The sequence below is a fragment of the Centroberyx gerrardi genome, chromosome 11, assembly GCF_048128805.1.
Source record: "Centroberyx gerrardi isolate f3 chromosome 11, fCenGer3.hap1.cur.20231027, whole genome shotgun sequence".
Taxonomy (NCBI): Eukaryota; Metazoa; Chordata; class Actinopteri; order Beryciformes; family Berycidae; genus Centroberyx; species Centroberyx gerrardi.
In genome coordinates this window covers 24,440,857-24,512,789 of record NC_136007.1, presented here as the reverse complement: position 1 = coordinate 24,512,789, position 71,933 = coordinate 24,440,857, and the positions used below count along the sequence as shown (strand labels likewise).

At 40.4% G+C, this 71,933-nt stretch overlaps 4 protein-coding genes across 5 annotated transcripts; 3 read left to right on the top strand and 1 right to left on the bottom strand.

The window, feature by feature from the left end:
• Window positions 1-8,340: 8,340 nt before the first annotated feature.
• On the top strand, window positions 8,341-14,924 carry samsn1b (SAM domain, SH3 domain and nuclear localisation signals 1b). Its single transcript, XM_078286418.1, has 9 exons — window positions 8,341-8,356; window positions 8,432-8,790; window positions 11,315-11,395; window positions 11,578-11,703; window positions 12,658-12,790; window positions 13,089-13,240; window positions 13,648-13,857; window positions 13,970-14,114; window positions 14,495-14,924. Exons 1-9 carry the CDS (start codon window positions 8,341-8,343, stop codon window positions 14,686-14,688), a joined length of 1,416 nt encoding a protein of 471 aa, XP_078142544.1. The 3' UTR covers window positions 14,689-14,924.
• Window positions 14,925-16,659: 1,735 nt separating this feature from the next.
• Window positions 16,660-43,808, bottom strand: gdpd5a (glycerophosphodiester phosphodiesterase domain containing 5a). 2 transcript variants are annotated; one of them, XM_071898343.2, is made up of 16 exons: window positions 43,540-43,808; window positions 34,465-34,639; window positions 28,154-28,257; window positions 27,947-28,040; window positions 27,794-27,853; window positions 27,595-27,693; window positions 26,964-27,057; window positions 26,209-26,354; window positions 23,679-23,761; window positions 23,151-23,301; window positions 22,567-22,788; window positions 21,922-22,067; window positions 21,154-21,301; window positions 20,678-20,760; window positions 18,815-18,927; window positions 16,660-18,288 (listed from the first exon to the last, which is right to left on the bottom strand). In XM_071898343.2, the coding sequence occupies exons 2-16, from the start codon at window positions 34,579-34,581 to the stop codon at window positions 18,197-18,199; spliced, it is 1,752 nt and encodes a 583-aa protein (XP_071754444.1). In that variant the 5' UTR covers window positions 34,582-34,639; window positions 43,540-43,808; the 3' UTR covers window positions 16,660-18,196. The 2 variants fall into 2 exon arrangements, 1 of the variants encoding a protein (XP_071754444.1); XR_011784588.2 differs by lacking the exon at window positions 20,678-20,760.
• An 8,317-nt stretch (window positions 43,809-52,125) lies between these two features.
• serpinh1a (serpin peptidase inhibitor, clade H (heat shock protein 47), member 1a) lies at window positions 52,126-56,858 on the top strand. The gene is made up of 5 exons (XM_071898365.2): window positions 52,126-52,261; window positions 53,952-54,573; window positions 54,657-54,755; window positions 55,351-55,583; window positions 55,725-56,858. The coding sequence occupies exons 2-5, from the start codon at window positions 53,976-53,978 to the stop codon at window positions 56,025-56,027; spliced, it is 1,233 nt and encodes a 410-aa protein (XP_071754466.2). The 5' UTR covers window positions 52,126-52,261; window positions 53,952-53,975; the 3' UTR covers window positions 56,028-56,858.
• Window positions 56,859-58,893: 2,035 nt separating this feature from the next.
• acer3 (alkaline ceramidase 3) lies at window positions 58,894-65,978 on the top strand. The gene is made up of 11 exons (XM_071898372.2): window positions 58,894-58,996; window positions 61,793-61,903; window positions 62,107-62,159; window positions 62,462-62,514; window positions 62,833-62,914; window positions 63,059-63,094; window positions 63,940-63,998; window positions 64,090-64,191; window positions 64,642-64,746; window positions 64,858-64,903; window positions 65,030-65,978. The coding sequence occupies exons 1-11, from the start codon at window positions 58,894-58,896 to the stop codon at window positions 65,081-65,083; spliced, it is 804 nt and encodes a 267-aa protein (XP_071754473.1). The 3' UTR covers window positions 65,084-65,978.
• The last annotated feature ends 5,955 nt before the right edge of the window (window positions 65,979-71,933 follow it).

Here is a 71,933-nt window from a genome sequence, read left to right as displayed (position 1 = left end):
TGAGTCTGTGAATTTAGCAACGTCTATTCCTGACCAATCCCAGTAGAGGGCAGCGCACTGACATCCAGACTACGTCCAGACCCAACCAAGAGCATTCAAATCCCTTTTCAAACATTAGAATGGGCATAAAAGTGTCATTTTGGAGAGTGATTATGCTTTATCTTTAAATGGGTGAAGCTTAAACATTTCCTGTGCAGGAGTGTCAATTGTTGTCATTGTAGGCACCTGGTTATTGGCATGAAACCAGACCAGGATTTCCACATTAACTCTGCGCTCACACTTCTGACTGTGGCAGATGTTCTGCAGCAGGGATCAGAATGGACCGACAGCAGCCATAACATATTAAATATGCTACAGCGCTAATAGCTACTTATAGGATTGTGATATGAATTGCCATAGAAAGAATAATAAGCATCTACCGACCGATGATAGAAAAACTCATTTGAACGTCTGTATTCACATCAGTAAGTTGTATCAAAGCATTACATTACTTGCTTAAGGCAGTCAACAGATTTCAAGTCTATTTTGGTATTGATGTAGAAAGTGTATTCATCTCTGCTACAGTATGCTTTCATGACATGAAGGGTCATGAATACATAAGTAAGGCACTTTCTTTCCAATTAAGGGGCTCTGAGCATAGGAAATACAAACGCTAATCATAAAATACACTAATATAAATGTGACAGAGTATAATATAGAGTCTATCGCTCATTACTTAGTAATATATGACTACATTACTATTAGATTATGAAAACTACTTATATCACTGCACTACATTATAGCTAATTACAACCGTCAACTTGAGATAATTGATAGTAATAGTATTTGCATTGGGAGTATTGCTATTGCAGATTTTATTTGCATTGATATCTGTAAAATATCATTATTTTACTGGTGTACTGTCATTAAAATAAATCCTTGTTCAAGTGTGCACAGAGATGGCAATATAATATCTCTTTACCTCTCAGCCTATGCTCATATAAGTTTCATTAAAACAGTGAGGAATTCAGGAACTCAGGAATTATTTTACACTGAGTACAATCTAAGTAGCATCTTTGTTTACTACTGACAGAGGAATATTGGCCTAAATCTGTGAGACGTGACCTAATTCTGCAGCGGAGCCCCGATCATAACAAGATGAAAGGTCTTGCATGTGTCTGTGGGTGAGAGACAAAAAAGGAGAGTGGGGCAGGAGAGAAGGTGTAGGCAACAGCGCCGGGGAGGAACGGTGGAGGGGGCGTCGAGAGGAGATTAACATTGAGCCTGACATCAATAATAATCATAATAATGTTATTTTCAGAAGCCCCCTCACTGGGACCTCTGCCTGGAGTGAATTAGCCCAGGAACCTCAGACTGGAAGAATTTAAACTGATGTCTAGCCTCGGAAAGGATCAAAAGAAATAACTGTAAGAAGAGGGTTGTATTTAGAGATTTATGGGATTTGCCAGGGTGAAATATAGATATTTCTTTAAGTATCACTACTTTCAAATAGGTAAGCGGGTTTGCAGAAACAAACAGCACTTCAAATGGAGTAATCCCAGGCATCTGTGGAAGGAAAAAAATGGTGCAGTGATGCTTTTATCTGATGGATATTTTACAGTTTGATGCTTTTTTTTTTCATTTCTCACCAATGAAATGATGCAATGCACTTGTTCTGGGTGTCATATCCAAGTTTGTCCCCCTTACACAAGTTTGGCAGCTGCATTCTGAGTATTAAAACATTCCTGGATTGATGAGAGCTTATAAAACCATTAATTTAATATCTGAGTGTGCCCATACATAAACACACATGAATATGACATTTGTTTACACATTGCTGACACAATTCAGATGGGAAATATAGCTTTTTATCACTGACGAAACCTAGTGGGATCTGTGTATTCCACATAGGCCTATAAATAGATGGAAAAATAACAGAAAATGAGTCTAAATGAGTGTTTTCTCAGTAAAAACAGTCACCTGGAAGTTTCATCTCACTTAGTGATTACTCAATCTCTATCTGGTCATTATCATAATCATTTCAGACAAAGGCGGCCTGCGTGTTGCTGTTGTTTATTGTCTGTGCTGCATGTTGAGAGTGTTATTGCGGCCGGCCTGCCTCATCCTGAGGCCCATGTTGGACAGCGACGGCTCACTGCATCTATTGGATTATGCGAGGGATTTCAAACTAGGATTAAGCCACGGGGCTGTAGACAAGCAAAGGGGGCTGCGTGCGCTTGTGCGTTGCAGGCAGGGGTGTGTGAGGGCGTATGTGTGTGTGTGTGTGTGTGTGTGTGTTGGTGTGGGCGGGTGGTGTGTGTGTGTGCGTGTGAAAGTGTGTTTTTGTGTCCCGGAGGCCAACACCATTCAGCTCGTCTCCACTCGGCCCTCCATTGTCTTTGGCCGGAGTCTGGCTCAGACCTTCAAACATGAACCTCTTCTGCTTCACGCTGGTAAGACTCGGCTTCTGAAAAGCCTTCTGGGACCTTGGTTTTGTCTATGAGGAAAACTTCTTTAGTGTCTGAAGTCTTGGAATAATTGGTATAAGCAGCGAAAAGTCTGTGTGTCGCCATGGGAGAGGCTGGTGATGTTATTGCTGTTGACAAGGATCTGAAATGGGCTCTCTAGGGAACGAGACAAAAATGCAAACAGCTTTCCCTCTTTCTAACATCTAAGATCCTTAGATGCAGTCTTGTATTGCTGGATTGTATTTGTGTTTGTTGCTTTTTGTTGGCTTGTTACAACTGTTAATGAAATAACTTCCCATTACCGTAATAAACCATTAACATAATAACAATTTGCTGCTAATAGTGTGATAATCCCATTAATGTAATACATTTCCCATTCATGTATTACCTAACATTCATTTAATAACTTTTCCCTGTCAATGTGATCAGGTTTTATTACAATAATGGGAAGGTTGAAATGTTCAGTGTTCAAATAGGTAATAACTGACTTGATAATGTAATAACAGCCAAACGTCATTACATAACTGCCATGCATTCACAGAACTGGTTGATAACTAAGATGCTATGTTTAAAAAGGGCTGTGCAGCCTGTGTGCAGGCTGTGCAGAATGTGCATCCGCTGTGATGATTACATTATCAGTTCATGTAATTAGACCCAATAATGTCATAATTATTATGTTAACAGGAAAAAAGTTATTACATTAATGACATAACTTTTATTACATCAATACGAAATTCATGAGATTGACATGATTATCACACTATTAGCTGCAAATTGTTATTATGCTAAAGGTTTATTACATCAATGGGAAGTAATATGAACTTATAATAACATGAAAAGCTGGCAGCGTTAGATAATACTGAGCCTCCTATTGGCCAGGTTCTCTTCACCTGAACACACAATGTAAATAATAAAAAGTTTGTGTTCTGTCGGCAGTAATGAATAAGAATGTTACATTGTGGAAAAATATGATATTGTTTGGGAGCTACAAGTAATCAGACCTGTGAGTGCTTGACCATGACATAACTGATTCAGTGGTTACACAACTGGCTCACAACTGGGCCTCATTAGTTGATTTCATCAATCATTGAGATATAAAAATGTAAAAATGGGGAAAACTGCACAATTCCCAAAACGGGGATGGTTCAATAAATCTTTAAAATAATAATATTTGAAAGAAATAGCAAAAGTTGTGGCCTTTGAGTTTTGGGTTCATGAAAGAATATCAGTAACTTGGAGCGCCTTAGTGAAGATCTCATGTGTTGTCTTCTGGAATCAGGACAAAATAATCAACCCTCCATTAACATTAAACATTATTATCTGATTGTGTCAAAAAGAGTAAAAAACATGCTCTCCATTTGTTGACACTTTGTTCTCTTACACATGCAGCATGTCAGGACTTAGCAGTTTACAGTATCTGTGTCACAGTCTTGAGGTTTAGATGATCGGGCGTCTTACCCATCAACCCCGTCCTGCTGCAGATGAACGGACCGGCACAGAGGCTGTCAGTCAGGTCAGGGTGAAACGGGTTTCAACACTGACGCAAGACCCACCACAAGAGGTTGAGCAGTCTCTAAGTTTGTCACGAGTCAAAGGTCTTGGGACATTTGATTGGATGGTACATACTGAACAAGACCCTGAACAAAGTCAATGTTGTCTATGTTGTGCACATAAGCCTCGGTTTGGATATTCCTCTTCTGACTAATATTTGCATATCACGCGGCATTTTTTGGCTTTGGACTACAACCAATAATTCTTCCTCCATCTAATATCTTCATGGCAGACTTGATCTGTCTGCTGACCTGCATTATCCTCGGACTGAGAAATTTCAGCACGTCGACTTCGATCAAAAGTACATTGAATATTGATTCGACATATTTGAGCGTACAAGGTGTACAAGGCAGAATAATTAAATCAGCGAGGCTGCCTAACCATTAGATTAGATGGCATGTACATCTCTCCCTGATGGAAGAGTTTTCATTGATTTTACATTGTGTAGTCAGACCGATGATTGATTCCAGACAATTGCTCCTTGACAAGCCTCAACAACAGGATATATTTAGTCTGAAAGTTCCAGCATAGCCAATGAATATACAGTAAGTACCTAGTCCCACCTGTTGTCACCATGCAGTCTGTTGCTCTTTGTGCAGGAGGGCTCCACAGACAGCATATATGAACCAGCCTACAAGCAAACCGTCAAGGAAATCATTCCCAAGTGCCAGTGCAGTCCTGCTCTCCTGAGGCGTAGGCCTGAATGGGGGGGCTCTGATCCATGCATCAACTCTGTAAGTTGTTTTCTTTCTATTTTATTCAGACCTAGATCTAATTCCAAACCAATCTGAAAGCTCTTGTGACCTGAGTTTGGAGTCTGGTGCGAGTCTTCAGGTCACTGACTTGTATCCTGTATAAGCCTCGCCCAGCTGAGGCAAGAGGAGACCCATATCTTTGGAATTTGCCAGTCAAAAAGCATTTGAGGAGTGAGAGGAGCTAAAGCTTTTGCCACATTTCATCTATTACTGGATCCTGAACTTTGCTGCAAGTAAATGCAAAGCTGCATAACAGTTTAATTGCATCAGATTTGTCTTTATTGTTATTATATGTCAAATTTACTTTAGAAACACTGATGGGGCCCTAAACATTGTGTCTTTCTTTGTTTCCCAAGAGTCTATCCCAGACTCCTACATCAAAAAGGAAAAGGAACAGAAGGTATGGGACTTTGGAATGCAAGTTTTGTATGGGATCAATATTAGATTGACTGGAGACAGATCTGAGTAGTAGTCAGTGTGTTTATACCACAGTACCTGGCTAATAGTGGGAATCGTGTCTATTTAAATGTTTGAAACTGAGATATTTGATACTGAGATCCTTAGGATAAGAAACAGACAATAACAACAGCTAATGGATGTGATTTGGCTGAGAGTGAGTTTTTCTTTTCTTTTTTGTTCTGAATGTGAGCACACTGTAAAAATCATATCAACCATTCCATAGTTGATGAATGATTATTTCAAAATAGTTTCTTTAGTGTTTTTTTGCTTGTATTTTACTATTTAGAATGAACTTATTTCCCATTAGGAAATAAAAATCTTTGCCTTTGTCATTTGTCATTTTAGGTCATGTGTACCAACATCACCCTTTGACAAGGAAACATTAGGTTGGTACAAAAACTCATCAATCATCACAGTCACTGATCCAAGCTTCCTATTTTAAATGTGATGTATTCTATCCAAACCTCAACTTGTTGATTACTAAACCAATGGCTCCTGCCTCACATTGCTCATCTTGATCTTACATTGCATGTTGAACTTTTTGCATGCAGCTAACATTCTTCCGCTTGTCACTTGCTTCTCTTTCCCCTCCACCCTGTCCGTTGCACACAAAGGCATTAATCATGCCTGCTGGATGTCATCCAGTGAGAAGAAAGACTTATCTCATCAAAAGAATGTCCAGAACAGAGGTAAAGAAATATGTCTACCTGAGCAAAACCAAAATGCTTACTAGGATACTCTGGTTTCCCTAAGGTTAGAGATTAGGTTAGAGAAGCAGTTGCTGTAGACTTGCAGAACTTATCAGGGGGGCGATCATGTACTGTATGACAATGCACCTCCAATCAAGTAGCGAATCACATTATTGATTTGTATATTGCACAATGATTTGAATGCACAGTAAAGGAGAAAAGGCATCGTCTAACCTGTGTGGATTGATTCATCAGAGACGTGTAAAGCTCCCTGTCAGAGCAGCACGCTGACAGGAGATGACAGATTGGAGGAAGTGGACTCCGAAAGAAGAGAGACAGGCCTGCCAACTCAGGTAAAACTTCACACATCACTGTCACCTTCCGAGTTTCACCTCCCAGTAGAGCTGCATTGTAAAATATATCCGTCCTAACAAGTCACTTAGTTGTTAGATTTAACTTAACTTAAAAGGAGGAACTATGGATCCACCTAGAATTTCTTAAAACAAGTGAAAACTTCTGCTAATAGGGTGAGATAAATTAACTTGTTTCCAAAGCAAATCAACTTGTTTCAAGAATTGTCTTGTCGTTTTCTTGATCAGCCTTATCCTGCCTTGTTTCTAGACATCAACAGTTGATTCTAGAAAACTCCTGAAGCAAGTGAATATGAATTTGAAACGTGAAATTATTTCACCTCAGTGGCTTTCACTTATACGAATTTAAGATTGTACTGGTCTGACCAGGGCATTTTCTCAGCTTGCGTTTTGGATGCAGAACAATATTCTCTAAATAAAGATCACATTTTGTATTGGATCCAGACTGGACCTTTAACATACAGAGCAATATACTGCTGTCAGTGGATAGCAGATGACACCGGTATTTTACACGTTTGGAATGCAAATATCTCATCTTACACACATTGAACCAATCACTTTAGTAGCACAAATGATAATTATTTGTAAAGCTGTGCAGATGGCAGAGTATAGCCTTGGTAATCCCTCACCCACATGACTGTGTGTGCCAGACACGCTTGCAGATACCTGGCGTACCTGGACGTTTGTGCACGTGTTTTTGCACGTGAGCGAAATGGCAGCGCTTCTTTATCTTTCCTCACATGTAACTGGGGAAAACATGGAATTAATTATCTTTGAGGTGCTTATGAAGGTATAACGCCCTTTCAGATAAGTCGAAATGTTATCAGTTGTCTTCTGCATGTCTGAGCAGAATCTGAGCTAATGCTTCAAGTTAAGTTCTCTCTCATTCAGTGTGTTCTCATGGTCCAGTTTCCTGTTGTTTGGGTCCGCTGGAACAGGCAAAAAGAGGATGTGGACTAAATGTGTGAGAGGTCAGCTGTAACTCAGCCAAAACAGAGCCACTATTGACGTTAATCTCCTTTATATCTGACCTTTATATGTGCCTTGTACTCTAGGACACTAGGACAACAAGACAGCAATCTCTCTCTCTCTCTCTCTCTCTCTCTCTCTCTCTCTCTCTCTCTCTCGCTCTCTCTCTCTCTCTCAAACACCTTGTGGGGGGAGCTGGGGGTCGGGCAGCACCTGTAAGAAAAAGACTGCCGGCCAGTAATTTTGCCAAATGAGAGCAGGAATTCAATTCACTTTGGAAATGAACACAGTTTCGCCCACAAGGAAAATTCTACAGCAGATTCAGTTCATCTTCCAGATTAACACAATGGTTTTTGTTCATGCATGGCTTTAAGGGAATATACCAGGTTTTTGGAAGATTGGCCCATTGGTCAACTTACCCGTTGGGCAATTTAAATTAGTAGGCCACTAGCATTGAAAATGAGAACTTGTAGCAGCTCTAAAGCTAAATGGTGAGTAATTTTAAATGATATGTGGCTATGTCTGGCCATTTTGTGTAGGAGATTGGTAAAGTTGAAACAGAATGTGATACAAAAATAGCGTACTTTTTGAACTACCAGGGACTACTTTCCCTGTTTCCATAGGAAGTGAAGGTGGTGGGTGAAGGGAGACTGTGTACAGCTAAAAATCACTGCACAGTGGATGAATACGAGGTTGCTGCCATTAAATAGTTCCAAAAATAAACCTGGTTACATCAGCTATACTGAGTTAATGATACTTCATTATTTTAATTCATGAATCAGGCCATATAATAAGAACCACTAACAAATCTTATTACTAAAAGGTCAGGATTGAGATTATTATCATATTTTAGGACTTGATTCCTGTAATATATTCCTCTGTTTTTCTAATGTAGAATTTCATACAGTTAGTGCTTAATGTGTGTTCACTGAATGCATGTGGTGTTCCTTTATTATAGAGTAGTGAAACTGAGGCTGAGGCAGCAGAATCCAGAGGAAGACTGAGGAAGTTACAGAAACTGGTGCAAGCCAAGAAGGGAAACCGGAGTGCAGCTGGGAAAGGGAAGAATACTCCAGAGAATAATGGTGAGTTATTGTGGATGGTTCTCTTCAATGGTATACAACTGCCGCCTGTTGTCAAGGTGTGGTAGTTGTGCTGAAACTTATATTATTATTCCTGCTCATCTTCAGATCGCTTGGCAGACGTGTTGAGTGACGACAATCCAGTGCTAACCTGCATTGGCCTGGGTAAGAGGACGGAGAAGAAGAACTCTAAATCTGCTCCATCACCGCTGCAGCTACAGCAGGCCAAAGAGATCCGTGAAGATCCGGAAGTGTGGAGCCCCTCAGGCTGTCCGCAGCCCTGGACTCCCTCCTATCACACCTGCCACCAACCTCGACATGAACCGTGGGTCCACAGCTTCGACTTCGCCCTGCCCCGGACTACAGAGTGGGATCGTTTTGAGAGTTTGGTAGAGGAACTGGACAGCAAACAGTCGGATCCGTCTCCCCCACGAGAGATCTGCTCCATCACAGATCTAGAAGCCACAGTAAGATATGCAGCACCGGCCTCCATTTTGGTTTTGTCTTGATAAAGGTGCATTTGTAAACGTGAATATGAGACAACGGTCAAGACTATTGGTAGCCTCTATCTCACACCAGTGGTATTGTTAGTGCTAGTGTTTCTCAAAATGAAGACCACATTCCTATAAACCCCATCGCTTCCTGTTGCAACGAGGCTGAAGTTGCTTCTTCAGTGGTTTTGTCTTTTGCTTTACTGAAGAGGATAAACACGTTGGAAGTGATTTTTTTTTTCCATCAGTCTTTCACTCCTTCCACCATCTGCCACTGTGAGAAACTGAAAGCTTTAGCTGGAAGAGCCACACCCTCTTCTTGTTTTGTGCTGTAAAGCAATTCAGCAGATTGTGGCACACATTGTAAAATGCAGTGTAGAAGCTGCAAATCTTGTTTCTTTATATTATTTTACTAATGTCTCAAAATTAATGTGGTAATGATTTATTGATGTTATGATGCTACACATAGCAGCTTTAAGTAGTCATGTTTTTACTTTTAAGCATTTATTACAGTGACAAAATACAATAGAAACTGAGGCCAAAAAAGGTCCCAGCCCTCCTTAGTGGCATTAAACTGCACTTTCTAATACACAATAGAGCTCTTAAGGGAATATTTAGATTAACTAAACTGTGATTGCATTTTCCACTGAATATATTTTGCTTTTATTCCTTTTAGGTATTCTGAACAAAAAGGTCTTATAACATATTTTCCACAGTTGACATAGCATCCTCAGTTAATACAGTTCATACGTAACAAACTGTTTGATCACATATTAAAACAAAATGTGGTGAAAGTGTGACTGTTGTAAGGTTGACCGTTCGACTGAATGGTCAACCAAGCAAAATCCCTCCCCAAATCACAGTTAACACAGGCTGTTCCTAAGAGTTTAGGGTTACATGTTAACTTTGGTTTGTGACATATTATGACACAAGTAGCTAGCAAGCAAGGAGTTTATCAGTTGAACTTGAACTGTCAGCACAATTCCAGGGAAGATGAATAAGAAGCACATGGAGAGGTTTGTCTCACAAAGAGACAATATAGCTAACATTTGCAATTTCACAAATGACAGTATTATATGAAGACCTAACGAATGCTGACATAATGATTTAGTCAGCATTGATGAAATTGCCATATAGTTGTTATGCAGCTCCCATCCAGGTGTTATGAATGTGTAACAAACTGGAATACATGTAAAGTATTGCCGATCTCAGACAATTCATGCTAGACAGGTCAACGTCTGTGAATATGTCTCCTGAATAACTCTCCCCAAGCTGGAAACCGGAGTATCAAGGCTCCGTTCTCTGATGTCATCAAGACACAAAACCTAGAGTGACAATGAAATGGACACTGATCTTATTGGCCTGAGCCTTTTCAGTAAAACAGGTTTTTTTCATTGTATTCTCAACAGCTATGACCCAGGAAGTGTAAAGATATCCCTGGGGACAGTCATAGTATCCACAAATTCAGTCTCCTATTCACAGACTTGTTCATGATCACAAATCACAACCAGATGAGCATTAAGGCAGATTTTTTACTAAATCCATTTTTGTTAAATTACTGATCAAATTCAGCACTATACAACAGAGTAAATGCTCTGAATGTTCCAGATAGAAGCCCAAAAGCACACCAAGTCAATTCAGTTTTTTTTTTACTGCCTCTGCCAATCAGGATAGAATAGCTATCAGATTTCATATATCTGCAAAGGACCAAATATTTATTATTTCATTTCCAAAGCCTTATAATTAGGATTTCCTGTAGTTGTCTCATAAAAATGCATATTGGAAAAAAATGCAGTTCAAACAGTAAATCTCTCCATAGTTGTATACAGTTTCCTGTATTAAGGACAATAGCATTGTAATTGCTTTTCCAACAATCCAGTGCGTGGCAGGCTGACAGTGAGGCCACGGGCCACGGTTCACTAACGGTCAGATGGTCAATGTTGGGAAATGAGCCAGGAGTTAATGTGACAGATGTTCAGTGAGAACTGCTGAGTGACCGCTAAAATGAATCTAATGGCCAACCAGTAAGGAACGGGTCATTGCTTTCATACTGTCTCGTTTTTAATGACGCTTACATGGTTTATTATCCCAGGCAAATGTAAGAGTACAGATCAGCATATGATGAGTTTAAGCAAGATGGAGTAATATAAGCTGGGAGAACATACGCCCCAAAATTACAGTGAATTATTCCCTTATTATACTAAAATAATACAACAAAATCTTTAATATAATAGGGATTCTACACAAAAGTAAGTAGTAACATATTCATTCAGATGCAAGAAACTAATATCTTCACAGGAAATTAAAAAAACACACCATATGTAAAAACTGTATAGCTACCAGTGGCTAAACTAATCCCGAACACAAATCAGAAACTGGGCAATAAACAAGAATTGTTTATGTTGTGATGCCATGACATGAATATAAACAGCAGTAGTGGGCAGATAATGCGCCCATCTGTCACCGTACAACACACATTTTAATCTCTCTTTTGCCCCAGCGGTCAACCAGATTTGGGAGATTTGACGCCTTCCAGCAGCATTCCCCTCTAATGAAACCGCCGGATAATGAAGGCTGTCCGGTAAGAGAACCAACCCTCTCCATCTGCCAGCATGTCCATCTAGGAATTCAGCTGTCTCCAACATACACAGACAACACACAAATCGGATTTCCGGCCTACATTTTAAGCTAATATACACTATGTTTATGTTCCAGCCCTCTATTTACAGTGTGTTTTGTTTTCATGCTGCTGTTCCCACTCAGGAAAAGCAGGAGGAGAGCGGTGATCCGACCCAATCGAGGATCTTGGGGAAGAAGGTGAAGGCCGCATCGCAGACTGTGTGCAAGAGGATAGGCGGGAAGCTTGTCAGGGGCCTGCCAGAGGAAAGGGTGAGAGCCGTAATCGCGTGTCATGCACTGTACGACGCTTCTACAATCAGTTTTACGTTCTTGTCACCCAGCATTCGCTATGGTTCACACCTAATAAAAATACATCTGTTGCCTATGAGACGAAGCTGCCAGTCCCACACCTGTTCTCCCGCCCCAATCTATCAAACTATCATTTGCCATTTTGCAGAAATTTTACACCGAACACCAACTTGCATGAGGATTTTATGCCAAGTTAACACATTTCTACCTGGTTAAAAATGTATTAGGGCAATAAAACAGAGCTTTGAGCTCACTGGCACTAGTCTATCAGTATAGGATCAGTATATACAGTATGTGTCCATTATGCAGGGAGCATATATGCAGTGCACTAAATGAGCCAATGCAATCCAAGTCCTTCAATCATATGCTTCAAGATTGTTTTTATTTCTCTATTTTGTGCTGTTATAGCAACCTAATTATTCCCAGTATCTGTATTTGTACAGTGGCAACCTCAGTTTTAAATCCAGAATTCCCCAATCATACTTCATCTGGATCACATCCCATCCAGAATTTTACACTGTCAAAAGTGTATGGTGATGGACTGATGCAGATGCACTCCGTGGCGTGAAAGCCCCTTTACAGGAACAGGAAGTTCAAAGCTGAGCAGGTATATGGGGATTACGTGCAGCACACCTCCTAGGCCTCAGCTATAAAAAGCAAGGCAACTCTTGCTGGATTAAGTACTTTGCTTGCCAGAGGAGCTGCGTGTCCTTTGCATAAACCTGGGATACTGAGGCGTTTCGTCACATGAGGAATCAAACGCGGCGGCTTAGGGCCCCCGACACAGCTTTCTGGTTGGTTGGCTTCCTCTTTTGTTCCTCCCTAATGCCTGCAGTGGGCGACGAGATAGGGAGTGACAGAGTAAGAAGGCGATAGGGCAGAGCAAAATCGTGACTTGCTGTTTTTACTGTGCAGAGCGAAGGCGCAGAGAAAGATGAAGAGGACAAGGGGGAGGTCGGTGCTGGGCGCCCATTTACTAAAGGACACAGGCGGTCCGGTGACTCACTGGAAAGCCTCTACAGCCTCAACAGTGGACAAAGCTCCTCAAGTAAGCACCTTCAGGCACGGAGCCAACAAGCTGTACTCTTCACACCACAGCCCACTGAATTACGCAATCTCTGCTTGTACACCAAAGTATCCTATAACTCACCTTTAGGTGTAATGATTTGAACCACCCTCACCACTGAAAGGCCAAATATTGAACCCAACTTTTCACCGACGTTTTTAATATCGACTCAGCGTTGTCATCTTATCGACAGGAGCGGCTCAAGTAGAATGCTGCAGAAGTGAACAAACCCATCCGTTCACACTTCATTGAACCATGTTGTTTGTTTGCGGCTCCCCAGGTGGAGTCACCAGTGGGTCGGACTGCTCCAGTAACAGAGGCAGCCTGAGGCTAGAGGAGGATCTTCCGTACAGCAGTCAGTTCTGCAGCAGAGCCAGGGTCCACACAGACTTTGTGCCCAGTCCGTATGACACAGAGTCCCTCACACTCAAGGTAAACCAGTTTGGAAGATGAATGGAACTAAAACGACAAACTAGCCCTCCATGATGTTTACTAGGGTTTGACCCAAGGTTTTTGAAGGCCTTTCATGCCGATGTTCAATATCTTTAAATTAGACCATTTTCATGCCAATTACAAATATTCAGTGATTGGAAAAGGGTGGAAAAGCCCCTCAAACAGCATTTACACCATTGGACACTAAAACTTCTCATTGACAAGCAATGTACTATTGACCAAACTATACAATATGAAATCAAACAAACTGCATCATATCCATCATATCAGAGATGGATGACACTGACTGGCCAATATCAGATATAGCCTATGGGTCTTACATATCGGTCTAACCCTATACTGTCTTAGTGTTGTTGGCTAAGAAAAAGCTCCTGTCATTCATCCAGGTGGGAGACGTGATCGACATCATCGCCAAGCCCCCCATGGGAATATGGACAGGCGTGCTGAACGACAAAATAGGGAACTTCAAATTCATCTATGTGGATGTGCTGCCAGACAAGGGACCTGAGACACATGAGAAGACACAAACCCGTATAAGGAGCCAGAAATCTAGACCAGAAACACTGCAGGAACTGTTAAAACAACTCAGTTTGGAGGTATTCATGATTTTGTTCTTATTCTTGGAAATGGCACTGATTTATCAACAGAAACCTCTTGTTCCATATAAGATGCTCGTTCAGCTTGATGTTTTTCCATTGGTTTTTCCAGGAGTATTCCTCCTCTCTACGGCTGAACGGCTACCAAACAGCAGACGACTTGATGAGGCTGAGGGAGCGTCACCTCACAGAACTGAATGTGACTGATCCAGAGCACAGGCATCGTCTGCTCGCCGCTGCCGACTCCCTCCAGCAACGTGAGTTAATGGGGAAAACAGAGAAAGGTCATCCGAGGAGAGCGTCGTCACGGACATTTTTGCAAGGTGTTATAATTGGAATAAGATAAGCGGAGACGTTTGGATCCAGAGAGGATCAGAGACAACTGACATTACACCTCAAGCAGATAAGACTGTGAACATCCTCGCGAAAGGCGGACGAAGGGGGTTTTGTGAGTAACAGGGCCGCAGCTAAAGAGGTTAAGGATAACAGGATAACCCCAAGGAGCGCTTCTGAGAATAGAGCGGGACGACAGGATATACGGGGACAGTAGCTGCAGACAGATAGGCAGTTCGACCTCATGTATTTTACTCTGTGACAGTACATCCAGCCAACCCATCTTTCTCTACTTTCATTACAGCTGATAGTCACTTGGAGGCTGAGGCAAATCAAGAGGCTGGGACCCCCGGTGAGAACATCAAGGCAGGTACGAACAACTGCCCGAGAGACTCCGGCTGCCACATGCCGTGTGAGAGCCCCGATAACAGCGGAGAGGACACGGAAATTCTCTTCCCATCTATCTGCCCTCCACCGCCTGAGATGTCAGCGACTTGAGAAAAAATCTATTCTATCCACGCGTTATTGCTTTTTTTTTTTTATGTTGCTGTTAAGTTGTTGTGTACGACTTATACATCAAAGGCTGATTTCTCATTGATTGCTACCTTCTCTGGTCTTGGTTTCAACCGAGTGGGCTGCGACTGAATGTGTGAGCAAAGTGCAATGCAACTGAATGTGTGTGAGAACGGAAGCTCATTCATTTGTTTCAGGAAATAAAGCATTTTGTCTATTTATTACATTTCTTTTTTCACACATTTATACTATGATTACAGCCAATAAAATTCATTACTTTCCATTGGCAGAATATAATATCCAAGGCTGAGGCCTGTGTGCCTACCTATGCCTAAGCTCTTGTAACTCATACCACCTTTACTTCTATTCAATAGGCCACACCCACTTGTACCAATCAAAATATTAAATTATCATCACTGGTAGGCCTTATAGCATATGCACCAAATCTCATGAAATTCAGGTTTCATGATGGTTGGACAAAGTATTGTAAGGTAAAGAGAGCATGAGGAAAGTTTCCACCATACAGTATACAGTGTGGTTCGGATCGGTAGGGCCTGACTAACCACTGAATGTACCTGCAAAATGGGCCTTCCTGCAATGGACATGGTGTATTAATTTCACAGCAAGTGGAGGAAAAAAATCAATTTTGGAAATTGATGAACACCCTCCATCTGTTTCCACTTTGCCAAAAATGGTTGCATGACAGCCAGCAAACTTAGGTTATGTTTGATGACAACATTAACAATACTAGAGACCATCAAATAAAAATGCACATATTTAAAGTAGCACAGATGCCATGTTAATGCTCCTACTTGCAGTTTAATAATAATGTGATGCTTTATTGATCCTCATTTTCCTTGCTCCCCCGCCAGGCAGGTCAGAGGTCAGGGTGAGTTACAGAGCAGCATCCTGGAGCCGGTAGGGGTTCTGTGTCTTGCTCAAGAACACTTCAGCAGGGTGGACGCTTGCCAACATGGCGCTTTAATCCAGGTCTTCCGGTTAAAGGATGGTCTCTCTAATATTATGCATTAAGACTAATGAGATTGTGTTGCTTACATAAGACACCAATGTAACATTTTCTGGGCAGCTAACGGTGACATTACCTTAGCAAAAAAAGTGTTCATCCAAACCTCCTTCATAGCACTTCACCAGCACAGCATTCATTGTACAGAAATGTTAGATGAGAAGAAAAATTTCACCACTTTGTTGGAAATTCTAGGGGAAAAAACCTGACTCCCAGTTCTCAGTGCAGAGCGCCTCGGGCATCAGGTACCTGGGCAGGGTTTAAGGTTTAGGTATGAGCTCCATGGAATATAATGTACCTGTAGGGTTATACCAATTTTGTGATAAGCCGCACCCTTATTGCACCCCCTTGAGGCCATTTAAGGTAAGGGCATAAATTCATTTTTGTCCCATGGACCCACTGAACATTCTAGCTTTTGTTTTATGATTCTGTTTTGAATAGTTATTAAGTTATTTTGGCAGACAGACACATGAAAACAGTCACAATGACAGACACAATACACCTCCAGGGATGCAGAATGTAGTACTTACCTTCAGCATCCTTATGTCAGCCTAAGGTAGACCATTTTAAAATTAATACAGCGTCTTGTAATGATCCTTAAAACTTTCAAAAGATCCTATATATTGTCCATCTAACCATCGTAAATATGGTGACAGTGTGTGTCAGTTCATGTTTTGGAAAACGTAAAAAGGAGTTCTAACAAACAAATCCTGCCTGGAAATGCCTTGGAAATGCACATGGCATTTCTAATTTCTTTATTACACTTTATTCATACTAATATTTGGTTATGTTATATAGTAGGCCTACTGTAAGTGAATCAAAGGATTTTGCAATGTTGATTTCCATTGTGGACATATGATCTTAAGATTTATTGTATACATCTTGCCCAGAATGAAAAAAATGCACATTTTTCAAAGGGAAAACATCACTTTTATTTGAGAGCTGACTGGTCTGAAATACTGAAAGAGGAGTTGTAATTTGAACCTTATTACAGACTAAAACAGACTAAGACAAACCTCTACAATATTTTCCTAATCCATCAATTTAACAAAAAGGCAGCCATGTGAAAGTTGTAATAGCTAACATTGACTAAAATGAATCAATCATGGCATGACAGAAAAGAGGCATGAAAAAACAAGATCAGAACATGGACCACAATATGATGACTATCAAATGCCCAAAGGATTCTCTCATCCTCATGAAACTGTAATGCAAGAAAATATGAAGTTTTCATTCCACGTCTTTCACACACAAACGAGGACAATAGTCATAATGATAATAAATGCAGCCATAAAATATACAATTCATAAGTCCAAACCATTGAAAATCCTCTCAGAGGGAAAAAAATACAAATACATGTAAAACAACTCATATTTACATCAATGTATAGTACAGAGTAATACGCAACCCATTTCCTCTCTTATAAAACAACAGCAAAGTAAATGACATGGAAAAAAATAAAACATTACATCCTTCATTACCTGAAATAAAAGTCTTGAAAAGGTCACTCAAGCAAGCAGTTTGAAGAGAAATTCTTGGAGTTTTGTTTTTTTGTCAGATGGTTGTTTTATGGTAGTCAGATGTTTTTTTGGCCTGAGAGTTGTCTAAGAGCAAGGTGAAACTGGAATGCTTGGTTTGGTTCTGTAGAAATCACCACAGGAACATCACCAACATTTAGCTGGCACTGATGCGTCATGAATGAGTGGGCTCCATGTAGACGAGCACAATATGTTTCATTCATTTATCTTTACTAGAAAACAAAGTGTTGTTGAATGACAGTGATTTGAACCCATGTTAAGACTGGGGCAAAAGTCAGAAAATGAAAACATGTAGCAGCTCTAAAGCTAAATGGTAAGTAATCATATCAAATGATACGCGGCTGATGAACAATTTTGTAATAAAGACAAGTCTGACATTTATGCGTAGGAGATTGGTACAAATGTACATAAAATACATAAAAATATTGTATTGTTTTGCTCTACCAGGGACTACTTTCCCTGTTTCCATAAGAAGTGAAGGTGGTGGGTGAAGGGAGACTGTGTACAGCTAAAAATCACTGCGCGGCGGATGAATACGTAGGCTAGTTGCTCACCTGAAATAGCTCCAAAAATAAACCTGGCTACATCAGCTATACTGACTTAATGATAATTTATTTTGAAAACTGATAAATCTACAGACCATATAATAAAAAAAATACTACAAGGTCAGTCTTCATACTTTGGAGAATGCTAGTCGTCTACTATCACTCAACATAGCGTATGCTACAGTGTTAGCATGCAGTACCAAAGCTAATCATCTACCGGAGACACTTGGATGATTTTGGTGTCTCATCTCTTAAAGGGTAAGTAGGCCAACGGGCGAAGCTTCCAACCAGCATTTGTTTAACTTCTGACCTGAAAATAACACTCCAGCTCAAAGCTCCGAAATGAAAGGAACACCCCAGTTTTGCCAGCTGGCGGTGCGGTGCGCTCAGCGGCTGAGGCCTCCATGAGAGTAGCTGGCATATCCGTTCTCAGGGTACAGAGAAAGGTCCTCTGAGCTGCCGACCCCATTGTCAATTTCTGGAAAAATAGAAAAAAGGTTACTGAGACTGCAATTGTCATTGTTTATAAAAAATCCAATTCTTTTGATATTCTTAATGGCCTCATTTACACCTTTCATTTGCATGCTTCTCGTATCTGGATTGTGTCTGGATATGGTTCAGCTGGATTACATTTGCACCTCCCTTTAATGTGTGTTTTGGTATACAAATTGTAATGAGGTTTCTTTCTTAAACACCTTGTCTCGCTTGTATTAAGACAATGCATTTTTGACAAGTTTGTTAATATCTGGGCTTCCCGCCATCTGTTTGATTTGCATTCACTTCCTGGTTGGATCCATACATGAAGGTTTATTCCTGTTTACGTAGTTGCTATATGTGGACTGGAAGCATTGCATTTACACTTTGTTGTTAATGTGGCCTAATGCATCTCTGACCACCTTCAAGATGGCTGCATTTACACCTGGATCTTGTGTTTTTGCTCTATCTAATTACAATCCGATCAGCCAGGAACCATGTTAAAGGTGTAAAGGGGGTCAACGCTGTACCTGAGAATATGAGCTTCTCCTTCATGATGTTGACATCCCGGCTGGACCGGCGCACCACGGCGCTCAGCATAATCTGTTCTGGGTTATAGTTCTGTATCCCACTCATCCTCCACCTGCCACAGCACACACACACACACACACACACACCGATACAAAACCATTAAAAGCACATGGAGACAGCTACAGGCTTACCAGCTGTGTCATTAAACTATTCAATTCAGTTGTTATGGTAATCTACACTCTGACTCCAGACTGGGCCTTTAAGAGAGTGAGCCAGACTCTTCAGATAATACATATCATACAGACTATACAACACACTGTACATTGATAAACAGGAGCTGAACAAGTACAATGACAGAGAGGAGGAGGGAACTGCATGCATCAGCATCGGGGCGCTGGGCAGAATGAGCACAAGGAGGACAGACGAGGAGGCAGCAACAAAGGCCAAGGCAGTCGCACCAGTTACCTGATCATATGATAGCTGACAGATGCCAGGGGGCAGCGGAGGAAGGTTGCATGCAGATCAGCCAGAGCACAGGACAAAGAAGGGTACGAGAGGAGAAAGAGAGAGAAGAGAGAGAGAGGACAGGGAGAGAGTGAGAGAGAGGGGAGAGCGGCGAGGAGAAAAATGGAAACGGTGAGAAGACAAAAGGCAGTGAGGCGGAGAGAGAGGAAGATAAGGCAGTGAGAGCAAAAAAGAGCAAAAGAGCAGAATGAATAGTCAGTGCAGCAGCAGGCTGGATAAGGCCAAAGCTCAGCTCAGGTCCGGTCAGACTCAGGCGGAGGCCGGTGTTAACGCAGCATAGATTCTGGTGAAGATTTAGTGCTTAGTGATATGAAAGGAGAGCAGATATACGTCAACGCTGCAAGGACAGAACAACCTTCAACACATTCAGTTTTTGGCATTTCAAATGTTGATTAATGTTTCAAAGTAGTAGAAGAAAGTGGTACGTAAGCAGGGTGTCTGCAATACTTTTTAGGCGCTTATTAATGCTGGAATTGATTTTGAGTGCATTTTAAAAATGAAAATAAAGAAACAAAGCTGGCAAAAACAGACTCTTTCTGATTGAAGACAGCTGATGAAAGTTCTGAAACTATAATTGGGCAGTACAAGAAACAGGAAATTAATTGGTAAAGAACATGAAGTTCAACTGTTTAGTAAAGCAAATGGGATGCATATTGTATGAATAACTCTGTTCTGTATTAATCTTAAAGTGAGCATGCTGCACAAAGAAACCTCTAATGGTGGTGAAAAACAAGAGCTCTACTAACTGTATTTAAGACATATTAACATTTGAATACTTTTTAAGACCTTAAATTTAGATCATTTAAGACCTTTTCAGAGTTTTTAAGGACCCACGGACACCATGACTTGAGGAACGACTGATCCTGATATTGGTTTCTTATGAGGAAATTATACTATATATCTTAAATGATGTACCATAAATTATACATTACATTATATGCCTTATGTATACTTTACACAATGTACAATGATGCTGTTTTGGAATTACCAAGTAGAAAGAATATGGATATGATAAGTGTAAGGTGAAAACAGCGTTGCATTGCCATAGTCTAGTGGCTTGAGTTCATCAGTTTGTCCTATTTTAGTATTTGACAAATGATCATTATGTTATGTTAATGACAGCAGACAAGGAAGTAGCTGGTGGCGTATTCATTGAATCGAGTGTGGATCTAGTTTTACATAAGCACACACACACACGCACACACAAACACACACTCTGGTAGCTACTCCACAACATTTAACCGGCCCTGTAGCACCTGCACCAAGAAATGCCTGGTGCCATTAATGATGTGTACTGTAGGTGTGTATATATTGCCAAACAACAAACCTCTACTTACTTTTGAAAAGAGAATATCCCTAAGACTATGGCGATGGAGACCAGATCTGACGTGATCCAGATAAAGCAGTAAGCGTTCTGGCTCTGCAGGACAAGAGAGAGAGAGAGAAGAGAGAAGTAGAGTTTCCAGCAGACACCACCGGAGGTCACCGTCCACCACAGCCACGTCTCCTGAACCCAACACAGGCGCCTGCTAGACAGCTGCTTTCTAGTTCAGATCAGTGCCCTTGTCTCTGCCTGTTTCCCAGGGTCCTGTTGTTCTCCAGCGCCACGCTGAGCTGAAGTCTGCCGCTGAGCTCCCTCATATTTCTCCACGCTCCTCGCCCTCCAGTCTTGCTGGGCCCTCGTCAGTCTCTGTCCTCTCTCCTGCTGTCCTCTCGTCTCGCTGCGTGACCTTGTCTTGTCTTTTGTGTGTGTGTGGGTGTGTGTGTGTGTGGTGCCAGATGAGAGAGAGAGAGAGAGAGAAGAGCTGTTTACCATGAGCCAGATGGGGTAAGGCACCTTTCGGAGGACTTGGGGGGCATCGGAGGACACAGAAGGCACCCCGCTACACCACAGGATGGAGTAGAGCCAGGGCTCGTTCACCGGGTAGACTGTCACACTCACGTTATTGGCCAGATACTCCCTGGGGAGAGGAGAAATACATGTCGACATCCAAAAAAAAAAAAAGAAGAAAAATAATCCCTCCTTACTCTATTTTCCCACCACTTTGCTCTTACATGATCGTTCTGTGGTCACAGGAACACTGGAAAGGAACTAAGGCTCTGACCTTTGCGCTCCTTATTTTTGGTTCCTTGTCATTTTCGGTGAGAGAGTTTAAGTTTATTTTTCTGTGGCACTCATCATAAGTCACTCTGGATAAGAGCGTCAGCGAACTGCCTAAAATGTAAAATGTGTCTGTCAATCTGTAAATGATATGCTTGAGTTACAGAGTTGCTCTTTTTCAGTCTTTTGTGTCTCTTTGTGATACCTTAAAACTAGAATTCAAACTGTCAATATTGCACTGCACTCTTGCACCATGACCCCAAGAAAAAGTTTTTCATTTCACTGTGCACTTGTGTAAGTGGGAATGACAATAACATTGAATTGAATGGTGTGCCACTCCCTGATCAAGAGTGAAGTATGTGTTCAACTGTTCTTTTGAACTAGCCATACAATAAAGGCTATTCAAACGTTTCGCTTGAAGAGTGCCTTGGAAGATTTTTTCCTCAAAAGTGCTGCATAGCAACTGATGCTCGGTCTTACTGTATGTCTTTGTGGCTGGCCTGGCTGTAGTGGAGGGTCAGGCTGGTGATGCCCCGCTGCCTTATCTCCTCCACTGACAGCTTCTCATTCGTGGTCTGCTGAAAGCCTCGCACCCTCCCCCTGTCTGTGTCGGGGGTCAACGTCACCTAGGAGGATCACATGCGCGCTGCTTTATCAACACAGAAAGCCACTGATCAAACTGAATAGGATCTGTATGAGACTTAATGGTTTTATGGTTTAAAGGTGCGACGTAACATTTTAAACACCAACAAATCATTGTCAAATTAATTAATTAATTAAAATACAAATGAGACTGTGGTCAAGATGATTGGTAGCCTCTATCTCATGCCAGTGGTAGCGTTTCTCAAAATAAAGACTACACTTCCCATAAACCTTGCTCCACATGCGTTTGTGTTCTCTTTTGTCTTTACTGAAGAGGATAAGCATATTGGAAGTGATTTTTCCTTCAGCCTTCCACTCCTTCCACCATCTGCCATTACCACAAACTGAAAGCTTTAGCTCCGTTTGCACTGGAAGAACAGCGCTCTCTTCCTGTTTAGTGCCGTAAAGCAATCCAGCAGATTTCCCTGATGATTTAAATGCTATGTATCAAAGGCTTGATTTGGAGGGACCTACAGTCCTCACCCTCTTCTGGGAGATCCCCGCTTTCTGCATGGCCCACAGCGTGTCCATGAACCAGTTCCGGGAGCGCGGGTGCTCTGGCGGAGGTCTGCGGATGTTGAGCAGTGCAGAGCGGTTGGCCCTGGCCGCCAGACGCAGCATCTCCACCAGGCTGCAAACCGTCTGGTTCCCTATCTTGCTGCGATCCCTCACTGTCAGGGTGTGGACTGTCCAGTAGGGGTCGCTCTGGAGGCAGCGGAGGGGGGCAGAGAGGCAGAGACAGAGATTAAATGGCTCTGTGCCTTGTGTAGAACATGAAGCACATGTTGCACATCCTGTATATATTCAGTAAGTTCAAACATTTCTGCTCAACATGCTCTACTGTTGCTATAACTGTTTAGACACCTCCCCCCATTTGCTATATTCTTAGTTAGATTCCATTTTTCTTGTTCTGTATCCTCATCCCAATTTCCCCACAGGGATCATTAAAGTTTCATCTTATGTAATAGAATCTGGTGAATAAGGATGTGGTGTCATAACTCATCCATAACTGATGGATACGACACGGAAAAAATGGGGGTGCGGTGAGGTGAAGTGAATCCAAGTACCTCCAAAAACCACTGGCCTGCGTTTAGAGAGCGTAACTCGGTCCAGTTGAAGGAGGAGGCGTCGTCGTACTGTCTGGCCGGGTAGACCTTACGAATGTCTGTGGTCCGCCTCAAGGTGCGGTCCCGCATCAGGAAGGGAACCCCGTCCACACTGCAAAGGAGGAAGAGACAAAGCGATCAGAATGTTTAGGACTCATATTTCTGTGGTTCATTCACGATTTAGTAATGCTTTTGGTAAAAAAAAAGGAATTTAATCTAACATCAAAAGAGCTGCTTCTGTCACCCAAGCGTATACATGACTTCATTCAATTAAAGGACACAAAGTTAATGGAGAAAACTCATTATTCATACTATAAGGTCAACGGTTTTGCTGCATCCCATGCCTTAATTCAAATATTTTTCAGACAAACAACCTATATCACAGCTGTGGGATATATATGTGCAACTGAAGAGTCACTTCAACACACATTCAATTCATTAAGTGTAAATAATCCAGGATGAATGTGTTATTAATGTGTGGTTGATAACCTGACAGAGACGTCGGCCTCCAGGGAGCTGGCCCCCTGCTGCTGGGCCCGGTTGAAGGACACCAGCGTGTTTTCTGGAGCCAGCTAGAGCAAAGACACACAGAGAGAGAGAGAGAGAGAGAGAGAGAGAGAGAGAGAGAGAGAGAGAGAGAGAGAGAGAGAGAGAGAGAGAGAGAGAGAGAGAGAGAGAGAGAGAGAGAGAGAGAGAGAGAGCTACTGTAACTCAGTGGTGCAGAAAACATACACAGATATCTAGGGAAAATGGCAGCAGTACAAAGGAACATTTAAGTAGTGAGGCATGATTTATTGCAAATACACTGGCGAGAAATGAAAATGATAAGTGAAATTGACAAGGTGTATGGTTCTTATATGGACTCCTGCACACTTGTTAATGTGAATACAATGCACACTTGCACATCATGTACACTGCTGTAAATTCACCCCTTCAGTTCAGTATGTTATGTTTATACATACTTATGTGTACAGCACATATTTCATATTTAGTAACCCCCGTTTAAGAAAGAAATCGGGACTGTAAGTAACAGTAAATCCATTCTTTCTCTCATACTTCCCACCCATACAGTCTACTTAACAAGTACTGGAATTGTCAGCTATTGTTTATACTCTATTTTAGTGTTTATATTCTATCTTCTTTTTCCTTCTCTGCTGTATCCCATTACTTTTGCTGCTGCAACAACTCAATTCCTCTACTGGAATCATTAAAGTTTCATCATAAAGTTTCATCTTATCTATCTTATCTCGAAATGTCCACAGATAAAGACAGATTGGACTTTTGAACTTGATTTAGCCTTACAAAGATCCACATTGGATCAAAACATTGCCAGTAAAAGGCATAGAAATGGAGTTCCTGCAGGCTTTAATCCACTGTAACTACCCAGCCCCGCACCTTACCTTCATGTGCATAACTACAAGTAAAGCTTTATGAAAACCTCTATGAGTAGACACAAACATTGGTTATTGTAGTACACCTGAGTGTGACATCATTTCAACCAAAGGGAAACTACAGTATGTTGTGGGAAGTGATTAAATGTTATTTGATGGGGCTTACAACCTATTTTGCCCACTCATTGTCATAGAAACCAGTTGAAGATGTGTGTTTTGGAGGAATCATTCAAATTGCTGTAACCACAACAAGGATCAATTGTATGGAGATAATGTTTTGTATCATTTTTAGACTTAATTCATGTACAAAAAAATGGAATAAAAGATAACAAACAGGAGATTATGAGCGACAAGCCACAGTGAACAATAAAAACACTAAACAAAAATATTTCTCTGTCCGCAATCAAATACTTTTTCACTGACATTTAACATGCTAATACTTAAACATATATATGTAATGGCTTGTAAAAATGTAACATTTTACCTGCAAATGCTATTGAACATATCATATTTCACTTTGAAAATATATCATAGCAGAAAATACAGATATTTTTGTTTGTAAACGGTGCTACTACTAGAACTACTACTGCATTAAAAGCAAATTGCTTTAACTGCTACAGGATACAAGATGCTACAAGATAATTATAAGCAAAAACATGGAAGTAATAAAAGAAAATCAAGTGGTATGATATTTCACCACATACTGATTAACATGCACTTATGTTCATGTTTTTTAGTCATAAAAATATACACAACATATTTGTTTGTCTGAATATTTGGCCTACCCCTATTTGGTTTTTTTCCCTATTTATGATTTAATTCCCAAAATGAAATCTCCAGACACCTGAGGTATGCTAAGGAAGGTAAAAGCCAGGTGGTGTGCGTGTGTGTGTGTGTGTGTGTGTGTGTGTGCTTTCAGAGGGCAGGACAATGCGGCTCTGAACAGCACTGTACATTTGTTTACAGCTAGTGATCTGGAACAGTATTTGCTTGCCCAGCTGTGAAAGGACAGTGCCGTGTGTTGTTGACTCTGTAGTGCTAACAGACCCTGATACAGTAGCCTCATGTGGCTGCTCTGAATACAGCGCTCTGCACTCAAATATAATGCATACATGCATCAATAGGGTGGAATCAAATTCTTTCATATGTATACATCCAGTCATCTTCCTTATCCATTTCTGGGTCCATTTTGTTGTTTAGTGCTGTATTTTTCTTATTACTATAGATAACTGGCCAATCACAGACAACGTCAAATAGCAAAGTCTTCTTTCTATACTCATCATTTTGCATCAACATTCAACAATCATACAGGGAGAAATCCATAGTAGAAGAGGCAGAGAGACCAATTTCTCTATTGACAGCAGCCCAGAATGCAATGCAGCCACAAGACATGTGAAAGAGTATCAGAGGGTGGCTTTTTCCTTTAAGGGCACATTGTTTTAAAGTCAGTGAGAGCATAGTCCATTTATGTCTTTTACCCATTTACGAGCATAGACGCTCTTATCCACTGTGCCAGTGGGAAATGAACACCTGACCCTGGCGGCTGTAACACCATGCTCCACCCTTTGAGCTACAGAGCCTCCACTTGACTGGATTGGTCAGTGAGGTCTGACAATGCACCCACTCACCATTGGCGCTCCCCGTCGGCCAATGACGTCAGGTCGAGGTTTGAGGTCATTGCGGTCCATGATGCAGGGGCAGGTGAACGTGAGCGGCGCCAAATAGAGAGCCAGGAGGATGCCGATGTAGATCAGCAACACCGTCACTTGGAAGTCTGGGAAGGAGGAGGATGTCAGGGTCAGACCATCACCACACCCAGGTCAGACAGCATTCACAAGGAATTCTTAGCTTTGGCTGTGTTGGTTGGTGACATTGGTAACCTGCTTGGAGGACCGATTTAGCAGCTTCCTTTTCTTGATTAATGTCTCGTTTAATGTGTTAGTTTGGATGTGTTGACATTAAAATATTAAAATATTTAATTAAACCACTTTTTCCTTGCTTAGTTGGAGTGATGGGAACTCATACAGTGAATTTTTGTAAACATATTTCAAGTTTTCAGGGAGCCCTGGTTTTCAACTTTTGCCTTTAATAGATACTTATTATGGTGATATTGCCTCTGAAATTGCAGTCAGAATAGAAGTTGATCAATTATAGCCTGATAGCTGATGGCCTTTGAGAATTGACATAGAGGAGTCCATTAAGTGCAAAGGCTGGAAAGTGTGACTCAAGATACGGCCATAAAATAGCCTGCATGAGTCCTTATCACCCCACAAAAGCCCCAAAAATGTAATTGAAAAACATTTGAGGTGACCATTTACAATGCCTCAGTGATGATGGGGAGTTTTTATTTGAAATAAGAGACAGACATGAAGAGGAGACTTACTGGACTTCTCCCTGCGGACCACATATCCAGCCACCAACCAGCTGATGGCTGTGACTGCTGCTAGAGCTCCTATGTGCAGGAAAGGTGCTGTGGACTGGGGACAAAACACAGATGTATTGATTTGTTGGTTATTTAGCCAAGAGCACCACAGTACAACACTGTGTTTATCAGTCACTGTGGCTTTGCTCATTACTCACTATTTTTCTTTTTGCCCATTTTCAATGATCAGTAACACAAGTCAGAAAAAAAGCCTGACTGCTGGTGAGGACAAAGAGATAATCATTGTCAGAAATATGTATGATCATTGGGGCTCATACTGAGGTATGTGTGTTAAAGGTGCAATAAGTAAAATTTTTACTGCACAAAATGACCATAATATGCAAGGTTTTGCTATGGTTGTTGATCAATACCACTGACTCAATGATTACTTGGTCAGATTTCTGGCTTTCAAACCTCACATTCTCCCCCTGTTTTTTCTGATGTTAGTTTGGGAAAAACAATTTAAAAACATAAAGAAAACATACAGTAAGTACTTAGTGCAGTCATTTGGATTTAACTGTAAGCAGTGTCTAGTGAGATTAAAAGGTGTAAAAAGCCCATTCATGTGGTTTGAATTATCCTACAGACCAACCTGTAGAGATATAAGGACAATGTCCCACTCGTCCCCCCATATATCATCGACAGAAACCACACCGGAGATAGTGGTGAGCAGCGTAGCCAACACTCCGATCTGCGGAGACAAAACACACCAGGTTCAACTCACAAGTTTGATTACAGAATCGTTTGAGGAGCGATTCCCTAGTCAGACTTTAAAAGACGAGTCACAGTACCTTGTGAACCCAGTAGAGGTTCAGTTGCTGCCCCAGTGAAATATGAAAAAACGCTAAAATCTGAAAGAGAAGCAAAATTCAGTGAGTTATACTGATCTTAATCTAGCAGTAGCAAAGTATGCAAATATGTATGGGTATGAAAAGCATCATAACCATTAGGAATGTAATGTAGCTGAATCCCACGGTGGTGGATGCGAGGATGGGGATCGTCTCGTCCTTCCATTCTCCAGAGCGGTTGTACACTGACCTGAGGTATGAGAAGGGGGGGAGGGTTTAGAGTTTTTCCTCAACTATGCGGCCTGGTTAGACAGCTTTTCACTTCCGGTCAGATGTTTTCTCAAAGCGGGACACGTGACTCACAAGTTGAACTCGTTGAAATCATTTTGAGCCACCAACCAGAAGTAGGCCCAGAAGAGCAGCAGGAGGAAGGAGCTGCACAAGATGATGAACCATGTACACTCCCACTGTAAAGCAAGACAAAAACAATGCACCATTTAATTCAATGCATTGTGAGGACGTATAATCTTCTCGCTCTTTATTATTAATCCGTACGTTTTTTGGCACCTATCTACTCCTTCATACTTTGAGCTAGAAACTTCATTCAAACTTTAAACTGTTCAGCTTGTTTAGGACATTATTACTTGTATTCAACTTTTTTATATCTTTTATACTTTTTGAACTATTCAACTTTTTAGTACCTGTTTTTACAATGTAAGTCTATGGGAGGACTGTTCAAACCATGCCCTGTTTGAACTCTAACTGCTCTTTCATACTTTAAGCTAGAAACTCCATTCAAACTTTAAACGGGTCACCACTTTTAGTACTTTTTGAGTAGTCACAGTTTAAGTTTTATACTTGTTTCAACCTTTATAATGGGATTCTATGGAGCCAGCCTATGTATGTATGTAACACTACATACACATATCATACATCAAACCCTTCAGCTACTTCTGCTCTCTTCACAATGTCAATATATAAGCGATACGATGTAAAGTTTTTGAGATATTAACGTTTGTTTGACACTAGTGTTCCACTCTTTTTCACAGTAGTTTCTGCTGCACTGCTGCTCTCTTACACATGCAGCTCTTCTGCTTATTTCACTCTTCTCCATTTCAACATGTCTTTTACATATTTTCATACCTTTTTACTTCTTAGTATTAATATATTTTAGTACATTTCTAACATTAATACTTGTCACTTTCTTACTTTCTGTTTTTTTCTACTGAATATATACCTACTTTTCATACTCTTCATACTCCTTGTACCTTTCAGCTCCTACAAAATAGCCTTCCTTCCTACTATCTTAGCCTTCGTAGTCTTCATACCTTTCATACTCCTTCCACCTTTTACACATAAGCCTTCCTACATATTTTCTTACTTTTGTACTTGTTACTATTATGAAATTTTAGTACATTTCTAACATTATTACTTATCACTTTGACACTCATTACAGCTCCTTCACAAAAGTGTTTTAAACTGCCACATTTCTCACAGTTTTAACATTACATACACATATTATACTTTGCTTCAGCCGTTTCAGTTTGAACAGACGATCCACAGTCATGTTCAAAAACACGCAGTTTCTTAGCCTTCGTAGTCTTCATACCTTTCATACTCCTTCCACCTTTTACACATAAACCTTCCTACATATTTGCTTACCCTTTTCTTCTCACTATTGTTACATTTTAGTGCATTTCTAACATTATTACTTATCACTTGGACACTCATTACAGCTCCTTCAAAGAAGTGTTTTAAACTGCCACATTTCCCACAGTTTTAACATTACATTCACATATTATGCTTTGGTTCAGCCGTTTCAATTTGAACAGACGATCCACGGTCAGTCATGTTAAGAAACACGAACACGCACACGGACACGCCCACGCCCACACACACACGTGTCTACACACACCACATATGATAGGTATGGGCTGTCATGAGCAACAGTTTGCACCCTCAGCAATCACACAGACACCGGGTGTTTAGAACAGCAAATTTTTCATGAACTGGGCATAGGCTGAATCACTATTGTGCTTTTTAGAGTATTTAACCCCTCATCTGTCCTCTGGCTTGACTTGTGGGCCAAAGGTATAGAGGAGAGTTTCTGCTGCTTTCAAGGACACTTCCCTTCAGTAATTAACAGGATTAGCAGTTAATGCCGTGGGGGGGAGGGATAGTGTACGGCCAGCCAGTCACCAGATCCTGTTGAGCATTGATCAGCTTTGCGCTGCACCGTGCCTGGCCTCACCACCTCCACCGGGCTAATATTAGAGGCTGGGAGATAACGAGACGTGTGCAGACAAGGAGCAAACGGCCACACCGAGGAAGCAGGCCGCTCTCAACAGAAAGACATGTAAGAGGTCTCACTTTTAGACAGAAGGGCCCCAGGAGGGGAGAGGGCAGGCTAGCTGGGGAGATCTTATGGTCTGATGCGGCCAGGAAAAACATGACAGTATAAGATGGGGATATGACAAAGTACCAGGGGCTGTTTTTAATTGGTTTAGCAGCTAGCTGTAACTCAGGTGATAGGACATGGCTGTGAGGCAGTGAGCCAGAGTCACGTTGTTAATCTTTCCTCACGCACCAAACAACGTTGTCAATGCTGTCGCGGATGCAGGTTGGAACACATCGATACAGTTGCCTTAACAGCGTACATAATTATTCATAAGGGCAGGGTTCCCACTGTGGCCCTGATGTAAAAGTCCATGGCCTTTCAATGGCTTTTCATAACTAAGTCAAAGCACTTCCATGACCTAAAAATCTGATTCCTTCCTGGTTTGTTAATGTTGTTTTTCAATGATAATGATAATGTTGGCTTCCTGTGGAGAAAAACAGATGAAACCCACCATCTAATGCAATGAATGTGTGAACCAAGTTGTGAAATACATTCTGGTTTGGTGTTGTAAAATTACCCATTTGTAAAATTCCCTGACTTTGCCAGAGCATTTCTCAAATTCCCTGACTTCCCCTGTCTGGAATACCCCTCTTTAAATTCCATACTGTTCCACAAATTCCATACACAGTGGGAACCCAGTTGGAAGGAGAAAGAAGGAGAAAGGGCTGATATGTACAAAAGGCTGTGTGTGTGTGTGTGTGTGTGTGTGTTTGTGTGTGTGTGTGTGTGTGTGTGTGTGTGTGTGGTCTTAAACAGACCCCCAAATGAGTGTAATTGAGACAAGCCTATCAGTCATAGCATGACTCTGAGCCGAGTGATCCATGCCTCTGCAATCTAGCACTTCCTCCTGAGTTCTGTATGGCCTCCAAAGGTCCCTCACCCCTCCAATCATAACCGCTGTCACCCCACTTCTGACAGCACCCATAAATTCTGATCTATGTGCTGACTTCACCATATGACAGAGCCTTCCTACCATCCTTCCTTCCTTCTTCGCTGATTAGTACTCTACAGTATATTCTGTATGGGACAAGGTCAGTGTCAATTGAGCTTGGGGTTACTGACAGATAAAAACAAAAAGCTGTCACAATCAGTGTACATGGTTATTGTGTTGTGATTGTGCATTAATTATACAGTATATTGATGTACATTAATTATGCAGTATATTGTGATTGTACATTAATTATACAGTATGTTGTGATTGTACATTAATTATACAATATATTGTACCTGCATATTAGATCCATGTTCCATAGGAAACTGAACATTAATGCATAATGAACTGCAAAGCTAGTTTTGTGCTTAAAATCACAAGCATTCACAAGGGAATAGTATTATCAGGAACTTCTTTAACACAGTAGGTAATTTGCTGTGGATTTTTACTTCATTTTTAATTTACTTAAGGCGGTTTTTCAAGGGATTAAAATCTCTTCTGACGTCAACAATTATCGCAAATCACTCTATGTCACCAGCTAATACTAATCCCAGGTGTATAGGGTGATACCTTAGACCCATAGAATTACCATCATTTACAAATCACAAAAATAACATCAGTCAGTGGTGTCTCGACTCTTCAGAAACCAAATCAACAATCAAAGACTAAAGTAATGGATTAACTGCCTGACGGCTCAGTCCACAAACCAAACACTATACTATGAAACACTAACAGGACATCTGGCCCTGTTGTCTTGTAACAGCCTGCACAACAGTTCATCAACCAAACTGTACCTACAATCTGAGAATGAAGCAACAACTGACCTTTCTGGTATAAAACAGAAAATTCAAAAACCAAACTGTCAACAATCAAGGGCTTAATCAAGGGATATAAGGGTGGCTGACCCAGCTGGCTTGAATCAGTTCAGCACTAACAACATTGTATCAACAGATAATTGTGTCAACTATGCAAAAAAGAACTGCATTAAGAGCTGTGGAGATGTGACAATGCAGTTCCACTAGGTACTGATATCAAATTTATGCAGCTTTGTTCATGCATTAGACCACTTTTATTCTATTTATTACACCACATAAGAGTTGATAATATAATTAATATGTAAGCAGGGTGTACTAATACACATGTGCACACCTTCCAGTTCTCTTGGAGTGACTATAGGGGACCCACAACTGTCAAAGTTGGCAGTCCCAACAGTAAGTAATGGTGTGGCAGAGGCTCAGAGCACTGATAATCTGAGCCTGAGAAGACATTAAGATGTTGTTAGCAAATATACAGACACACCGAGGGTGAAATCAGGCCTGGGTCAGGACTAAAGAGCGACCGTCCTTAATGACAAAATCAGTCAGTAGGCTACATATCACTATGTCACTATGGAGAAATGTATAATTCAGTGTTAACAGACAATATTTCAATGCAAGCGCTGTGAGTCCGACTACATGATGCTTTGTAAACGAGGAGAGAGGCAGCTGTGTGCTTGTGTTTCGCCTCTTGGTCAGCACATCATTAGTGCCCGGCTCACACGTTCCGTAGATGGACTAATTTATGGCCGAGCCACTGGCTCTTTGTATTAAAGAAGTGATCCAGCAGCAGTGGCTGTGGCTGCCCAGTGGGGATCCAACACAGCTGGGCGTCTGGCTCTGGCCTCAAGATACAAACACTACACTGATTCTATGACTTGCTTTATTCACGGGATAGTTTTCCCTAGTAACTAGCGTCTGGTCAGAAAGACCCTTAGGAATCCAATAGAAAAAAAACTTCATGACATCAAAATCTATTGGATTTTATTTTGGAACCAAGCTTTCATGATTTTTAGAAAGTCTCAAATTAGATGCAACTAGAATTTCAACTGGAGCTTTACAAACACCTTAGAAAAATTAACAAACCTTAGGTTAGAGTTCCCCAATTTCCAAAGAATTACAATTATTAGCAATGATTTTGGTGATTAACTGAACATTAAGGCCTGTAATTCCTAAATCAAAAACTCAGGCTGAATAAAAGCTTTGCTTTGGGTGATTACACATTGGTTTGCTGTCCTGTCGTTCTGTGCTGCCGCAGACAAAGCCTGACCTATTTTTTGGGCCTTCAGAACCACACAAATGGAAAATTGTTCAATTATTCCTTAGATGTGATCAGGTTTCAATGCAGGCTCAGCAGGATTGTGCGGTCGCTCTATAGGCCTCTGTTGTGCTCTGTTGTATGTAAGCCAACGACCACACACACACACACACACACACACACACACACACACACACACACACACACACACACACACACACACACACACACACACACACACACACACACAATACTGTGCTGAATTTACTTTCTACACATAAACGCTGATCTGAAGCCAGGATCCCTCCATAACTTCGGCAAACATGTGCATACAAGTACACACACACACACACACACACACTGTACTGAGCGTAACAATCCCTTTACTGGTCCTCATGATTAGAGCCTGTATTTTAGTAAGGCTGCAACTGAAATGTAGTCATGCGGTTGTGTAAATGTCATGATGGCTCTGAGTTACAGCTAAAACAGCACTAGACCACAACAGGCAAACAGATATCATCACCTATAACTGGCTGGTGCATCTACTATGAACCTAATGACATCATCTCTCTCTGATTTTACTTTTCCCAAGTCTCTTCCTCGTCACAGTTTGTGTTCTGCTGTTTTCCTACTTCAGCGACAGCGGGACACAAGCGGTGACTTCACCGATGCCCTTTGCAAGATGACACTCGGGTTCTCACCAGTGAGGAGAAGTCCTGGTCTAGTTTCTACTGTTCTGTGTAATGACTGAGCCACTATAATTAATGCTATTGTGTAAAGTCATGTTGAAGCCTGTTGGAGGAACAAGGTGGTTAAAGTGTTAAAGTGTAGTTAAAGTAAGTGTGTCTGACAGAACACTGACTGAGAATGAACAGATAGCAGAAATTGAACAAAACTGGAAAAAAAATAAAAATAAAAAATAAAAAAATCACCTACATACAGTATATATGTGGTTGTACAAGTATGAATACACATAAAAACATAGACGATATAATATACAAGTACCTATACTTATACTAATAATAACAACAACGATAACAATAATAATAATAATGATAATAAACATTATTGCAATTAATTAATTATTTGATATATTATTAATAATGGAATCAATATTATTATTAGCATTATTATTATTATTATTATTATTGTTGTTGTTGTTGTTGTTGTTGTTGTTGTTGTTAATATAACAATCACATTATTATTAGCATTGTTATGATATTATGATGTTATTATTCTATCCATACTTGGTGATCATAAATATTTTCTTACCTTAGAGCTGTCGTCATGGCAACGCTGGTAGCGTTTCCAGCGGCAACCATAGATCCCAGTGACGAAGGACAAAAAGAGCTGCTTCTCATAGACCTGTAAGGGTTGGTGTTTCACCATGCTCCTTCAGCCTCAGCTCGCCACCAGTCCGTTAACATCCCACACAGGACAGGGCACCCTGAGGAACACCAAACATTCATTTCAAACCTTTACGTGCAATTCAGTTTTGTCATGTCATGCCACGTCATATTTCTACAAAACACCATGAATGTGTTGACAGCCTTGGGCCTTGTTTGGAGTAACAACAGCTGTCAGAAGAAGAGCTGTCAACATACTATTCAGTAGTGAGTCATGTCTGGGACAGGCAGGCTGATAATATGGGAAAGGTTTTACAGCCACTGAAGAGAAGTCAGCCATCTAAGGATTTATGCACTTGGCAAAGTTGGCAAACAGGCATCAGTAGGTGGTAGGCAGCAGTGAGAGAAGTGGGAGTCAGTACTAGAAAATACTTTGAGTATTCTCAGTAGTAATGCTGAGAGTGAAACCACATTTAAGATCCTCCATAGGATGAACTGTACTCCACTGTCAAGAAGCAAGCTTGGTCCAAACTCTCCACAACTTTGTCTACATGATAATTGTTAGGGGTTTTGAAAGGTTTTCTAAAAAGGTTTTTAAAAATGTAGTGACCACTTACAACTGTGGTTGATCCCTCCAGGTCAGACATGCTATTGTTGTAAACTAAGAAACCTGTACAAATAGTTACCTATAGTTTTTTCTTCTGAGTTTTTTCTATTTTGTTTGTTTGTTATACTGTGATTTGTTATTTATTTATTTATTTATCTGTCGCATCATTATTATTATTATTTTCTCCTTGTCTGTAATCTAGTTTTCTGTAAAGCTTTCTTTCATATTTGTTGTTTATATATTTTGGAAAAAAAGCAGTTGGTTCTGTCTAAACATGAATGAATGTGCTGATTGCTATGCATATGACTGGAACCTTTAATAAAAAGAACTTAAATTAAAAGGAAACAGTGAGAGAGAGACAGTGTGTTGCCCTCAGATTCACTTGTGACTTGGAGAAAAGCCTGTTGCCTTGGTGGCATGTAAAAATGTCTTGGCAGAGAGCGATGTTTTTCATGCCTCTCTGGTAGAGACGGTAACTTCTCTATTTTCTGACAACAGTCCTTCTTTCTACTGAAATGAGGTAATGTGTTGATTTTTTTTTACCATTTACAGACCATTTCTCTCTGAGGAAGCTAACAGTTGCATCTTTTTAGCAGATGTAACCCATGTGTAATTTACACAACATCTAAAAATAAAGCAGCATACTGGAAACAACTGCCCTCTGAACCCCTGACCTTCAGTACCTGTCAGTTTAATATGCAGCCTCCATAAAGCCGAAAAGGTTAAAAGTGATATGGAGTTAATTGCATAAAATGTATAATCTATTTTTCAATCAATCAATTTTAATCAACTCTTCAGAGAAAGTTAATTTTCCAAGTGTGATTGTTTTTATTCCAAGGAAGACCCCTGTTGCCTTCACTGGCGCTCTCTCTCATAAAGCTAATTAAAACTTGGAAATATGAGCCACATTGATCATGATGTTCACGGTAATTGCCTTTTAGATGCTCTGTGAAGCCATTCTGTGCAGCTTTGTGTGTCTGAAGTTTGGTTTTCTAATTTTCTCAGGCATAGTGTGGATTACATGGCTGATTAACAGCAGGGTGCAGATGGCTAAATACAGATGGCTACACATACTTTCTCTTCTTTGACCATTTTTATTAACTGCAATTGAAAGCCCCACTGTGAATATGAATGTTGATGAATTAATTTTGCTCCCTCATAGTGTCAATCCCTTCCCATTCCCTTGGTTAATTGTGTTGACTGTAGTCTACTCTAATACTATAATTCAAAATAAAACAATCTGTACAATTACAAAAAGCCCATGGTGCTGAATTATGTCTACATCTAGATGTGTTGCACTTGAAGCTAGTATCAAATGCAACAATCTTACAGGGACTTTAATAAGCTTTTCAATGACAATTGCTAAAATAATGCATTATAATAACTTTCTCCATTGTCTTAGCATAGAGTATAGCTCAATACTGTACTGCTGAAACAGTCGGGTAATTAGCCTTGTGTCAGAGCAGAGGATCCACCTCTAAGAGAGTGGCAGTGGGAATTACAGTCATTTCCACTCAATTATTTATCAGCCATACATGTGCTGATACAGTATCGAGGTCAAGCAAATAAACAAAGCTGAGCAGAGCAGTCCAAGGTCATATCTATCAATCAATCAATCAATCAATCAATCAAATAAGTGAAAGTGAAAGAATGAATGAATGTATAGATGAATAAACAACTAAATAAATAAAAAACATATATAGGTATTTGATTGACAGACAGATAGATTGACAGTCCTGACTTTTAGAGTTTATACAAAGTTAAAAAATGATGCACCTTGGGCGACTTCCCTCTACAAAGCGCATTTCCAATATGAAATACACGACACAATTTTACTGTCCCATTGAAACAACGCCTTGGCAACAAAAACATATTTCCCTTGGATTTAGCACTCTATTTACTTGTTAACGCCTGAAGATCAATATCTGTAACAACCACTCAACCATCTTGGCCTGCTCTACACTAATGTATGTTCAAACCGGGGGAATAAGCCTGGACTAACATGTTAACAACTTTTCTACAACTCAGGATAAACTCTCCTCACTCGGTTTTGGCCGACACCGACCACAAACATTTATTTTTCCCCCTTGTCTCTCAGGGCTTCCATACAAAAATGTACTGTAATATTAATATGTTTGCCACAGTGTCTGGCAGATGTAGAAGGAATAAGGCAATGGACGTGTGTGTAAAATTTGCTCACAAACACCTGTGGCTTTATGGGTACAGTATGGGTCGGAGAGACAAGGCAAGAGGACACAGTGCGTGTCTGAAAGTGCATCCCAATTCATTAAGGATTTAGTGGACTGGGTATTTCATATTTGTGTCTCTATGCTACACCATATAGCTTCATGACATTTAGTCCATTGGGTTGCAGTTGATACAGACTTCAATGCTGTCATGCCTGATGCCTCTGAAGGTCACTTGGCCAAAGAACAGGGTTCACCAGCCTGGCCTTTATGGTGTTAAGGAACTGGCTGAAAAATGTTATTTGGCTTAAAAGAAAAATCCACCCTAACCAACAGATATTGGTGATGAAGCTTGCCGGGTCCATATTGTTGTTTGGTGGTGTATTTTTCTTGTTCACACAAATAAGTGGCCAAACTGTATATGACGTCAAGTCAAGATATTTCCAGTGGAGCTACAATGGAGTTTGATAGGAGAACATTTTTCAGCTATCTAGAACCACAATGGTAAACGTCAGGTTTTGGTTTCAGTCCCTCAGAATCAAAGAGCGAGGGATTCTTTCTAGAGCTGCCATTTTGCACCGGAGTTCAACAATCATACAGGGAGAAATCCATTGAAGAGGGAGAGACCAGTTTCTCCACTGACAGCAGTCTCAATAGACCAGAATGCAATGCAGCCACAAGTCATGTTGTGTTTTGAGTAAGGGTGGTTTTTCTTGCTTTTTCTTGACTGGAAACTCTCGCTGTCTTGCTGTTACTATCGCTATTGTTATCGCTCTCTCCACCCACACTAAAACCCACAGCTGAATACAACAAGTCCAGGCAAGTTCTCTAAGGGTTGTTGCAAGTCATTCTGGGAAATCTAGGAAATCAGATGAGGCAGGTTGAGGGAAAGTGTGTACAACAAAAAAGCATATTACAATACCATATCAAAATTAACTCCTGGAATGCTTTGAACTTCACAGATTGGTGATATATAAAAGTGTAAGAGTATTTGAGGGTGGAATTTTCCTTTAAAAAATGGGCACATATCCTGTTGAATATTTTTGTCTGCTGATTCTGGTTCAATTTACATCCAGTTTCTATTTGCTGATTTATTTTTTGTATCCATAGTCTACTTACAGCTCCATATTGTCTGCAAACCAACTGTGTTGAGCTGAGATCTTAGTCTTTCATTTGCTGCTGTGTAGATGATTTTGACAGATATTACCCCAGAGAAATGACATGACATATGAGTGTGAAAAGTGTGCCTACCAATCCTGGTCTCCCCTATTATTCACTGACTGGCGCCTGAGTGTCTTGGGATCGCACCACCACTGGATTTTTTTTTTGGCTGCAATATGCCTAGAAGTGACAGTAATCTAAGAAAGACTACTTAGGTGAGAAGCTACAACTGTGGTCATTTGGTACATAAATGATAGATGGGAAGTTTATCTTTACAACAATACCAAATACAAGCACATTCAGTTGTTTCGACAGTTTGGTAAGTCAGATCAACTAGACAACAATTTACTATTCCATCAATCATAAATCTCAGGCTTGGAGCAGAACACAATTAGGAGAAATGATGGATTAAAACCCTCCTTGGCTCCGCTTGCTAGCCAGATAGGCCTGGCTGGACACATTAATTTCTCTTTTTGATAACAGAGGGCGATGAACGACCATTTCCCACAGAGAATGCTGTCAGATAAGGACAGACGAGAGAGGCAGGGCCCATTTCCTGGTCAACCTTCCTTAACAAAACAGACCGGTCCTTTGTCCTTATCTCGGAGCAGACGGATTACAGCGTCACACAGGAACAGTGGAAGGGTGTTTGTCTGGCCGCCGCGTGTTCCTCTGTGTTTGTGTACAGCTACGACTCTCGGTTTCCATGACGCTACAAGTCACCGCACTGCAATCAGATTTTCACGGATTCGGCTAACAAAACACTGAGACAGTGAGTGATGTTCCAGCTATAAAGCTGAGAGCGAATGGATTATGCAACACACAATAAGACTGATATCTGCAATGGTGCAATACAAATACAATTGCTTTTCAGGAATGGTGTGCTTATGTTCATCCACAGAATTTGAATTGATGGAAAGGTCATTCCCATTCAAATCTACACTCGCGGTGATGTAGTAAATGATGTATATGATGGGTATATATATGCAGTATGTATATATGATGTAGTATTGTATATGACATGTATATGATAGTATGTAAAGCCCTTTGAGACCTGACTGTGATAAAGGGCTCTATAAATAAACTAGACTAGACTAGACTAGACATTTGGCTGGTACACTTACAATGGCTGCCACAGACTGTTTGATAATGTTGTCATGGAAATCAGTGTCGATTTGGTACACGAGACGCGGAAAGCTGATGTGTTACCATGGCAACAGCATCACTTAGAAGAACATTCCAGTGTCAGATGTGACGAACATTCTAACTCTCTGAGTCTCATGTTCTGTCCACACATGAAACAATGCTCATTTACATGGCAGCATTATTAAAACTCTATGGAAGCCATGTTGTATCAAAGGAAATCAACTCTCTATGTTGCTTACTGTCTGAATTAAATTGATAAAATAATTGTATCAAAATATAAAAAAACAACTCTATTCCTTCCTACCCATGCAGTCTCTCCATACTCCTCCACCTCATTACACAACACAAGTATGTTGGCTATTGTGTATCACATATAATAGTGGAGCTGTGCATCTTATCCAGGTTCTCTCAGAGGATAAGTGGGAGGCATTTTGTTTACAATTCACCGCTAACCTAAATCTATATAACGTTCAAAAGGAGGAAATGTTTGTGCATCCACGGCTGCAGATCTGCATCCTTTCACTGTTGATTCATTATTATATGGGAACTCCCAGGCCTGAGGAAGACTTCTCCTGGAATCAGAGGAGTTGGCAGATTCCCAGCATTCACATCCTGACCCCGTCCTCAAACAAGGGCCAACTAGAGCTGAAATCACAGGGGGCTCATTCCAGCCAGGTTGGCCTATTGTCTCTCTGTGGCCTTCTACTATCGCCAGTGCTGTGGTCATCAGGAGGACAATTAAGGTCAGGTAGTCAGGAGCTGGGCGCTAACAAACTTCATCATCATGTCTGTTCTTTATTGAACATGATCTAATTAATGGCAGGAAGCAAAAGTTGTATTATTATGAACTAACATAACTATAACTATGAATCTTCACACAACTTCCATGAGCCACTTACTATTCAGAAAACGATATATGTCATTGCTGTGAATTCAATTTTCTTTACATAGACATTTACTTGTTGGGTGAGTTTCATGACCCTTGGGGCTATGAAATCTGTTAAAAATTTTATAATTTTTTGAAGTACATACAAATAGTATAGAAATAAGCGCCCTTAGGTATTGGCCTTTGTTATTGAGCACTTAGGCTATGTGGTGAATTTGTCTTTGCTCTTAGCTTTTATCTGATTTTTATTGAATTTTGCTTCTGTCTTTTGTTGCATGTTGTGTCTGCAACTTTTATGTCTGTCTTAATGCTGCTTTCTTGGCCAGGCCTCCCTTGAAAAAGAGATTTGTTTTTTAGATTTTGTTCTGGCCATTTTTATTTGGTAGTTGACAGTGAAGATAGACAGGAAAGATTTGGGGATGAGCAGCAAAGGTCCCAGGCCAAATTTGAACCCCGGACATCATAGTCACACAGTACAGACTTTAGCCAACTGAGATACCATGACGCCCCAAAAAAGAGATTCTTAATCTCAATACCTGGTAAATGAAAGGGAAATAGATGTTTTCTCAGGAGGTAAGTGTTTTTGTCTGACATCAGTAGCATGAAATTCAGGGTTTATGCCAGGATATTTAGAGAGCTTTGACGGAGCGAAAGCTGTGCACAGGATGAAGGCAAAACGGTTGTTGTAACACAAAACACCATAAAAGAGATGTAAAGAAGGGTGGCGTCGCACGATATTTGAGAATGACAGCTGAGGTAGTCCTGGATCCAGACAAAAACAAACAGCAAAACAGAAATCCCATCAACACTTGACAGATTGGATGAATCTGTCAATAACAAATAAGTACAGCGTAAACCTCCATGCCTCTGTAGGAATGTCTCCCACACACACTCTATTGACAGTATAATCATCCAGCGCACAGTTTCAGTTTGATGGCGTACTTACATTAGCAGTAACTGAACTTCCAGCTCTAATGTGTTATTCGTTTTTCCATATATCTGTATTGTTGTGATAGTATTTCTGTTACATACAGTACTCTTGAGCTCTTTCCTGCTTTGAGCACTTGGGGAATGGCGTGAGAACTGCAAGTTTTTAATACGTTTATGTTGCATTTACTGTAGAGAAGAAGAGAGAGGGAGAGAGAAAGAGAGAGAGAGAGAGAGAGAGAGAGAGAGAGAGAGAGGGAGTTATCCAAACATCGGTATCATTCAATCAGGCTCACCTCTACTCAGCCTAAAAGCAAAGCCCTTCCTGCTGGGGTTTCAGCTGGCTGTGGGCCACTTTCCTCTCATGAACCTGCCATTACCTGAGAGGACTTTACTACTCTTCTCGCTCCCTTGCCAGCTTCTCCAAGTAACCTGGTTAACGTCTACACCTCCCCACGGCGGCAGGTGGCTCGGCACGCTGTGTGGAAGTTGTCAGTGGAGTTAGAATTATGTGCCCATTGAATAATAATACAATAATCCACTAAGTCTCAGCCACCGAGTCTCTGCCATGTCTGTCTATAATTAGCCCTTTATATCGGTCACTGTCGTCTCTTTCCAGGCTCCCTCCATCGTTCACTCCTTCATGAAATTTATATATGCATGCATTAATAATATCCTTAATCTTTCAGTGGATTTAGCCCAAAATAGAGTTTCCATTAGTGCCACGTGCTCATTATCCACACACAGGGAGGACTATGAGGACATGGACTGGAAACGCTGCCATTGTTTGAGGCAATAGGTTTACTGAATGCGGAGTGTTTTGAAGAGTCATGTTAAGTGCTTTTGTCTGACCCGGTGTTTTATCCTGAATCCATCATGGTGAGAAGACATGGGTTTCTGCTAAAAGCTGTTAAACCTTCGCCCGTCCTGCACATCATCAGCCGAGCGGCATCTGCCAGTTCGGAGCCAATCACTTATTCATTAAAGATGATTTAAACCTGACAGATAGTGCAAGTGATGCTGCAGGCAGGCCAGGATGTGGATAGAGCTGAAAATTGGTGGTCAGAAATGTCTTCTACTAATCAGATTTGGAAGGACAAAAAGGACAGACTAATGTAATTAATGCTTGATTCATTTTCTTTGCAGAGATGATGACATTGCCACTTGGTTGTCAGTGACTCCTCCCATCTTTTTTTATACAAATGATCTACCGCAGGACATCAAATCAGCTTTTCAACACCTTAGTCAAATATAAATATTCAGTCAAGCAACTAAGTGCGGGCACAACTGAGGTCTATATGCAGTTTCAGAAGTGTGCCTACACTGTCATGGAAGTTTTATTAGTCCACAAGCCTCTACCTTGCACTTATCAGACCATGTTAAAGCAAAAACAGACCTCATCAGTCAGAATCTGAATAAGACTGATGGAGATGGAGCCAAATCAAGATCAGTGTGCATTCATGTAGCCATTTCTTATTTCTTGTGTACTTCCAACCACTGACACCACTTTTCCTTGACCCTTATCTTTGATTTACAGAGATCCAGAAGTAAGTGTTGGGATGCAGACATAGTTAACCTTTTGCCAGCTACTTTAGTAACTTACAAGTTACTCAATTCTGCAGCTGTTACTGAAGTTTCTCAGTGTTGAAATGAAATTGCATTGATTCCACAACTGCCAAACAACCATCATCCAGGAGAAAAGTTGACATGAGAAATTATAGATTGCAAAGTCAATTTATGTCAATTTATATCAATTGACTTCCTCCACTCCCCCATTGCATTTGTATATATATACCATGATGTGTGAATCAACGTTTATGGACAGAGTAGGGTGATATAAGGTGATGATGATGATGATGATGATTGATGATGATAAACAGCATGTGGTTGCAGTGGCCATAAGAGCATTTAAGTCTATGAAAGTAGTGTCTGATCCAAACTAATGCATTATTCCATCCACACTCGGACAAAACCACTCACTGCCACCATAATTCCATCAAACTGATCGCAAAACAAAACACTGAGGGCCAAGTGACAGTTACTCAGATTATATGAAGATAATCCGCTGAAGTGCGCACAAACACTCACCTTTCCTCCACGACAGCGTTTCTTCCGGACGATGTTAAAGACGCAAAAGCTCTCGGGTTAATCGATTATATTCCCATGGATGTCGAAGGAAAGTCGCCTCTTCAGTGTGGGACTTTATGGATTCATGTGATAAGTCTTGAAAGTTAGTTGCAGGAGCCGTATGAGACAAACCATTGGCACACATCAGCCTACTTTAAACCATAGCAGCGGAGGCCCGGAGACTCAGAACGCAACGCAACATACAAACATGTATGTTTCAGCAAATTATGGGATAGTTGCTCCTAGAATAAAGACGCACCTAGGGTTCATAGAAGAGTTAAAAAGCTGTAAGCCGTCCGACACAGTGTGGGTGGAGCTGCTGAGCACACTGCAAAAAATATCCGCCTTAACAAGTCATTTAGTCTAGTGTCGGGGGCTTAAAATGTGACTTTCTTTAAAACGAGAGAAAAATTAAAAGGATCTGTCAGTGAGGAGGGGTAATTACATTAGGTTCCAATGCAGTTTCACCTGTACTGTTACGATTTAATTGAAACAATAAATTGTAATGAGGCAGATCTCCGTACTAGTGTGAAGACAATGACACTTTATTCATGAAAAGCAACAAGTTGATTTGGAGAGCAGTTTGATTTGCATTGGAAACAGATGAAATTATCTGAACCCAATGGCAGATTTTTCACTTGTAAGAAAAGTTGGACTTTTGAGACTGAATACTCTACTGACATGTTGAGATGGATATTTTTTGCAGTGTAGGTGATGTCTCTATCCCAGGTAGATGTAGAGGGCGTCCTGAGACATACACAACAGTTTTAAAGCAAAGTGCATGGCCACCAAGGCAGGTATGTAGGCCCTTATGTAGGATTTTTTTTTTAATATTCTGTATTGATTCCAGCTTGTGCCATGAGGGAATATTGTAATATTCCCCACAAAGCATTTTCAATCAACAATTCATACCTGATTTACTTTGGAAGAATTGAATTTAAGTTATGGTTTAAGAAATTTCAAACAATTTACACAGTAAAACACCCAAATTGTCCATCTGAGCAAGTCAGTTAGGCTCACATTCAGTCATATAAGCTTATTTTTTTTCAAAGAAGTGATAAATTCTGCCAATGGCGTGAAACACTTGTTTTCAATGCAGTTTCACTTGTTTCAGGAATTTTCTAGAAACAAGAATCAGACGTATCTTGAGTCAAGGCAGAATAAAGCAGATCACTCCACTATCAACCACTGAAAAGTGAAATTATCTCACTCCATTGGCAGATTTTTTCAACCGTTGTCAGAAACATGAGATTTTAAAACTCAATAACAGATTCAATTGGATATTTTTGCAGTTTGAGGAACAATTTATGTACAAAATAAAGGTTGTCCAACTGATTATTCCCCACAAGGAAATTGTTGACTACACATGATTTAACTTTTTTTTTTTTTCTTTTTTTATAATTTATTTGCATTTTCAAAATTTCAAAATCATAATGCCACACTGCAGGCTCCTAAATACCTGATTGGATTTAGAATCTACTGAATTTGAAGCCATACTTTAAGATTGGAAATATACAGATGAAGAGTGGAGAAAGTTAGCTAAATGCTGTGCCATGACCAACTAATTATTCCCTGCAAGGCATGTGTCCACACATGATTTAATTTAGGAGAATGAGAACATTTTGGCAGAGAAAGTGAACTTTGTGAACGATTGTGATTTCCCAGAGAGGCTTTTGAATGTTGAAAGTGTAATTCGAAAGGCAGGAGTTGTTGATGGTTGAGGGTCTCATTTTGGAGGAGAGGAGAGAGACGTTAAGCCGGAATGAGTGGGGCAAGAAGAGGAGGTAGTGAAGGAGTTGGACAAGGGCTAGTGGGCAGCTGGCATGAAGAGCTTTCAATCTCACCTTCATCTCAAAGTAGGCAGAAAATCCTCAGTAAGGGGAAAAGACAGGAGGGAGGAGTGGATGGGGGGGTTGAGTAGCAGGGATGTAGTGGAGGATAAACCCAACAAAACTCAGTTTACCCACTTTAGACTGACATAAATCTTTATGATGTAAAGTTATATTATAAGTCATAGTAAGGGATATCAAACTGGTTTAAAGTCTATGAGGATAGGGTCTTTTTTCAGGGACAAAAGCATAAATTTATGCTTTTCTCAACATATAATTGATTTTTGTTTATATTGGTGGTTGTTGATGATGATCACCAACTGGAGGTTGCAGTTTACCCACTTTTCTATTGACCACTACATCACTGAGGAGAGAGAAGGTGCAAAGCAGTAGATTCCTGGCATTATCAGCAGAGGATTGGACTTGAAAATGGTAGAAGGTTAAGACAGATGAAACATAAGAAGCAGATGCAGAGAAGGAGTAGAGACGAGAGTCATCAGAGAGAGGTCGCCGGAGATTTGTACCACTTCCTCTTAGCTGCCTGTGGCCTTGTTTGTTCCATTTTCAAGGCAGGTGGGCGGGTGGAGACGGATGGGCAGGTTTCTAGGATCGGGGACAGAGAAGGTTAGAGGAAGAGGAGAAGGTTGAGACAGAAGTAGCAGTGCTGCAGCAGGGGGAGCGAGGGACAGGACTGAGGGGAGGGGGCTCAGAGAGAGATTATGACGATAGGTGATATGAGAAGAGATCAGTTTTGGGAAGGGTTTGTGGAAAGTTTGGATGGAGAAGGACACAACACGGAGAGGGGTAACGGCAGAGAGGTTAGAGGCGTAGCTTTGCCTGTGGGAGGGCGAAGTCAAGTCTATCGCCAGCTTTGAGCATGGGTGGAGGTGCCAAGAAGGAGAGATCAAAGGAGGATAAGAAAGAAATAATAGAATTAAACTTCTCCGTGGGACGCCTGAAGTCGCCAAGGAGGGCGAGCACCGGCCCAATCTCCTGGAAATGTTGATGGTGTTTCTAAGAATTCACCAAGTGGACCGAGAGGCGTTGATGAAGTTCAACAGTGTGAAGGAAGGGGGAGAGGGGGGAAGTGACCTGTGTTTATGGCAAAATTAAAATAGGAGAGAGTTAGGTGAGTCAGAGTGGAGGAACAAGGAGTTTCCACTGAGGAAAGATGAGCAGACCTGTGCCACCATCTTAACCTGAAGGTCTCAGAGAGCAGCTAAAGATATTAAAATGTTTTTGTGTAAAGGAATATGTTTCATGGATCCCTGTATTCCACTACCACTCTGGTTCTTCATCCAATGAGCTTTGAAAGGGTTTCATAAGCCCAAGAGGTTGGAGAATTTTCTCAACCCATAGATGAGTGTAAATTATACTCATCTCTGGGTATCAAATATTTGGAGGATGACACTGTGTAATCCTCCAAATATTTGAATCTTAAAAAATCATGAAAATCACCAAAGAGCTTATGAGGAGTTTCAAGGAGTTATGAAGTTTTCACATGACAACAGCGCAACACTTCATTTAATTCCCTTCCCTTCGTTGTATTATCATCCACTGACTATTCAGGCTACAGAATTGATTGCTGTAATAATTGTATCATGCTCATAGTTGTGAATTATGTAATTGGATACTTGGGCCCAGGAGGCCATGTATCCCCAACACGTTACCTGGTAGAGAGGTAGAGCAGATGAGTAACTTCTTGTGGGAGATCTATTCCAGGCCTAGCAGTCAGAGATTAACCCCTGGCTTGGGATCATTACGTCAGGTCCCTTTAATCTTGTGCAGCCTACCAAGCAGTAACCAACAGTGACTTTCTGACCGTCCCTCAACCAGAACTTCTGTTACAGATGAAGCAATTCTACTAGCAAGTGGATGTCGATGAAATGTGGAAGAGAGCCAGGAGAGGCAATGAGAAGATGAAGAAGCAAAATAAATGCTTTAAAGTGTCTAAATTGGTTTTTCTATGTATACTTTTGGAATTTAGGTCATCAGCATGTGACTTTCTATAAAAATCAGGGGACTTTTGTTATTTTGAGTGTTTGAGTCTGTTCAGGTGATCCTGCCAAATGTTTTACATTTAGGTGAAAAGTCAATTGATTCTATTGTGGCAGTCACTCAAAGAAAAGAAAAGTATTGGAGAGACTTTCAAAATTTTTTTTTAATGATGATACATTTTTATTATGGTAGCAGAAGTAGTAGTAGTAATAATGGTATGGTGTTTCTTGACCCAGCTCTTGGTCAACCTCTAGTGGTCATGGGAATTACTTCTACTGCTCAGATGAGATTCACTTTTTCTCCCACCAGAGGGCTCCTTTCACTCTTGCTTGCTTTTGAGAGGAATACAGAACATATCCAGTATATCTATGATACAGAATCACAGTGGGATAAGCAAAAACATGATTATGGACTCTGAAAAGATAATGTTTGGTGATATGAGCAGAACACGTTGAGGGGTACATGACAATATGGCTTCTGGAGTAGATAACTGGGTTTGAAGAGCAGCCTGTTGTAAGGAAACACACACTTGGCTACAAACAGAGGGTGTGGCTGCTGGCTGGCTTGCAGCCATGGCTGCTATTGGAACGTTGAGTCCCAGGGGAATTTGACCTCAGACTGGACAAGTTGTGTATCCTTTAGGGTGTGATGGGTAATGTTTTGAGAAGGCTGGGCTCTGTCAGGGCATGGCTTGTTATTTGATCAGATCAGGTTAATCTGTTTTACAATTTTACCAATAAAAGAAGTCATGCGCCAGAAGAACATCCAAATAGCAATGATTCACCAACTCCTCCGGCCTCTGCATTTCAGCTGCTGTTTGACTTGGGGCCTTGGCTGCTGTCAGCTGGCTGGGTGTTATTGCTACACCTTGGTCACAGCTGAAGACAAGTAAAATATTTCTTGCACAGCTTCAACCCAACTGGATTCACCTCCAATCCTTACTCATGAAGAAGCATTAGGTTTATAATTCAGGCTGTGTAAGCTGGGCAGCCTTAGGACCAGACAGTGCGTTCTTATACGCACTGAGGGATTTGATAAAACTGATGTCAGCATAGCTATTATATTCATAGCACAGGGGCGTGTCATATTTACTGAGAACAGCATGCTTCTATCAAATTTCTATGTATTTCTAGAGTAGTATCACTGTTTGGGAAACAACTCTGAAACTGTACCAAAGTGCTAACTTCTACATATTGAAAGATTAAATAACACTTTATCTATGTATCTTATCAAGAAGTACTTAAACTTCAACCAAATTGCAACAAATTAAAAATGAAATATCATTTCTGATTCTGATCTGTGTGAAATACAGCTATAACAGAGCAGATATTGGTATAATGATATCAGCCAGATAACCAGGTTGGAAATAAAACGCATATTGCTAAAGATCCAGGTAAACATTTAAACATTGCATAATCACTGGTCATCTCCATAGATTCTGATATGACTCTTGGCCATGATGTACCAAGACGTTTGCAAACCATCATGACACAAAAAATATAGATACTTTGCTCCAATTCTGCACCTGATTTACCAATACCTGTCATGCAAATACTCTTCAGCTACAGCTCTTCACTTCAGCTCAATTTTGGTGCTCTCTGCAGCTTGGATTACATGTGGAACATAGCATCAGTGGAAGAAAAAAACGTAAGATATTTTTGCAGGCAAATTCAAAGTAGATATGTTGAATAGCTTGCCTGATTGGTGAGGAGACCAAAAGCTTTCTCCTTGTTACTCTCTTCCTACTTTTGTTTTCAAGAGTTCTGTCAGGTTTACAGATGCTTTGTTTAGATCTGTGTAAATTTCCTGTCTGCTTTTTTCATCCCTGGCCCAGAGAAGGCTGCAGTATCCTCCTCACCTCCTCCCAAACACATTCAAGACCAAGTCAATAATAGATAGAAAGACAAAATAATCAAGGATTGATTAGGAGTGCTTTTTTCAAGTGCAATAAGGGAATCGCGCAAATGAAAACTGATATTGTGGTTCCAAACAAGGGATGGCTGAACATTTGGTGCAAATACATTTGGTGAAAGTAAAACAAATACTTTCAGTTGCAATTTCTCCTCTGAATCTATAATGAATGGCCAAAAGATTCATCAAAATGCTAAATTATTGCCGTATGAAAAGTACATTGATAATTCTGTGTGTAAATAATTGAAACTGAACACTGAACACTGAACACTGTCAGAATTTTCTTATATTTCCCTTTGGGCACATGTATGATCAAATCTTCTATGCATCTAATGGTTTTTACATGAGGCCCAATGTGCATTACAACAGCTGCATGGGAATAATAACAAGCTATAGAAACAGGGGCAGTGGAACAGGACATGCATCCGTTTCTACTGTAACTTCCTGCTGCCTGATCTCCCAGGCTGGGGGAGGACACACATATCAGGGAAAAGAGAACGCAGCATTCATGGGAAAAAGCCTCCAAAGCATCTAATTTCAATTCCCATGCTCCCCATGCACTTCAGACTCACACATGCTGGAGAAAATGTAAACCTCTCCTACTACTGAGATATTATGTAAATAAAATATGTGTTAACTTCAGTTCATAAGTACTCCAGTAGGTTACGGGAGCATCAAATTCAAACTAGAGCATGTTTTAACTATGATAAAAATGATATTCTAACCTGTCATCATTTTGAATGTATTGAATGCATAAGATCTACATTTAAAAAGAATTCATAATGAAATGAAGAAGATATTGCATGAGACCTGACCTCAATATAAACATCTGCAAAAGATACAAAAAATGAGCAAGTTTGCCTTTGTTGCTCACACCATTGGGAGGAGCTTGAGTCCAACTCCCTTTACATTTAACACACACAGCTGTAAAACAATGAGGGCATTGAAATACATCGTGAAGAATGTGAGGGAAACAGGCAGAAACATTATCACATTCTCTCTACCTCTCAAGTCTCTATATGAGGTTCATGTGACCGGTTACAAGATCATGTCTCCTTTGTAAGTTCAGTGAAAATGTTGCTCATTCATGTTAAAAGACCCATGTTTTCCATAGCTAACATATAGAGTTACAGAGTTAAAGCTGCTTATTTGCATTCTAAGTTCAGCAAATTTGTGTCAATTGAGTGGTAAATCTGGCCAAACCGCCTCTCTGAGACAATACAGGCCATCTTGTTATGTAACACCGAGGTATAAAACATGTCGCTTGAGGTTATGTCTCCTTCATGTTTGGGTTAGACGGACTGGCGTGCTTTAAAGGAACATCCTGTTGACTCCTACAGTTTACATTCCACTGGTGTCAGGGGCGTGCAGGCAGCATAATGTGACCTAATTTCTCAATTCAGGTCTCAAATGCCTTGACATTAAACACTGTGACCACTATTCCCTTTTAGAGTGCTTTATGGGTAAAGGGACACTTTCTGTTGTATGTTGGGCCAGTGTCTGTGATACTGATTAAGATTTCAGAACGTCGATATGGACACTTTAAAGTAATAATCAGCAATAATTTTCAGATTAATAAATGTTTTGTTATCACTGATTCATACATAGTGATTGAACCTATAGTCAGTTAATGAAAGCTTTTACTTTTGCTGTTCTAAACAGCCTGGTGTCTGGTCGCTCTTTCCTGGGGAAAATCCTCTGGTGCACGGGGAGTCATGCGTTTTATGTGATCTCTGGAAAGTGCAGTGCAGAAACACCACTGCAATGAGCGCTTAACACCAAAGATGTCGCCAAAATAATAATGAAAAAAGGGGATTACCACTTTAAAGCCAATAACTTCACAGGCCGGTACTATAGGCCTCTCATGAATAGGACCCCCATCAGGGGTCCTATTCCCTACTATATGAGTGTCTTAGATCAGGCTGGCAGAGCTGCAGACATGGCAATTACAGGGTGGGGGAGGGAAGGAGAGGGACAGTCAAAGCCTTAACACATCATTATTTATTCATTTTTAATACTACATCTCATTGCTACCATGTACTGTCTGCCTCAAAAGCAAAAAAAAGTCTAGCCTAAGGGTAAGAACACTGAATTTCATTATTTTTTGTTGATCCCATGACTTTGGAAAGTTTGGTCTGTATAATATAATTAGAGAAAGAATTTGAAACAATGAAGAAATCAACTACAACAACAGTTAGGATTCATTTTGAGCAGTCAGGGTGCACTTAGTACAGTGGTAGCCACTGTAGATGTCTCACTTTGCATATATTCAGCATTAGCACTGCAAGATTTTCCTAACAGTTCTTCAGAGCAACAGTGCAGCAGTAGTGCAACTGCCATGAAAAAGTGGGACTTCAATGATCAAGACATCTATATTTGTTTGTAAATTATGGCCCCACGATAGTATAGGTTATCTTGATGTGAAAGTTCAGACAAGCACTCTATGTCCACAAAGATAACCATCATTTTAATATTATCGTAACAGCTCCAGGCTTTCCAACGGTATCACAATTGTGTCAAGAGTGTTACAAGAGTCTCTGCTAACTTTGGTGGGCCAAACCGCCTCTCTGAGACAATATAGTCCATCTTGTTTGTAAATTCTTAAACTGAGTGGTGTTTGAGTTAAAGTCAAGTACAACCAGTGCAAAACAAGTATATCAATGAGGTGGTAGGTGTTTGAGTGCTCTAGTGGGACAAATCTCAGGCTTTAGGACCTGGAGGGGGAGGATTCTTCTCCCACAGCCCTGGTAACTGGATACCATGGGTGGGCCCAGCCAGCTCACAGTGACTGAAAATCTCTGCACATCTCTTGTACACTCCTTTTTCCTGTCCTCCAGAAAAATCCAACTTTATCTAGTGCAGACTGCTGCTGAAGGATCTATCCATTTGTAAGCAAAGGGGTCAGACAACCAACCTGTGCTGCATTGCTGAAAAAGCCTAATAAGGTAAGAGAAAAGGGCTGGGAGTGAGAGGGGGGAAGGGGAATTACCCTGGTCAGTGTTCAACTGGTGGGAAATCTCTGCCCAGGCATGCGAAAAGAGTCTTCAAATTCAATGTATCTGTCTATGGCATATGGTAAAGTAGTATTGCTTCACATTCCAGTGTGGATTTAGCAGTGTGGTTCACTCAAGTTGTTGGTAAAGTTTGAAAAGCATGAAAAAAGTAGGAAAAGTTTGTTGCACAAAATTGAAAATGCATGGGTGTTGATACATTTCGAGACTTTGCGTGTGATTATTCAATGCTGGGCTATGCAAGTATGTGAAACATTTGATTAGACTGCACTATTTCCATCTTTGGCAAGATATGAACCCAACTTTTGACCTCATTTTGTCTGTGACGGGACATTTCTCTTTCCTTTGTCTATTTATTACATTGCCAATACACAATCTCTTTAATAATGCATAGAGAGCAATACAAAATGCATTCACAATAATCTACAAAAGATTTACGCATGCATGCCAACTCATTATGCGTTAAAACTGCACAAGAGCATTTCTCGTCTTAACATCCATTCATGACTGGCACTGTAGTGTCATGTCCGATGAGATGAACCATCTTTACGTTTGTACGTGACACCAGACTTAAAAGCAATGGCTTACAAGGGCTCTTAACCACAATGGTTAGAAATGGTGAAATTGGCCAGCGTAGAATTTTCAGATGAATATGATCTTATTCTAAATGCTTTTGGTACGCTGAGATGAGGGGATCTTTTACAGAAAGTTTGCCCAAACTAAATTTAACAATATTGGCCAATGGGTCATTTGACATCTAAGGGAATAAGAGTGTGGAGCCTAAATGTCTAACACTGTGTTGCTGTCCTAATAATATCCATGGTGTTCTAAAGATGCTATCAGTAGGGAAACACACAAACTATATTCCTTCAGCAGTAAGTTGAAGATACTGTTGCAAAGCTGAGAATAGTGTAGCCTTGTGTTAACTGTCAAAAAATACAAGGTTATGCTTTAAAAGTCACTTCTTTCAGGCTCATTGAGGTCAGATACCACTCTATCTTTCTGTAAAGATCTTGCGGCTAAGCGGGCCTGTTGCTACTTGTCTGTGAAGCTCCTGAGTAGGGCAGAGCTTCTTAACGTAGAGAGTCCTTCACTCACAAGTAGACTGTGGTTCATTCCTTGCGTTTTACTAATGGGAACCAACCAGCACCAACCAGTCTATGGTGTAATTCCTCTTTAAGAGAGTGTTTGAATTCTTTATTCAGTTATAACTCTTGTGTGTTGCCAAGAAATGAACCACTCAGACCTAGCTGGCCAATGTTCTGGCATAGCTACTTCCTGCAGCTGCCTACGTGGCTGTTATATAAGAGTGCCTTGAGGTCAAATTGGAGAAGTCTACTTTGATTGGTATGACTAACCCGGCTCCCCCAGCTATCATCTATGAAAACTGCTGAGTAAAACCTAAGTATACCACAACATGGCCATCCTGATCTGGGATAAATCAAGGAGAACAAGCCATTTCAGTTCAGTTTTAGGAACACAATTGAACATTGTAAACTGAAACTATTACAAACACAAGTCAGGAGCAGAAACACCCTCCCAGACAAGATGTTGTCTCTCTTCTTGGGTCAGGAACATTATTTTACTGCAAGCGAGTAATCTTTGTCTTTGTGTCTCCTCATAGGTCCTCACCGATTAGCATTATACCATGTGGGTGGCAAACTTGGTAAGCCTGGCCCTACTGGCCACTGCAGCCTCAGCTGCCACCGCCGCCTCAGCAGACAAGGTCCTCAGTAACCACGCCACCATCCTGGCTGACAACAGTGCCAACCTGGCTTTCAGTCTCTATCAAAACATGGCCAAGGAGAAGGGCATGGAGAACATCCTCATCTCCCCAGTGGTGGTGGCCTCCTCTCTGGGTCTGGTGGCTCTCGGGGGCAAGGCCTCCACTGCCTCCCAGGTAAAGACCATACTGAAGGCTGATAAAGTTAAAGACGAGCAGCTGCACGCTGGTTTGGCCGAGCTCCTGACTGAGGTGAGCGACCCCAAGACCCGCAACGTCACCTGGAAGATTAGCAACCGCCTGTACGGGCCCAGCTCGGTCAACTTTGTTGATGAATTTGTCAAGAGTAGCAAGAAGCACTATAACTGCGACCACTCCAAGATCAACTTTAGAGACAAGAAGAGCGCTGTGAACTCCATCAACGAGTGGGCGGCCAAGTCCACTGATGGCAAACTGCCTGAGGTCACCAAGGATGTGGAAAAGACTGATGGGGCCATGATCATCAATGCTATGTTTTTCAAACGTGAGTCCATATGAAAACATATTTTACCATATTTATGTTAATCCTTTCATTACGTCTAGAATTAATTGGATTTTTTTAAACAGCTCACTGGGATGAGCAGTTTCATCATAAGATGGTGGACAACCGTGGCTTCCTGGTGTCCCGTGGCTACACTGTGTCAGTACAGATGATGCACCGCACAGGTAGGTAGAGACAGTAATATCTTCAGAAATAAATCTGGAACACTTTACATTGCTTATTACATATTCATAGCACCTGAACAAAAGCTGCTTCGTAACAGCTACATGGCACATTCATGGATGCTGATTCATTCCTTGTGTCGCCTTTCGTAAGATGTCTTTGTAATACTGTATGTCATTTGTAAGAGGACATAGAAGAAACCTAGAACAGTTTACCTAGAACCTAATTAAAATCACAAGGAATGGTGGATAATACAAAGGGGTGGCTAACAAAAGTGACAGTTGCCAGGTTGGACTTTCATTTTCAAATACTTGCTCAATAAGTTTACGCACTGCTTCACTGCTAAGCCACATATGGCAACATTACACCAACATGTAAAGAAAGCTGACCTAAGAATTGACCCAGTATGAATCATGAATGTGTACATAGCTGATATACAAACCACTTGTCCAGGTGTTTTTGACGTTATGTTTGTTCGGGTGTAAAGTGTTCCCACTAAATCATGGTATAAGATTTACGAGATTCCCAAAAAAGGGGTTATAAACAAAGATGTCTTATACAACAAGCATTGCAGAAATATTCCTAATTCATTCACAGGTCTCTATGGCTTCTATCAGGATACGACCAATAAGCTGACGATCCTGAGTATGCCTCTGGCCCATAAGAAGTCCAGCGTGGTGTTCTTCATGCCCTTCCATGTGGAGCCTCTGGAGAGACTGGAGAAGATGCTGACCAAGAAGCAGCTGGATACCTGGATGGGCAAGCTGCAGGAGAAAGCTGTAGCCGTGTCTCTGCCCAAAGTCAGCATGGAAGTCAGCCACAACCTGCAGGTAAAAGATGCAAGAGACCAAGAGCATCAGTTAGCGGACCAGTAATGGCTTCTGTTGTCACTCCTAGGGCTTCACCTCCTGCCTCAGCACCTTTACATTTTTTTTAACATGATCTCTCTCTCTCTCTCTCGTCTTGTTTAGAAACACCTTGGGGAGTTGGGCCTGACGGCGGCTGTGGACAAAACCAAGGCTGACCTGTCCAAAATCTCTGGAAAGAAGGACCTCTACCTGGCCAATGTGTTCCATGCTTCTGCCATGGAGTGGGACACCGATGGAAACCCCATTGACACCAGCGTCTTTGGCACAGACAAGCTGAAAAGCCCCAAGCTCTTCTACGCTGACCACCCTTTCATCTTCTTAGTGAAGGACCAGAAGACAAACTCCATCCTCTTCATCGGCAGGATGGTCAGGCCCAAGGGCGATAAGATGAGAGATGAATTGTAACCTCACCTTGACCCGAATTTCTAAGTTAAATGTTTGACTGTGTGTGTATATTTTCTACTGCAATATGATGAGAGAAGTGGGAAATGAAATGTACATTTGATACCCCACAAGTACATTCCTTTACATCATCAATGTGCCAGCAGTATTTCCCAATACATGACTGAAGAGATCTTTTTGTGTATTTCGTCCTGTGTATTAGTGAGCAAAGCATCGTCCAAAAGCCTCAACGTTATCTTGGAGAATTTTTGGCATCACTATGTGGCGTTTTTGTTATGTAATAGCTGATCACATTACGGGTTGAATACTTACATTAAGTATGATTTCCCTGATTATTGCCTTAAAAAAAAACAACACTTCTCTTCTTTCCTGTATCTATGTGGGTCACAGTTTACTTGAATTGTATGTAACTGAGAGGAGAATCCGTGTGATACATTATCATCAAGATGTGCCAAAGCAAAAATTGTTTCTGTGGTGACCACTTGTGGTAGTACGATGTTACTTTTGGAGAGGTTTTGCGATGCTTTCTGTTTAACCTACACCAAATATCTTAAATTTGGCAATTGTGTTTCAAATTTGGGAGACTTTCACAAACTTTTTGCACATTATTTTGTGACCAAGGGGCTGCATTGCTGTTTGAGTTGGTAGTAATCTACCCTGAAAGCACTAGTCTACACTGGCAAACTAACCAACGATCAATAACTGATTTGATATGAACTACAGGATCTCTACAATGTGTCTGCTCATGGTTTGCCACAAACAGGTATTTTTCAAACAATGGAATGGTATGAGACTGTTACAAACTTCATCTTTTTTTTTACAATAAAAGCACAAAACAAACCAAAAGTGTCATCATTATTTTAGATGTTTGGTTAGTTGGTATTTCCATTTTGTGTTATCAGAAGACACATTTTGACCCAGATCTTTTCCTGCTTTTTCTGTTCAGTTCTGTTTGAAAATCAGCTTGCCACGGAAGTTTGGCCTTGGGCAGTTTTGGTGAAGTCAAGCCTTTATCCACTGGGATTTTACGGCTGAATAGCACGAAGAAATTCCAGCTATGGGAATTTTGTGACCTCCCAGACAGCTGTACCTTTTATCAGCATGGAATGTCACAGATTTGCATTAATGTTATATATGGTATGCCTGCCTCAAGGTCAGTAAGTTCCTAATCTCCAAATGTTTAGACCTCTATAAATGCCTGGGTCATCCATAACAGATTAGTGCTGCAGCTGCTCTACTTGGATGAGAAAAACTCTTGCTGAAACCCACAACATTTCCAACATACCACCTGAGTGTTTGCATTAGGATTGCAATGGAAAAACTGACTTGGCTAAAGACAAGATTAAAAAGGATATTAGTAGTAATGATACTGTATATCTTTTATGTATTAAAAAAGAGACCAGTGGCTTAGGGAGAGTTCTGTATTGCCATTGCTATGTTTTGGGACATTTTATAAGTATCTCACGCCACCTAGAGGAAATCTGAAAAATGTATTGACTCCAACGTTGATGTGTTCAGCAGATTCATAGCTACAAAAAACACGTTGTTTACATGTTTGATAAAGTACGACTAAAGGCCTATGTCTATATGGGAAACTTTTAATAATCTATGGCTATACAATAAACACAGTAAACTAAAAACAATAAAATACAAGTATGTGTAGCTTAGTCCTGTACTGTTTACACCAGCAAATGATGTTGACTACCGGTATTGAAAGTGGCTTAATGTTCTTCTAATGATTGAATCATGTTGTATTGCACAAGCCAGTGAGACAAATCATTGTTCCTGATTCACTAAAAAACATTCATTTGAAAATAAATTTCAATTTCATGAATGGAAATGAATAATCCATTAGAAAATTACAGCAGATGGCTGTAGTCTTTTAAGTAAGTACACAGTATGAATCAGTACAGAGCTATGTAGATCAGGAGCATAGGTGGCAAACTTGCCTAATCATCACCACTAAGCACATTGACGTGACTGACTATTCACATCCATGCTAAAAGAAACAAGGAACTGTATAGGCTACTAACATGTTTCCAAAAAGGAAGGCCAATTTATGGTGAAGAGTTTAAGCTTTGTTGGAGGAATTAATCAGATGTTGAAGCTGCATTACTAGATTTACTTGTATACCTGATGACTAGTTTTTATGTTGCAAGTGCATTAAAATGACTGTTGTCATGGCCAAGATTGAGAGGGTACTTTCAAAATGTAATTCTGCAATTTAAATTGTAATTTTTCATAAAATCAGTACAGTAATATAAAATTAATGACAATTTCATAAAATAAAATGCAAATAAGAAAGCAAAATATGTAAAATTAAATTGGTGTCTATCTTGCCTCTAAATACTCATTTCCCTCTAGTGTGTGTCCAGGTAATGAGTAACCTTGACCCTTGACCCGTACTTAACCAATGATAGTAACAGTAATAGTAGTAGTCGTGGTGCTAGTATTAGTGATAGTAGCCTATAGGCTAATAGTAGTAATCGTGGTGGTAGTAGTAATTGTAATGGTGGTAACCATAATAGTAGTAGCCTAGTAGTAGTTTTTAGTAGTAATAGTAGTAGCAGCAGCAGTGTTGTTATTGTTGTTGTTGTTGTTGTTGTTGTTGTTGCTGCTGCTGCTGCTGCTGTTGTTTTTGCTGCTGTTGTCATGTTGGTTGTAGTATAACTATTAATGATATTAATATTAACATTTTACAGTGTATGTAATGTAATTGCTGCATTTCTACAGGAACTAAAGGAGGTTATCAGGTTACCCATTCGTCACGTTACCCCTCGTTGTTAATGTGTGCAGTAAGGGAGGAGTGCTCCTGTTGATGGGACTATAAATCCGTTACTACCCAGACTCAGCCTCCTCCTCTTCCATCATGGCTCCCTCGATAGACAGGCAAGGATACTGGGGGCGGCCGACTTCAACGCTGGACTGGTGTGAAGAAAATTATGTCGTCTCTTTCTACATCGCGGAATTTTGTGAGTAACAGACAAATACTGCAGTTGAAGTGAAAACTGTGAATTGTTGTCGCTTTTATCGAGGGAGGGAGAGGCACGGAGCCGGTGCTAAGGTCGTCTCTGAATAACGTAAACAGGAGCAGTGGCTGTAATTCTGGATTATGTTATCGTGTTAGCTCGGTTGATATTAATTTTTCAGTGAGTTAGCATAACCAGTACATTACGCCTACTGGACATACGGCTGTAAACCGACTGTAATGAAGAAAATGACGAGCTGTTTTTTGCCCTGGACGCCTAACGTAACGTTAGTCTGCCTTTTTCAGTTCGGCCACTTTGCATGTTTCGTTATATTGTAGACTATATCCGCACAGTGTTTTAGCTATCATTGACACAACTCACACAAATTTTGCTCATCTCCATTAATTTGTATAACAGGTCCACACTGAACTCCCTAAAGGCGTTGCTCTGCAAGGTGCACTAGTCATTCACAGGCACCACGTTGAAACTTCATGATATTATCAACGCAGCTCATTCCTTTGTCCAGCGATAAAAACTGGTTTCTCAGGAACCACTGTCTTAGATTTAGACTTTGTCAATGGCAAATTGTTCAAAAACGTTTTAAAGTTGTATGTTAGCTACAACGGGACTTTTTGCAGAGATGGCACAAGCTTCAGGTTTAATACCAAACTTACCACGTAGCCTCCCTTCAATAGCACCTTTGCTCTGCTACAGTATGGGGCAACATTTGTGACACCTAAATATTGAACTTGAAGTCATTCATATTGAGTATGCAGCCCATTTACAGTAAGCTATTGGAATTGAAGTAGGCTATATATTTTGGAACTAAACATAGTTATTTGTGGGCAAGTTGTAGTCTAGTCTTTTTTTGTTACAGTGCATGTGGTAATTCAAAATACAAAAAGCTGAATTTCAAGTTAACTTCACATTCAGCTACAGATCCTGTATTTCAAAAATGATGTATAAAATGAATATACAGATTAATTGAAGTTGAATTCCTGGCAGTATACATTTCACCATACGATAGAGAAACCAGATCTATTGTCAGTCCCTTGTTGCCATGTTGTCCATAACACTCAGAGTACTAAGTGATGCAACAGTTAGTCCAAGGTGGACTCAAGCCAAGTGGGTCAGAGTTTAGTTAAACTACTGCTCTTTCACCTCAGATGCATTTTGCCTACTCTACAATAGGCCTATATGGCAATGTTCTCCACTAAAAGTCACAAAGTTGGTAATTTCGTATAAACACATTTACATGCAACATTAGTAAGCTTTGGCATTGACCTGAGTGCAGAATATCTAGGATTTTAAAAATTGAAGACAGCTTTTTTTCCACAAGTGACACACGCTGGCCTAGCTGGATAGTCATTTCACCCACAGACTAATGGCAAAGATTTATTTGGCATTGAAACGGTGATTCAGGTTACAAAGGCTGGAATGTGCCATTGTTCACGTGGAAGACACAAAGAGAGAGCCCAACACAATTTTAATCCTCATTTGGTGTGTGCTTTTGTGTATGTTATCTCAGTTTTTAAAACATCAGCAGATGAGAACAATAGAAGGCTGACATAGAGGGAGGTCAGAAAGACTGTCGAACAGCAGACAGGAGTCTCTAAACAATATTTAGGCTACAGTTTAATGTTGTTGAGACGTGGCATAGAAAACCTAACTCTGACATGCCACAGTATCCTTGACATGTGTGCAATTCTATCAAAGTCCAAAGTCCACACATTCTAAAAATGTCAATCCAAGGACTCTTGTGGATAGTGGAGACGCCTTGACTTTTATCAGGCACCTGCAGATAAGGGAAGTTATCATGTCAATTATGAAAATAGTTAGCAGTATTTATCAGTTTTTACACTACTTTTTAACCAGGCAAGTGGGCTATACTAAGTACACATTTTGTATTTACAGCAACGGCCTAGGGGAGGGAGGTTTACATATACACACAGGCACACCTGGGAGCTACCCAGTTCAACCCTAGGTCACTGAGCAACTGCACTGGTGCAGATGAGGGTGCTTTGCTCAAGGGTACCTAATATAGAACCTCCTTGACCTAAACGGTAGTTATTAAAGCCTTGTTCACTTCCCCTCCCCAGATTTTCCTAGCTGGTTTTGTGTTTCAAACCAGCGACCTTTACATCATACACTAAGCTTCTCTAGCCATTAAGCTACTGTACCCACTTCAGTTCAACTGCATTCAGTTTAACTTCCTTACACAAGTGCACAGTGAAATTAAAAGCCTTTTGTTGGGGTCACGGTACATTCAAAATGAGCAAAAATGAGAACAGTATGAACAAGGCAAAACAAAATAGTGCAACAATACAACGTAGAACAATAGCAAAGTGGTAAATGGCAGTCAAATATGTATTGAGGTAGTCAGAACTGAAAATGTATCTATTGCAGTGTTAACAGTATTAGAATGGTGTAATACTTAAAGGGACTCATGCGCTGTAATTCAAGAATTTCAGAAATTAAAAAATTACTTCTATTGAAGGAATCAGAATAGGGAATTCAGGCATAGCAATGTTAATTGTAGCAGTATAAGTGCCTGATGCAAAGCAGCTTGACATGTCATTGTTAATGAAGTCTTCGTGCAGAGATCATATTTCTGCAATAGGATACCAGCCATGCTGCTGATCACACAATGTAACCCAGACTGCCTCTGAAATCTCACTGCCGTCATGTCACCCAATCACAGATGCAGGCAGGGCTGATCTACTCAATGACTGAGGGTTCAACCATGATGCAGGTCATATTGTCTTCCTCTAAGTGTCTCTCCGTTGTCTTGTTGAACAGGGAACACCGTCAGCAACCTGATTATGATCCTTCCTCCCATTTATGGTGCCATCCAGACGTTTCGAGATGGCCTTGAGTTTCGCTACATCTGCTCTTTCCTCGGACTGGCAGGTTAGTCTATAGGAACCACAAAATGAAGTAAACTGCCTCTTGTTAATTTATTAATGTATTAGTTATAAACAACAGCCTTTTTAGTCATACAGTATTTGCTGCCTGATGCCATCATAACATAATCATACCTTCTATGTGTGAGAAGGGAGTGTGTCTGTACTTCCAGTTTTAATGTTATGTTGGGTTGTTTGTGTGTCACCCAGCTGTTGGTGTTGGTTCCTGGTGCTTCCACATGACGCTGCTATATGAGATGCAGGTGGGCTGACTTATACTGCCTAAAAATAAATCCTGATTTGTCAGCAAAAAAGTGTGTACACAATCACGAATGTGGGTGACTGTTGAGACAGTTAAACCGTTTTTTTTATCTTTTCATTTCTTGCTGAAAGTGCATGAATCAGACTTATTGTCGCCTTAGGAAATATTTGTAATGCAAAGGACACAGATTTGTTGCCTATTGCAATGCAAAGTTATACTGAAACACTGTGGCCTTATTGTGCTGCGTTGACTCACATAGCGCATTGATAAATGTGTGTTATGTGTCTTTTTTGTCTTTTGCAGTTACTGGACGAGTTGCCAATGATTTACAGCACATGTGTCTTCGTCTACTGTCTGTAAGTGGCCCAGCCTTTTGGATTTATTGCTATTGAACACCTCTCAAAACAACTGGTCAAGCCTGATGCCCACTGAGAGCAAATTTAGTGTGATTAGGGCAGTGAAATGAACCAGTGAATCCCTCAATTGATCCATTCCAAGGAAGTATAGCGTGTCTTGTTCTTGTGGCTTTAGAGTGTGTGTAATGGAGCTATTGATTCTTCGGCTGAGCTGGACTGGAGCATATTTCTCCATTCTAGTTCATCCTGTTATTTGCTCTCCTCTCTGTCCTTTTGTATGTCATGCTGAACATGTTTTTCATCAAATTTCTGTTTCAGATATGAGTGCTTCAAACAAGAGAACACCATCAGTTTATTTCCTATTACGTTATTATTAATCTTCAGTGTCTCAGTCAGTCTGGTGAGTGTCTGCATTTGCTGAATTAGTTCTGTCCCTATGTAATAAGGGTGATCAAATGCGTCTAATTTTACTTTGAATTATATGATAAATGACATGTAAAGTCATTAACATGACCTTGACTAGCTTCCTTATCGGTTTTCGTAGGTGTACTTACAGTGGAAGGAGCCAGTCTTTCACCAGGTAAGGGAGTGCACTGCATTCAGCTGAGTCAGATTGCTCTTTGTTTGCTATTAGGGTTCAGCTTGTCGTAAGTCAATTTTGTCCTGTGTAAACACTGGGCAAGCCAACACAGCATATAACACTCTATTTGGTGCATGCTGGTTGTTGAACATAATGTAGCATTTCATATTAAAGCAGATCCGCAGAATGCAACCTTTAGTGGCATTTTATAGTTTGTTCATGGCCAGTTTGCTACAGTTTGCACTTCTTGCAAGAAGTGTTAAATCAAGATCTAGTATGTGAGAAACTCTATTCTAAACGCACAGTATATACACAGTGCATAATCATTAACTATAAGGTCAAAACACAGTAAACATTTGTTGGGATGCTAAGCTAAGAGGGGAAATTTCATAGCCATGGCCATAAGACTGTAACCTTAAGCACTTACTTCTATTATACCAAGTGTTTATCTGTAAATGCTTACCGTCCCACATTGTGTCTGTGTTGCTTTGCAACAATAAGGGCAATGTGACAAAGCTGCCTTTGTTTACTCTTTGGAGCTGGCTTTGTTTACTGATCACACTGCTCTGTGGTGGTTCATAACTAGACTGCGCTGTTAGCCCTGTTGGAGTACATGAAATGCAGAGGATAGACATTGGTTCAGAAGGCTTCTTGTCATCTGTAATGATTTTCTGTTCATTTTTAAGTAGTGATTGCACATAGCACTCAGTGGATTTGTGGATAACTCAAATGAGTCAAAGCAACAGATGTAAAGTGATGTAAAGTTTTAAGAGGCTTTTTTTTTTCTTTCTTGCCCCACAAGTTCTTATGGTGTTTCAAAGCCATATGCTTTTTCATGCTTCCAGGTCATGTACGGTGCTCTAGTAGCTTGCCTAGTGATGCGATCTGTCTTCATAGTTACATGGTAAGTTCGCCAAGTGGATACAGGAAATTTAAAATGTTCAGCGAAGTAAGTAGTGAAATACTAAAGGTGATGCTTTTTGTGTCATTTGCAGGGTGTACCCCTGGCTCAGACCTCTGTGCTACACCTCCTTAGGTGTCTTCATGTTAGGGTTCCTACTGTGGAACATTGACAATATCTTCTGTGACTCATTAAGGTAAGTGAGAGGCTGGACATTACACATTTACTTTAATGTGTCCCTGCAAATTGAATTTAGAATGCAAAATTCTCAGAACTAAGTTCATTTTCCCTTTTAAACAGCAGTGGTGAAGACAAGCGAATGATTATTATTTATTTGATGGCACAACTTTAGCTTAATGCTTTTTTGCCATCTCAAGGACAAGGCAGGCAAATTAAAAGTAATGTCTGTGCCTTGAAATTGATCAGCTCATTAACTGTAGGCTATTTTTCTTAATCGGCACTATCTCTCATTTCAAGTTGATGTATTTTTAGTTTTGATGTGAACACAACATTTATAAAAAATAGTGATTGATCGGGCAATTTGATAACATCACCTTGAGGCAGAGCAATCCAATACTGTAGGTATAACAGTCCTTGTGTTATTAATAGAAGCTGATGATAGGTAACACCCCCTTTTGTCCCTCAGAGCCAGTAGACAGACGCTGCCCCCTGGTGTTGGCACAGTAACACAGTTCCATGCCTGGTGGCACATCTTCACAGGCCTGGGGTCCTACCTGCACATACTTCTCAGGTAAACCATATGGCTTGTATTTGAATAACAGGAGATGATAGCTGCAGTGGGTTTTGTTGATGATCACTGCATTTTTATGCATCTAAAAATCAAATGTTTACCCTCTTTTAGCCTCCAGATCAGGTCAACCTACCTCAAGCACAGACCAAAAGTAAAGGTATGTCCAGTCCTTATCCTTTGCATATAGCTTTTTTTTTTATCCTATTGTATTTTGAGTTCTGCATGTTTGGCACCAAATGAAAATCAAAAACATGAGCTAATGCTACATCCAAAATGTGTTCAGTTTCTATGTGGAGTGTGGCCCACATTGCACATTGAGCCTCAGAAGACAAGCTGAAGTGAAGGGATGGGGACCATTAAAGGATGGTGACTGCCATATCCAGACATCATCAGCACAGGGACCTACCAATGCCCCTCTCCCTCTGCTGGGAAGTCAGCCCACAACCAGAGGGCAGGTGTACCCCAAGGCACCACCCCAGGGACCCTTCAGTTCTGCACTGCGGAGATTTGCTAAATACAGTATAGCACTGAGAAGTGTCAAGAAATGGAAGATTTTTTTCATCAATCATAATTTATTAGATTAGCTTTTTCTGTAATGTTGTTGAAGTGTAATGTTTTTATTTGTTCATTCATTTTCAATGCAAATATGATGTGTAGTCCACTGCTGATACAGTGGTAGATGTTGAATGGGTTAAGGAAGGTTTCTTGATTACGGTTTGGGAAAAGGGAAAACAAGTGTCAATAAGTCCTCATTTACATTAGCATATTTATCGTTGTATGTTAAAATCTGTGGATATTTAGATCCCCTAACTAAGGTGTAACTAAGACTGTATTGGTTATGTGTAGTTTTAAGTGTAGTTGAGGGAGCTCTACATACAACACAGTATTTTCATATCCCTTTCAAGGAGTTTCAGGTATTGTTTTGGATGTGCTCAATACATGTGGGATTATAACTGCCAGCTAGAAAGTGATACTGTGTTATTGTAGCTCAGCTGTCTTGACTAGAAAGTCCCCATTCATTTGCTCGGCCGCAGGCTTCATTTTTGACTTGAATTTGTTCTATCAAAGCATGCCAAGACTGGAATTATATTGTTCTTTCCAATGCTGAAGTAGCTCTTAGATTTAGAACATATTGAAGTAATGTTTGAGACATGTTAATGTTTTACTTGACTATTAATGAGACAAGGAAATGCCATGCTTACATATAGTTTTGGTTCACAGCGCCACAACACTGACTTTTAATTTTGATCAGAAATTGCGATACAACAGAGTAATTCTTTTCATGCAATTCGTTTCATGACTTTTTTCCAAATACACGGGGCAAGTTGAGCCAATTTTTACAGTCTGAGTTTCTGTGGAGAGAGAAACACTTCAGTCTCTTTACCAATAGATGTTGTCATTTATGAATCAAGATCTATCAAACAGAGGTTAATCCTCAGCTTCCCTCTGTGTGTTTTAGAGTTTTAAGTTGAGCCACCACTTTGTTAGGATGCCTTTTGGGGGAAAAAAAAACTACAACAATGACATAGATTTTTCATTTTGGAGTGAGTCTTTTTTTTTATTTTTTTATTTTTTTACATTTATTAAAGATTACTATTTGGTAAAGATGTTTTATGCTGAACTGCTTGAGGTGTTTGGCCAAAATCTGGAGGGTAAATATCGGGCACATATAATACAACACACAAACACACACACACAGAAACTACAGTGAAAATTGGCTCAACTTGCCCAAAGCAAAATTTAGCCCCCCCCCCCCCCCCCAGACAATATTTTTTGACATATTTTTTTCGATCTAAAAAACCTTAAGGTTGGTATTCTCCAGGTATATGCTAGTTTAGATAGGCCCAGACTGAGCGAGCATTAGGCAAACTTTTATGAATTTGTAAACTCTTATAAACCTACCCATCTTTTCATTTGCCAGTGATTGGTTAACACATAACTTGCATAGCACATAGCTTCATAACAGTTACATGGCACTGTCATGTATGCTCATGCTTTTCCTAAGACAGCTGTCGTAAGGGCTTCATGCAACAATTGTTATTTGTGCCACGTATTCTTGCATAGCCAGACCTTTCTCCACACTTTGTTTTGTTGCTGTTCTGGACAGAAAGTCTATCTCAAGCCATTGTCAGGGAGAAATGAATGGAAAAATGATCAGACTGATATGTACATGTTCTTCTCAATAATCCAGGGCAGCAGGCCTGAGGGGAAGTGAGAGTGCCCTTTCACAATACTGATGGAAGAAATAATGTTTTAGCCAGTTGGCAGTTACACTAAATCCCCCTTATCATTCCTACTCTCATGCTATAGAAAAATAGCATTGTGGAGTGCCCTGTCCACTTAGAAAAAGATTGCTTAAATCAAGAGTAGTTTGAAGGTTCTACTTTTGTACAGGTACTTAAAAATATCAATGTCTTAGAGCTAAGCATCCCCCACAATACTCAGTCAACCACGTCATCACTGGTGTCCAAGTTGGAATGCTTTGGCAAGGCATTATTTGTTACTGTTTTATTTATTTATCCCATGGTATCAAAGTGAAGATTCAAATGGCACATACACTTAGTGGACAAGGCTCATGAAACATGGTACCACCACTAGATGGCATACATTTCTATGTCTTTTCAGACAATTGTGCCCAAGGATGCCATAGTAACTGCTTTGAGTAACTGCTACCTACGCAGCACCCTTGGAGTCTGTTCCTTAGTTTTCATATACTGGATTTGTGTTGTGACATGAAGGGGTTTACATTTTTACAATGTTTGCTTTGCTACTGTGAAATTGTGCGTATCTAATGAGAAAAAATGTATCGGGCTTTACTGTAAATGGAAAGAGCTAATATGCATAACTTGGGTGCAGCTTGAGACTGTAAATGAAAATCTGTTGTTGTATGGAGATATTTGTATTTGTCAGGCCTCTGAAACTGCTGTGTGCTGGATTATCTCCTGAGACGACACATTAGACATCATTATGTTATTCATTATGCTTCAACCATGCTGTCAAACCTCATATACTCAGTTATAGCCACATGGACCCAGTGTTGCAAACATTCATAAGCACATAAGCACAATGTATGAAGGACAAGTATTGACATTGTTCAAATGTTCATGTGGAATCTCCAGTATATGTTATTATCTTAAAATCACTGCTTGTGAGAGGGGGTGAGCAGTTGTCAATGAGGGTGCCTTATTTTTATCCTTGCAGTGTAATCCAAGTTGCCTTGATGCTCATGATAAACAACCCGTTAAAATTTCCCTGTGTGTTTTACAATGCCCCCTTCCCCCATAATTGGCCCGATGTGCAGAGAACACTTAAAGTAAACCGTCAAAGCATCAGGAGGAAAACAATTACAGCTTCTAATGCAAAGTGTGTGCCTGATTCCTTGGCCTTCCATTCGTTTCAAATGTGTCTAACTTTCTAACTTAGCTACAGGTTGTGCTAATGATGTTTATGACTATAGCTATAGGTGATAAGACTTCTGTGATGAGGCCAGAAGAGCGAACTCTGCCAACATTTTTGTAGAACTTTGGTCATGTAACAGTCTTTCATAAGATGTCCTGTATTGTCAAATTAAAGATGATGTATCAATGTTAACATGAACTTGATTTTGCCTTATTTCCTCTCCCTTAAGCCATATGTAATTCCCAATATGTTTATAGCATGCTCATTATTGTGAAAGACTGTGTTTGTTCAAAACTTGGATGGGCGATGGATACTATATTAAGAATAGACGCTGGCACAATCCACCTATATCTAGTGCATGCAGTTTGGATATGGCACTATAGTGATGGATGATGCAGCGACAATGACCATCAAAATACTCATGTATGACTCATATCTTTTATAGTAAGCCATATTTATCCGTAGTTTAGTGCGCCTTATCATAGCAGATAATGATTGTATGATGCTAGGGTTACAAGTTGAGTCATGCGTTTGAAGTCTGAGGTGTGGCAGTCATATACGGCCTGTAGGATGTGCAACTACAACTAAGGGCCCTACTGGCATATTTCCATAATTCCCCACTGACGCTGATAGGGAGCGGTTTGTTGACGTCCTGCATTTGATCTGGGGATGTCAACAGTTGTAGAGTTAACTCAGAAGTTTCATCTAAAAAAAAAAAGATCCTAACTACTGTGCCTTAGAGAAAAGACGCAAGAGAAGAGATGGAGTATTTGAGAGCTTCCTCAAATTACAGGGTTGTTAACAGTCGACGCACTTGTCTCACTATGTCCCTCTTACACAAACAGGCAGCTGCCTCTGTCATACTCATATATTGGCTATGGCCCAACTAGACCCTTGCGACATACGACATGACTGTTTGGGTATGTAGGAGCAGTTTGAGGAAACGCTGTCTGGGCAGTGAGAAAATGCTGTCTTGATCTTTCATCTCCTCTAATCATAAAACCACAGATTGTCTCAATTTCGCACAGAGAAGACTGGTTCCCACAAGTGACTTGACTTGGTGACTTTACGTAAGAGCCATCTTTCAAAATCAGTTACTTTGCTCCTTTAGTCAGTGAGGCCTTTGTCAATCCCTCAGTTCCTTTAGATGCGGTTTGTTTGTACGGATGTGTTTATCGTACAGTAGCAAGTCTGAACAAAGAAACACTTCCAGAGAATGACAGTTCACCTGAACATCTCACAAGGACTAAACATAATGACAGGAATCCAAACATAACTACTGTACACATCACACTGTGCCCCTTTAGGTAGCAAATGTCATGGTTGTTTAGTGAAGGCAATCGGTGCTCAGTGCTGACACTTTTTCTCCGATGCTTCTCAGAGTTAAGGCTTATATGTTACATTAGTTATCTGCACTCGTACCTCTGACTTTTTTTCCAGCTTCTAAATTTTTCCAAGTGGCTTTTGAGAAGATCTTGAGAAGATCTGAGCAAATTGTATGCAGAGAGAACCTTGAAGAGGTTGACTTGATCAAGTACAGTCAAATTCAGAAACCCTGCACGTTCTGAATGCTTGTGCAACATTTAATTAGGTTAGATTTAAGCCAATTAATTAAGAAATGCACTTAGTTTGAAATGTCTGATCTGCTAACCTAAAACAGCTTAAAAATTCCTTTCCTTGGTTGCATCTATTGTAAGGTCTATCTAGCTCTGACCCTAACACTCCTTAAGGTTAGTTGATTGTAATGTTGGTGATGTAGGAAATTAAGCTTATTCTACTGTTGCACTCAATGTAAGGTGGTCTGAATAAAGGCGTCAGCTATAAATGCCTAAAATGTAAATGTCAACGTTATTAGCTCTTGGTAGACTTGTGATATCTCAGTGCTTAGTGTGTCCACTGTCTTTACCTGAAAGAGTGTAAATGTACACATGGATGTGAGAGACAACATTTTCAGCTGTATTATCTCACAAGTTTCCAATTAAAAATTCAGATCAAACTTTCAAGCCACTTTAAAATCTGACAATCAAATCAGCATTTTCCCCTTTGTTCTCCAATCTATAGGGGCCTAAGAAGTCTGAGATGTACGGAGCTAAACCTAAAAAGCAATCAGTACAATTTTTTAATTGAGAATAATGGAGTTCACTGGGCTAAATTCAAAAGGCTGATTGCCATTGAGAGCATTAAGTGCAAGTGACTGCAAATTGAAAAGGTCTTGGGATTGTGAACATTACCTATGCCAAACGTATCACAGTACTGCAACTATTGTTCACATCTTGTATGCAAGCTTTACTAAGTTGCCTAATACTTTGTTTAAATTGTGGTTTATAACATAATCATGACTTCTGAACAACAGATTCATGCTACATGTCATTATAATGAATATTCAGTATTCATGTCATAACGTTTCCGTTTTTTATGGCATAACCGTGGAACAGTGTGCCAATCTAACAAACGTTCTCCTGGCAGTTACCTTATTGGATAGCATATGTGTAGAGAGACAGAAAAGACAGGAGAATGATGACGAGGTGGCATGCGCACAAACCATCATGATATGCAACTTAGCCCATGAATAACAGTCTAACTGGTGAGCTGTATTGTTAGCTGGCGAAGCAACATTAGGGTCATGTACTGACGGTTCAGTATTGACACTGGCAGTTTGTATCACTTCAGCCAACACTGTTAATGTGGTGACATTAACATAGACTTCAATTTTAACATAGACTTCAATGGTTGTCAATTTTCTCTGTTTCAACTTTTGTTCCAGTATGATATCTTATTTTGTTAGTTATGAGGACTTGTGATCATAATACCCAAATGTAGGCAGCGAACATTTTTTTTTACATTTTTACTGCTGAAACCAAGGCATATTTTTCATGTAAAAACGTCATTTTGAAGGAGAACTTTTCTTTTGAAATTTGATTAAACTGACTTTATCGCGCATTATGTATATATTATAAATTAGAGTTCATGTTGGGTGTTACGTTTTATTTGCTGCGCTTATTCTGACATTGAATATTGGGAATGAGGAAAAAAACGAAATACTTGGAAAAGCTTGCATATGCTGAGTTAGGAGTTATACTACTATGGTGGTTCTTCTGCAAATTTCTTGGCTGATTTTTTAAGTCATCAGTCGTCATATCATGAATGACCAAAAATATTCAAAATCCAGCTGAATCTTCAGCAAGAATCTTCAAAAGTGTGTTACGTTTTGTGAGCATATAATTATTTTTTTTTTCAATTTTATAAATGACCTCTTTGAGCTTAAAAGCCACCAGAAGTCAATCAGTGTTATTTGAATAAGCAAAGCCATTTTTGTATAATTTTGATGTGTGGTGTAGACATCTTTATGGTGTGGCTCAACAGTCTGAGTGTGTTGTGAGAACAAGTCTCGACAAAGACTAATCACAACATACTGTACATACACTACACCGCATTCCTCTTTGGATCTCTTACATCAGAGTTGTTTGGTGAAGTCAATCAGTGCTGAGTGTTTGATACGTGCTGCTGAGAGCCTGTCAGAGTTATGGATTCACACAGGACCTTTCACTGTCAAGTCATTTTCAACAGGACTTTGATGTACAGTATGCTATAGAAACATTTCACCACTATCTCTCTGACAAACGTCATTTTGCTGTAAACACATTGGCCTCTGCATCACACACACACACACACACACACACACACACACACACACACAGCATGTGGGTCTAAAGGTATCTTGCACTTTAGACAGATGCATTGTAAAACGTTAATTACAATTGCACAAAAGAGAGAGCTTTGGCTGAATC

Coding starts and splice junctions, on each gene's coding strand:
- samsn1b (XM_078286418.1), top strand. Junction 8,791..11,314: donor TCACAGATCTAGAAGCCACA/GTAAGATATGCA, acceptor CTTTTGCCCCAG/CGGTCAACCAGATTTGGGAG. Junction 14,115..14,494: donor TGCCGACTCCCTCCAGCAAC/GTGAGTTAATGG, acceptor CTTTCATTACAG/CTGATAGTCACTTGGAGGCT.
- gdpd5a (XM_071898343.2), bottom strand. CDS start 34,581: ATGGTGAAACACCAACCCTTACAGGTCTATGAGAAGCAGCTCTTTTTG. Junction 28,041..28,153: donor GATTTCAACGAGTTCAACTT/GTGAGTCACGTG, acceptor CTCATACCTCAG/GTCAGTGTACAACCGCTCTG. Junction 26,355..26,963: donor GGTCCGCAGGGAGAAGTCCA/GTAAGTCTCCTC, acceptor CCTCCTTCCCAG/ACTTCCAAGTGACGGTGTTG.
- serpinh1a (XM_071898365.2), top strand. CDS start 53,976: ATGTGGGTGGCAAACTTGGTAAGCCTGGCCCTACTGGCCACTGCAGCC. Junction 54,756..55,350: donor ACAGATGATGCACCGCACAG/GTAGGTAGAGAC, acceptor ATTCATTCACAG/GTCTCTATGGCTTCTATCAG. Junction 55,584..55,724: donor AAGTCAGCCACAACCTGCAG/GTAAAAGATGCA, acceptor CGTCTTGTTTAG/AAACACCTTGGGGAGTTGGG.
- acer3 (XM_071898372.2), top strand. CDS start 58,894: ATGGCTCCCTCGATAGACAGGCAAGGATACTGGGGGCGGCCGACTTCA. Junction 62,515..62,832: donor TGTGTCTTCGTCTACTGTCT/GTAAGTGGCCCA, acceptor TTTCTGTTTCAG/ATATGAGTGCTTCAAACAAG. Junction 63,999..64,089: donor TCTGTCTTCATAGTTACATG/GTAAGTTCGCCA, acceptor TGTCATTTGCAG/GGTGTACCCCTGGCTCAGAC.